A 72089-nucleotide genomic window follows, 5' to 3' on the forward strand; every position below is an offset into this window, starting at 1 on the left:
GTGCACACTCTTGGGCTTGGCCAGGAGCTGGATTCCCCCACGCAGGAAATTCCACCCCATTTGCTTCTTATTTTGAAGCAGAAAGGAATTAAATGTGAAGAAATGTTGTGATTCAAACGCAATGCTCTATGTGAATTTCAAACTTCATAAAATTATAGAATCCTAAAATAGTTTGGGTTGGAAGGGAGCTTTAAAGCCATCTAGTCCAACCCCCTGCAATGAGCAGGGACATCTTCAACTAAACCAGGTTGCTCAGACCCCCTCCAACCTGACCTTGAATGTTTCCAGGGATAAATATTGGTGCATAGAATGAAACCATTTCATTTCAAAATAATGAGAAATGTATGCATTCCCTGCTGGGAGGGTCACAAGAGGACATTTTGGCATGGGGTGGCTTTCTTATCTCCTCCACAGAGCAGCTGCCAGGCCTTGGGGAAGGGGTCCCAGGTGCTGGGCAACTCAAGGAACTCGGTGGCGACCGAGGCATTCGGCTCTGTATGGGTAAAACATCCACCTCCCATCTGCAGAGAGACATGAAGAGCAGAGGGGTAACTAGCTGAGACCCAGTCATTGCATCTCATCGTGGTTAATGGCTTATTGATGGGTTACAGCTTTTCTTTCCATCATTAAGATGTGAGATCTGGTTTTAGATTTTTACTAATTTGTTTGCTCGTAACTGTTCAATAGATCTTTTCTGCAAACATGCTTCAATCTCTGGGTTGTTCACAAACATGTTTGCTCAATGTATTCCTGTTCGCTTAATGAATTCCAGCTGTTCATTAGTATACTTATCATATGATATTACTTCTGTTTCCTGAATGGATGCAATAAAATAGATACATTCAGTAAAAAGTATATTAAACAAAAAATTAAGGGTGGAGGGAAAAAACAAGTTTCATCGATATTTTCAGGAAGAAGAAGTGAAAAACACGTGGACTTTACACCGAAGAGGACAATCTTTCCCTTGTGGAGGCAGAGCAGTGGGGCAGTAGCAGACATAAACTGCATCAGCCATGGTCCAAAGCCATAACCCTGAGTCATGATGAGTCAAAAACGTGGGAAAGCGACAAAGTTTCAGTGTTCACACCTCTAGAAAAAGCTAAACCTGCTCTGTATAACCTATTTCACCCTGCACAGTGATCCTCACTACATAATCCTCCATCACAGTGTAAAGCTTGTATCTCAAGCAGAGCAGAACGGAAAGCAGATTTCCTATTTCCCCAAGGAGCTTTTAGGATTTCCGAGTGGTTTTCCACCCTGAACCTGAGAGAGGATGGAAAAATCTCAATTTTTTGTGAACTGGAATCAATGAACTTTCTAATTTTGGCTTGGCTGACGAGCTGTATTGATTTTAATTTTATTTCTGTTTCCCTAGAAAATTACTTCTATTTCACAGTGGAAACAAATTCAGTTAGAAGAACAAAAAAAAAAAAAAGCCTTCCCAAGTGCCATTCTGGCTGCTTTGACAGGTCAGCCACATTTTTTCCCTAGGGAATTTTTCAAAATAGGATATTTGTGGACATAGATTCTGAATCCTATTGTGCAATCTATATTGTCAGATTTAATTTTGCAATAAAGAATTTTTTTAATTAAATGAATCTATTCAAAGACCAAAGGATACCTGGCAGATGTGGGATTCACCCCACCTCAGTGGAGTCACCCATACCCCAGCCACCCCTATCCCAGTCAGGACAACGGGGGCTGCAGACTGGGGAGTATTTCAGCAGGAGCTGTTGTGTTTTGGCACGCTCGCACGAGTGTGTTTGGAATATATTTTCAGTTCCTCAGTGCACCTTGTAATTGAATCAGATAAACACGTGGAATTACAGCGATATTCAGGTGACACTAAGCGCCAGTTGTATGATTAGAGCAAATCTTTCAGCTCCTCTGAGCTCGCTGACAGTGACTTATTTCTGTATTTGTAAGTGCTCCTGTTTATGATGGAGGAGTTCACAGGGTAATAAACAGGATAAAAACCCAGACTGAAGAATTTGATTACTGTAAAATCTATTTATTTCAAGTCTACCAGTTATTTCTATTATGGGACATTTTAGAAATAATTGTGCGTCTTGAAGTAGTTTAAAGAAGATTAATTTTCCAAAGAAAAAAGCCATTCTCAAATCCATTTTATCTGCTTCTCGGACAAAGCATGAAATTAGGAGCTTATCCTAAAATCGCTGAAATCAAAGGCAGGTCTTTCCCTTGACTTTAGAGGGATATAAATCAAATTAGATGTGAATAGCTGAGCAGTACTGTTGTAATGGATAGCTGGTGCACGGAGGAGTGATGGGGCTGGAGATGTGCGATACCAATAAAGTTACACATCAGCTGACAAAAGACAGGGTTTCGCCAGGCTGGGTGGTGGAGATGCCACCTGAGAGCTTCAGACTTCACCTAAGATGTTTCTGGATCAAAATTATTTTTCCAAACCTGGTCTCTTGTTCTACTTTCTGCCTAGCTAAAGGACCAGAAACCTTGAAAAGTGGGGTAAAAGGGGACAAAATAGACAAAGGCTCTTCTTTTACTCTGAAAAAGGAAAATATGAGGGCAAGCCCCATATTCTGGGAGGTGACAGTAGTACCTTCCAATGCTCCACCTGGATCCAAAAGACACCAGTTGTCCCCACCCCTAGAAGAAACTGAAAAACTAATTTTCTGGCTTCCTTCCAGTTTCTAGGTGGTTGCAGGAGGCTGATGCTGAGCCCACGCAGACTGTACTCCTCCAGGCAGGTGCCCCATAGGCTCCTCCCAGGGTTGATGTACAGCCCATACCTGGAGTTGGCCGCTCCAGATGTTGAATTTATGCACTGGAAAAAAAGCTCTTGGCCTTTTCCATCTCTGTTTCTGCATCATGATCCCTGCTGAGGACATTTCTCTGGGGTTTCCCTCAGATCCTGGGGCTGTGCTCCTGTGTCTGGTGTCAGGGAGTAATATTGACTGTATCTGAGGGGTTTGAGCCCAAAATCAACAGTAGCTCTGCCGTAAGACTGATTTGTTGGTAACCTATTGCTCACAAGGTCTACTGATGCTTCTCAACAAAAATTTTTGCATTTCAGTGATATCCCTCCTTTCCAAATACAAAACTCTTGCTAGTTTCTGTTGAATTTGTGAGGCGTTTTTGTCTGAATTCGCAATGTTAGTCCTGAAAAGAGTTGATGTTTTGTCAGAAACCCTCATTACTGCACATGGACTAAAATTTCCCTGGATTTCTGATTCTTTTTGATTCTCTGCTCTATTGTTCTTTATATTAGACTGACCCTTTTGCTCGGTCTATTCAGTGTACTTGTTTTTCAGCAGCTGCCTGGAAATATTCACAAAGAAACCACAAAAAACCCTCAGTGAATCAAAGAACACTTCTATGGACTATTTGAGAAAGACATTAGAAGTAAAATAATCACGAGGTGGCAATTAATAAAACATAAAAATGATCTTTCTGCTAAATGGGTTTTAGTTACATTTTAGAAAGTGAAAAACATGGTGGCCTTTGCTCTAATCATTTATCTGACAGAATGAATTATTTTATATACATATTCAGATCGCTGTTGTTGCTGCTGCAGCAGAGTTAATTCTAGGTGCCTGTCAAGGAAAAAGGCTGCAATTACTTTCCTACTGCTGCAAGTGTCCCATTCTGTATGTGTAAGAGATGGTCCTATTTAAGCAGGTAACAATAATAATAATAATAATAATAATAATAATAATAATAATAATAATAATAATAACAACAACAACATTGCCAGGAAGGGCTGTCCGGGCTAAGTCTGTAACAGCGCCAGTGTTTCAAATCCTCTTTCAAATCTAAGGGGTTGGTAAAAGTATTTTCCTGGGGCAGCAGCAATCCACAGCACTGATTCTGCCACCCCAGTCCCTTTGGGTTTTCCCACATTGTACCTGCTGATGTACCCCAAGACCCCAGGTGTGCACCGGTATAGATATGGGCAGCTCTGTCATGGTCCCTGCACGGTGTGAGGCTCCTGTTGTGTCTCACCTTCAACACGACCCTACTACTCCTGCTGTGCAAAAGACTTTAATTCTGTTAAAATTAAAGGAGGTGCAGGGTTTGATCCCAGGCTGGGGCAATCTTGCTCCTTTGAAGTCAATTTATAGTATTGGTCCTTAACAGCTGAGATCTGTTTTGTGATGGTCTGACCTCAGATTATCAGGGATCCATCTTCTGAGAGTGCTACTGAAGGCATCGCCTCCATATCCATGAATATTAATTATATCCTTCAGCTGAACGACCCACCTTCAACAAACGCCAGTTTTGAAATACATCCTTGATCAGCTTGATCAGAAAGGATGGGACACCGAAAGAGGAGGGAGGGTCTCATTTTGAGGATGTGTTGACGTAGGAACACACTGAGGAAACGAGGGGGGATAAATGCCACAGTTAAACTTGTGCCGAGGTGTTTACTTAATGAATCCTAAAGTTTCCCTTTCTTAATCCAGTGGGTAAATTTAGCTTCTGAGTTTAACCAAAGGCAAAGTGAAGCTGAGTAGGATCACAGTTCCTGGTGGAAGAAACAATCTATTCAATTTGATAGATTTAGAGATAAAATGACCTTTTTTTTTTTCCCCCAAAGAAAAGTCATTCATTCATTATGTTTAACCTTAATTCATTAATGCATTTTCTCTTTCCTCAGAAGCTCTAAAATTCCTTCTCAAGAGCTGCCTTCACTGCCCCTTCCCCTCTGCTTCTCTCCAATTAGTGTATCTCCCTGTGTACTTCAAATCTGTCCCCTGAAATACTGATATGCAAAACTGTCCTGTCAGCAGACCCTCTGCACAATTAAGCGCAGACCTTGGCTAAGAAATCTGGATTAAGGCATCTCACTAAATACATTTTAGTTTTCATTATTAGGAAGAGCAATGTTCAGATTAGCATTCAGGTTTGGTGTGACTGTAGGGAGAATCATTACAGATAGTTAATTTATTCAAACTTAATTCCTATTCCTAATTACTCACAAATAATATTATTTATATACATCTCCTTTGAAGAAGCATAGGAGATAGTATTTTCAGTGGTATGACAAAGAAGAAAAGCTTGGGACAGAGTACAAGTCTGGTGGTGCTGGCTAATAATTAGGAGAAGCCAAAATAACCCTGAGAGCTGAGATGGTTCCCGTTGCTCTTCCAGCCTTTGCTTGCCCCAGGCACCAGCCCTCCTGGCTAACGCTAATCATGTGTGATGCAAAAGCACATACATGATGTGAAAATTCATTCCCTGGCTGCCACACTGGAAGGAAATCGCTTTTTTTCCCCTTCTTTGGGCCAGTGTGTTTTAGGGTTGGATGGGGGCTTGCCCGTCGGGTGGGAGCCCTTCTCCAGGGTGGATTCACATGTTGCTCCAGCAGTTCCCAGCTCCAGTGAAGCAGCTTCTGCCTGATACTTCTCCTGCCTGTCCAGCCCACCAGTGTAGGCAGGTTGCTGACCCTCCTAAATCTCTTCCAGGCAGCTAAATCCCAGGACTGTGGCCGGCAGCATCCCAGCTCCATCACAAGCCTGGGAGGACAACGCTGCTGTCACCCCAGGGCCTGTCCTCAGGATGCTCACAACTCTTCATCAACAACGTGGCAGTTTCTTGCAGGTTGAAGTGTCATTGCTCCAACTCCTGACATTTACTCACCAAAAATGCAGGTCCAGCTGCACGGCGCAACATGTTCCCCGTGGTGGCGAGCACCCACGGGTTTCACTGAGCCAATATTGGGGTGGCATCAGCAAAGGGTCAGGGATTGGATGGATAAGCCTCCAAGCACCCACTTCAGACTTAAGCCAGCTAGTACCATGGTAATTAAAAGCAAATTAGTTAAACGCTTTCCCTCTGGGTGCCTGTTTCACTATATTTGGAAACCAGAGGCTGAATGAAGGGCTCAAGCACCACTCTGATGCATGGGAAAGGGTTCCTGTGATCTTTGCAGCCTTTGCTGCAAACAGTCCATGCTCTAAATGAAAGGAAAGCAGGAGGGGAAAGCAACCAGATGGCAAGATTTGCCTGTGGTGTGATGATTAGCAGAAGGAGGAGGAGAACCCTGGTCCCCTAACCCCCACCCTGAAGCCGCCTGTCCCTGGGGTTGTACAGGGTTTTCCAGCACATGGCCAATTTGTCATTACTTTTCCTGTTTGACTTTTTTGTTATGCCAGCTCAAAGCTTCTCTCTTGCTGATCAAGTCAAAAATAATTACTATAATCTGAAAAATTGCGTCTGTCTTCCTGAGAATTAAATATTTAAACTCTCAGACAAATGGACCTTGCTTATTTCTGTTAAAGGTTCATGTTCTCAAATGTCACAGTGAGTTAAACGTATCTTGAAAAATAATCTCATTTCTGGTTACTTTACTTTTCATTCCATTTTACCTCCATATACATTACCCACATTAATTCAATCAGAGGGTTTGACACTGCAGCTCCCTGGGTGGACAGCTGGGAAAACAACTGTCACTTCCGATAGGGAAAGAATGAAAATGGTTTGGTGAGAAAAACTGAAGGGGGTGAACACCTCCCTTTGGGTCACACACCGACCTCGTGAGGCTTCTCAGGCTTCCTCACATCATTGCTGTTTTGTTATGAGCATCTTCTCTGCTGGGGAGTTAACCTCTTGCTGCCAATGGACTTGGGGAAATGTCAGTGCATTACAGTGTTCCAGAAGACAGAATAGTTATGTATATGCTCTTTGGGTTTCGTTTTTAGAATTTAATGAGGAAAATCGAAGGTCACATGTTGTAACAGCAGTTAGGTTGTGCCCACTGCAGCAGCTTGGTGGGTTTTTGCAGTTGCACGATGATGAGGGCTGGCTGGAAGCTGCCAAGCCCCAGCTGCGAGCTTGCTCAGGGCTGGGAGAAACCTCCGAGTGAGAAAGTCACTGCAGTCACTGCCACAGGGTGTGACTTCACAGCCCTGAAACAGCTAAAGGGGTACTGGCACAGCCTGGAAGTGTGTGAGGTTTGACTTCTGAATCATTTCATAAAGCACAGTTGGAAAGTCTCTAGTTCAGTGAAAATTGGCACATGGCTAGAATAGAATAGAATAGAATAGAATAGAATAGAATAGAATAGAATAGAATAGAATAGAATAATTTCAGCTGGAAGAGACCTACAACAATCATCTAGTCCAACAGCCTGACCACTTCAGGGCTGACCTAAAAGTTAAAGCATATTATTAATGGCATTGTCCAAATGCCTCTTAAACTGACAGGCTTGGGGCACTGACCACCTCTCCAGGAAGCCTGTTCCAGTGTTTGGCAACCCCCTTGGTAAAGTCAAGTCTAAAACATAGACTCTGTTACTCTGGATACTTTGAAGACACCTGTCTTGAAGCAGAAAGCGTGCCACTGAGGCCTGCTATGTACATTTAGTGTATCTCAGTGTACAAAGTCCCATTACCAACGGTACCTGTTGGATTTGGCTATTTATTTTGTTTCTGGGAGGAAGGATGCTGCCATTCAGCCTCGGCTCCTGGAAGCTCCTGTGGCTGGATTCAGTGAGGCAGGATTTGACCCATCAGTCACTGGCACTGCCACCTGCAAGAGGTGTCCAGGCTGGTGGTCTGTAGCACATCAGATATCATCATTGATTTGAACATAATTTGCTGGCAAAGAGCCCCTGGGAAATGCTTTCATTGTGCTGCCACACGATGCTCGAGGTTTGCTGATAACAGACATGTCACTGCTTTGATGCTTTGGCTGGTGATGTGCTCTGCTTCAGCTCGAAATGCCACAAAATGGTACAAGAAGCTCAGTTTTTAGTGACAGGGGGAATGGCCCTCAACGGAAATAGCTGAAAAAGCACAGGAATCCTTAAAAAGAGGGTTTTGCAATCCTTACTCCAGCAGACCTGCCAGCTCCAAAGTCCTCCACAGGTTTTTCCCTTCTGGCAGTGCACAGCTTGGCACCTTCAACCTGCCAGTCCTCCAGCTCGGCAGCAGTGGGGAAAACTGATCCCTCCTGCTACCCAGATCAGGCAGGATGACAAATTACCCATCGCTGCATCGCCTGCTTTCCCAGTCCGGCACGGAGCGAGGAGCCACAGCTAATTTTAGTCTCACCTTCCCCAAACTGCCTGGGGAAAGGGTAAAGAGGATAAAAGTTCATTTCTGCAGGATGAGAAATCAGGTTGCAGGCGGCTCCCCGACTTGAGGGACCTTGGGGATGGGTTTTAAGCAATGACCATGTTGGGTCCCTGCACAAAGCCTCTGGGTCCTCTACGTGGCTCCTGCTCTCCGGCCATGTGACTCCAGGGATTGATGCCCGAGGTAGGAATGGCCCTGAGAAAAATCTTCATAGAAACCCTGTGCTCAGGAGCTGCTCGTGTGTGAACAGGAGTGGAAGAGGAAAGAAACTCTGGTGGGAGTTTGTAGACAGAAAACCTCGTGAGAACCAAAACTTAAGCAAAAAACATCCATGATTAAAAGAGATTTTGAAAGTGGTAACGCTGTGCTATTTCCATCAATTCATTTGACACCCACTCATTTTGAAGTAATTTATCACAATTAAGATAGGCATTGTAACACAGCGTTGAAAACTCTGGCAAATTACAGATCATTATGACATTCAGGGATGTTTGCAAGCCTACTTTTTTTTTCCCCTGTTTTTAATGAAAGCACCACATTTACATAAATCATTATTTTTGAGTGCTGGGAGCCAGAGCTCATCTTCAGTTGGGGACGTGGGCTCTGGGGAGGGGGCAAAGCCCTTCGGCTGCTGCTGGTCCTTCCCACAGCGTGAAACTGGGATCTGAGGTCAGCAACAGGGTGGTGGGGAGTCAACTCCCCACTCTCATCTTCACCCATAACCACTTCATTGCTGCTAAAGCCCTCTGAAAGCCCAAACCCAAGCCCTGAGGGTCCAATCCAGCACTGGAGGATGTGCTCAAACCAATTCCCATCAAGGTCCAGTGACTGACATAATTTGATCCATTCCAGGGCTGCTGCTAGACACAGAAAAGCCAGAGGGGAAACAACCTGATGCATCCCCCAATGTTATTCCTCTACTAATATGCCCAGGAGCCTTTCATTTTAACCAGTGATAAGAAAAACCACTTGTTTCTTGAATGAAATTATATTCTGGGAAGCTGAGATGGGGAAGTTTAATAATTTCTGCTAAATTAAACAAAGCTGCAGTTCCCCTGGCAGCCAGAATTATCTGTGAGTGAGCGATTGCAGAGAAAGAAGTCAGGACATTTCATTCTGGATTTTTCCAGAGGAAATATTTCCTTCTTGAAAATTACCAAGAGTTATTTTTTAAGTGGGGGGGAAGGGGGGGTGGTCAAAAAGTGTCAGAGTCAGTAAACAAACCAAGCCATTTCAGTGCAGTTCACACAATATGTTTCACTTGACTTGTAAAACTGCTCTTCTCCCCCCAACTTTCATTTCACTAAGGCAAATGTGTGAAAAAAAAAAATCTCATCAGAGGATGACAAATGTGTTTTGATGTTTGGTTTGTTTTGGTTTTTTTTCCCCAGTCTATTTTTCCATCTTCCTTCACTTACTATTAATTAAAGGCAGTGGTTTCCAGCTTCCACACACTGATGGCTGGAGGCATGGGCAGGACCGACACTGCTGATTGCAGCCACCAGAGAGGTGGGACAAATTCTCGTGCAATGTTTTCCCTGTCCTACCCACAACAGTTTGGAAAATCCTTGTAGAAAAAACAAGTGAACGTGCCCTGGAGTCTTCGAACTGTGAATTTGCTCCTTTCTTTAAGTATAAAAAGTGCGCAGGAGGGAAAAACATAGCTGGACTTACAAGTTGTTGCAGTTCTTGGGTTCGTTTGGCTTTAATTTAATTCCTCTTCATCCACTACGATTGTAAGCAATGAAAGCAGATAAACCAGGACAGCAGGATCTCAGTTGCTCCATTTCTCTTAAGTGCTCCTCGGCTCAGCACTCAGTTCATGATGAGCTGTCAGGGAGAAAAATGTAACTCTTGTTCAGCATCATAACCAGACAAACAATTTGTAAAAAATAATCTTTTTGACAGATCATATTCCTTTTCCTGCATGAAAACAGCTTGTGGGCTTTTCTTTCCCCTTCATCAATTTTTTTTTTTTTTTTTCCTGAACGCTGTAGGTGAGTGGATTTAGGTGCAGTGATTCAGAGATTAAAGTAGCAAACTGGAGCTGTTTCGACAGGACACGTTGATGGGTGCTGGTGTCTCTGTTCCCAACCACACCAGTGCTTGGCCATTGCTAAACACAGCGGTGGTCAGATCTGAGCACAAACCTCCCCTTCCCCAAATACCATCCAGCACCACCCAGCCCTGCACCGTTGCTGTGAAGGCACCATCGGGAGAGTGTAATTAAGGAAAGCTGATAACAGGAGCAGTTTTGGCCCAGGCAGGCTAAACATGCTGCATCTCTGAGCTCTCCCATTGCGGCTGGAGATGGGCACACGGTGGTGGCCCTCCTGCATCACCTGGGGATGGGCAGAGGGACCAGAGGGCCAGGACATCACTGGGGTTTGACTGTGAACAGTGCAGGTTGTAGGTTTGTGCTTTATATATGGTGTTTTGCCCCGGGGAGGGTTTGAGAGCACTTTCTTTGAGGGCAGAGTAAAGAGCCTCCTCCATGCTAGCTGGGGTCCATGCAAGGCTGGGGAGCAGGGCTGAGTGTGCATGGGGTGCATCCCCCCTTGCTGGGCCCAGCCCTGCAGGAAACGCTGGTGAGGCTGAAGGTGGAGAGATGCCTCTGATCCTGGTAATAAAAGATGAGCGGAGTTGAAAGGAAGAGGCTGAGGAGTCAGCTCTGGCTTTAAACAGAATAACTAATAAGTTGTTTCAGCACACCTCCAGCTGCCTCTGGAACAGCAGGTTAGAAAGCAGGGGGAAAGGCTTTGCACACTGAGAGTTTGCTCATTAATAACTCAGAAATGGGCATGTTGGCCAAGCTGGGTGCTCCCTGTTGCTGTACAGAGCTGCAGCCCTCCACCAAAGTCCAGGGAAAATCCCCACGACTTGCTCTGCCTGCTGCTTCTCTGCAAAGCTCCAAAAAGCAAAACTTGGGGTCTGTCCCCGATGCGCCACGAGGCTCCTGCCAGGGCTGGGGGCAAGCACTGGCTGTGGGAAGCCAAAAACCAGAATCACACAACAGACATCTTGCTCCCAGAGGAATAGTTTTAGGCCAATCTCAGCACAGAAGTGGGAATAAGAGAGAGATTTTTGTGATCTTTTGTTTACCTCTTGTCTACACAGAAGTGTCAGCTGGAGCTGATGGTGCCCAAAAGTCCCAGAGCAGGCCCAGGCAGCCTCAAACCTCAGAAATACTCTCAAAAATCTTCTGCCAGAGACCACAAATACAGAGCAGCGTCCTGTGGTACCTGTGTACTGAAAGGTGTTTGGTGGGAAGGCAAAGTGACAGGGAAAAGGCCACATCTCTGCTACTGCTGGAGGATGACAGAGGCAGCGTTGGGTGCCCTCACCCAGTGCCAGGTGCCTCAGGGGAACTGCCACTCTCCCTGATTTAAGAAAGCTTTTATTTTTCAATTACAAGTGGAGCTGAGCATTCATCAGCATGAAAAATAATAGCTGAATCGATCATTTGAGTGAGCCTTTAGGCACAGGGTAATGAGCTGGGGTCAAGCACTTAGGGAAGCATTGCATCCATTTTGGTGTAATGCTGCTTAAACTTCTCAGAGCAATAGGAATGATTTCATTCAAACTTAGGGCAAAACTCCAGCTCCATCTTTCTTCCTTTCCCTTGAAGTCATTTGCCAAAGAAAAATATTGTTTATCTAAACCCCACTTTCATTTGCAAGATGATTTTTAGCTTTTTGCACTTACCACATCAGTCTATGAAAAGCGTTAGCAGCAGATTTCATTTAAAGAAATATTTCTTTTTCCTGCCAAATGGAGTGTTTTGAACCTGAAAGAAAAAAATGGCTGTGAGCACTCAGAAGTCTCCCTCCCCTACAATAAAACCTGAAGAGCAGTGCAGAGGGATGGAAAGATAGCTGGTAAATCAGAACGGGTAAGTAATGAGGATTTCAAGACAGTCTCTACAAAACTCCTATTGTGGACAATCCCAAAGCTGACATTTATTTACATAAAACATATAATTGAAGTGTCAGAAGAGAACAATTAAAGGCATCCACTGACATGAATGTCAATGGAAGCAGTACCGTGACTCTCTGCTTTCTGTGGAAAGGGAAAGATGGGTTTGGGCTGGTTTTCCCTTTTCATTCATTTCCTTAATCTCTTTTCAATGCACGGAACATCGGGATCTAGTAAATACAACGTGTGGCAGAAGAAAAAAGGTTTTAGCCTCCAACACCTCAATAGATCTTCCTCCAGCAGCGTAGCTAAGATCTCATACTTATTAGGCAGTGACGGCTTTTTTAGAGTGTAAATGGCATTTTCCTACGTGTGTGCAGAGGACAGGAGGCATCAGGGTGATGGTCCACAGGACACCCCATCCTCTGCAGCCCCATGGATGTCCAGGGCAGGGTCTTGCTCAGCAGCAGTAGTTAACCATTCATTAAAAAATATTTGCAAAGCGTTAATGCCAGAGCTGGGACCCTCTGGGCAGGATTTCTGCAGCCAGTGCAAGGGCAGCTCCAGCCCAGCCTGGGGCTGCTCACGCAGAGGAGGTCTGAGGGGTGTCAGACAAGCAGAAAGGGCTGCAAGCAGCGGGGCTGCACATTCCCTGCAGGATTTTAACCTGGTAGAGGTGTTTTCTGGTCTCTCCTTGATTTTTGTGGTTCACCCTCAACTTATTCCATCCTCTGTAGCTGGAAGATCCCCAGCTGGTCTCACAGCAGCTGGTCAGACAGGGTCATGTGAAATAATTGCAGCCTGTACGCAGTCCCGGTCTCCAACCTGTTTTGTTGCTGTAGAACATCCTTTTATTGTACCTGACCTTCAGGCCGCAGTTGCAATTCCATGGCAATGATAACAATATTCAAGAGATGAACCTTTTGGCATTTCTGGCTGATTTTTCACACATATCAGGAGAAAAAAAAAAGAAGCCATTCTTACAACCAGCATCCCATTTTTTCCAGAGAGACACCTAATGAGACCATTAGCACAAGTGGTCTGTTTGTTTGCTCTGTCACGTAACTCCGCACCAGAGCCCTCCCGTTGTTATTCTGGTTTCCCTTATTGTCACACGGAGATTTGCACCAGGCTGATCATCAGAGGGCTGTAAATAGGGCCAAAAGTGGATGTTTCCCACAAAACTCTTAGTTCATCGCAGCGTGCGACGAGCAGCAAGGAGAACATGACAGTAATCAGAGCTGGCAGCAAGCAGTGGAAAATGTATTTGTAAGAGCTTTGATTAAACTGTCAGCTGGAATTTTGGAGCAGATGCAAAGCATTTAAACATAGGCTGTTTAGTGGTGGGAGGCCTAATTCTTTTAATTTAAATGTTGGTTTAGGGGAGAAGCTATGGAATGTATTTACCCCTCAGTGCGTACACACATCTTGTGCTGTGACACAAACTGGGAATTAGGAGGCTGTGTGTATAATCACAAAGGCTTGATGCTCGTGTTTCTGAAGGATGCTCTCTTACATGCATTGAAGTTTCCCTTTCTCCAGCACCAGAGCACAGCCATGGAGAAGCGTTAGGGTAACAGGAGGAGGTGACATTTGTGACAAACCCAGGTGGTGGCTCAGCCCAGGCTCACCCCCATCCTATGGACCAGCCTGGTTCAGGGTTGGAGCAAGATGTGAACTAAGCTCTGGAGAAACTTGCACCAAGCAAGTAGGAAGGTAATTAGAAATCATAAATTATTTTAGAAGAGTTTAGCCAGGTGTTGTCCCAGGAAAAAGCCAAAATTAGAGATGATGCTTCCAAACACTGGTGCTTGCAATAGGAGTGAGGCTGGGGTCTCTGCAGGGCGGTCTCTGGGCTGCACGTGGCCAGCGTGGCTGGGTATCCCCAGGGCCTTTCTGCACCCAAAAAAGAATGTTTGGGTGTCAATTTAAAGAGTTATACTAACGGCAATGAACAGTAATGATTACCAACATGTCAGCACATAAGGCTGTAAATAACTGTCCTGTTTCGATCACCCTTGGAACAAAAATCCTCCCCTCCTCCCCCTGCACAGATGTGCCCCATGCACCCCGGGCTGGGCACACATACAGTCTGGCCACTTCTTTATAAATAAAAAGAGAAATGGGAAAAGTAATCTCCCCGCTAAACAAGGTTACTTCCAAACTCTTCTGCTTTCTCAGTGCACGTGGGTTTTTGTCGCAGGTTTCACCTTGCAGGGAAGTCATTCGAAGAAAGACACTGAAATCATCCCGCGCTGCTGCAGCACGTGACGGGAGGTGCCGTGCTGCTGCCAGTCCTCCTGCTCTCCTCCCTCGGCTTAGCACCTCGGCTGGGCTGTGCCTCCCGTGCATCCCACTGGATGGGATATTCAAAATTCAGGAAAGCACTTAATTCCCAGCGATTTCAGTGTGACAGTGCATAGTAAGAACTAAGCCCATGTTAAAGGACACTCCAGATAAGGCCACGTAATGCAGTAAATTAGAGGGATCCAGCCTAGAAGGGGATGCTGATGCGGGTGGGAGACGTTTGCTGGGTGAAGGTGAGGAGGCAGCGGCGCGACACACACGGGAGATCGGGATATGGCACTGGCAGAGTCCATTCGAGCTGCATTTGCCCGGTGCCTGCCTGCTCTGTCATAGGCTTCAGCTTGGAAACGTATCAGACTTGCCTGCCTTTAATTCTTTATTATATTGAAAGAGACAGCTGGATACAGTTTTGCATCATCAGCTCCAGAGACACAGAGACCTTGTAAAAACCATTCTTGCCTGTAAAGCAAACTGAGCGTGTAATAACTACAGTGACCAACTAGTATTGTCACAGCTGGGAGGAGGACAGAGAAAGGGGTGCGGGAGGAGGGTGGGTTTGATCCATCTCAGGGCAGGGAGCACAGACCCTGGGGAAGTTTCTGACCCATGAGGTAGGAAGCAATAATCTGAAGTTAATTAAAGATAAGAGCTTGCTTGCTCAGCTTTACCACCTCTCAGAGCTGAGCTGCACAGGGAAATCTCTGCCCTCCTCTTCTTTGGAAGCCAGTAGAGACTTAACACAAGTTTTTATAGCTCCTCACTTGTTTTTATATGAAGCTTTCCACATTTGTTTGGCCAGGGGCATTGAATGAGGCTGGTCTCCTGGGAGGACAAGGCCTGTTTGTGTTATGTGAGCAATGAGGGAGTTTGTTTTCTCCCCCGCATGCTGCCTGCAGATCATTCCCGAGCAGAGCTGCCACTGAGCTGCTCCGTAGCGATGGCCCACGGAAGGCAAAATTGCCCCTCCTGTGCTTTGGGCAGCTCTTGTTAAGTTGCTCTGAGAATATCTTCAGCCTCGGTGCCTCGGTCCATCTTCTGCTGTGAAGCCTCCGCAGCTCTGTAAACTCCACTGTAACTCAGCACTGTTCCCCCTGCCAGAAACGGCGTGAGGATGCTGTCCTGCGACTGAGAAATCCTCTGCTGAAAGTGTAAAAAAGCTGTTTGCTGTGTTCGTCAGTTGTGTAGACACTACAGCAAACCTGCCAGCTCTCTGATTTTTGGCAATAGACTTTGGTCGGCTTTTCATGGTAACCTACCGCCGGGTTTCCAGACAAGTGACCACTGTGCATGGGCAGAGAGAGTCTCCCAGACTTCCACAGAAAGCACGGAGCAGGTTTACAACCAAACTGGCCTTCACAAAAATAAATTGTAATTTACAGACTGAGATAGATAAATGCAACCCCGCATTAATCTCTTGCATGCTTGAACCCATTCGGATTTTAAAAGCCTCTCCTATGAAGAGCTCATACACTGCAGCAATCATAAAAATGATCTTCTATTTACAAGGCCTGAAGGCAATCCTTAATCATGAGCCCACATCTGAACAAGGCACTCCATCATTATGGGGTAAGTGTATGAAATGGAAATACAGCCAAGAACTTTGGTGGATTCCAATTTATTCGAGGCGTAATCCCGCTCCGCAGTTCTCAGCGCAGGGAATGCTTCCACACCTGCACACCAAGAGCTGCAACAGGCAGCTCGGTGCATTGCCCACAGCCAGGACCGTGTGTGCCAGCACCCAGGGTGGGCTGTCCCCAGGGCTCAGGGACCACTGCTGGGTGCTCCACCACCGCCAGACATGCCCCACTGGGGACCGAGGACACCCAGTCACTTGTAAGTGGGTGAAAAAGGACTTGGAGCTGCTTTGGTGGGCTCATGCTGCAGCAGGTAATTTCACTGCCTGGCAGAAGAAACGGTCCCAACATGAACAGATCGCTCCATATTCCTGTGTCACCGATGTCTCTGACCAGTTTTCTCCTTTGGGAAGAGCAGCTACAGATTAAATTTGCAACCTCCCCCTTTTGCTCTCCGCATCTCACCTCCCCTGAGCCTTGGCTCAGTTCTGGCTGATTTAATTCCCTCCAGTAATGATTCACCCAGTTAATAGGTTCTCAAAAGGATCTGGTTGAGGAAGGAGAAACTGCAAACATTTCCAAATAAAGAAAAACTTTTACATTTAATCTCAGTGGTTTTGTCACTTTCTTCTGTCATTCCATGTCTGGGACAAACCCTGTGTTTTTGCTCAATCTGTGAACACAGTTCAAATGAGCTGTGTGATATTTGGAAAAAAACCAAAACCATCCTGTTGTCCCCCTTTCCATTTTCTCTCCTAAACAAACATAAAATGAAAAACTTGAGTGGTAATTCATGGTCTAGACACTGTGTTGCCACAACACATGGCTAATGCTGAGCCCCACAAGAGTCCTGCTGGCTCAGAGCTTGATTGTGCTGTTTCCTCTGTGACTCCTAACGGGTTTTGGAAAATGTCTACACAATGAGAAGAGCTCAGCTAAGTGCAGCTTCAGCTAAGTAAGAGCTGATTACAGCCCCACGATGGTCAGGGTCCATATCTTTTTTCCTGGGATGTCAGTAAGCCCTCCGTCCTGGCAGTACGGATGGGCAGGAGTGATCACAGTCCCTCCTGGAGGAAAGTCCCTGCCTTGGAGGAAACTTCTTCCAAATATCCTGGAAACTCAAAAAGAAAGATGGGAAGTTTGTTAAGCCTGCGGGAGGAGAAAGCTCAGCATCTCAGCAGGCATCCACCTGGTGTGCAAGGGGCAATGGGGAGGTTTGAAAGAAAGGTTGAGAGAGAGACCAAAAGGCCGCAATCCTGGCTCCTCGCAGCTCCATCTTGCCTCACACCATCCAAGAAGCAAATTCTGCACCTCACAGCTGGGGAGTGTCTGCAGATGCCCCTCCTGGGAAGGACGTGTTGGCCAAGTCCTCCTCAGAGTCCTTTGGGTGCCCAAGGGGCACAGTGGTGGTTCCCCACCTCCTCGTCCCAAACTGAACACAGTACTCTGCTTGGCCTTCACTCCCTCTGCCAGTCTGTCCTCTCCCCAACAGCAACTGGTGGATCAGGAGTTTTCAACATGTGCATTGATGCCTTCCAGCCCTCTGGAGAGGGCCTGGCTTTGATCCAGAAAGCTTTACGGTAACAATTTTACAGCTCTTGGCTGCTCTCTGCTCCATCCACCTCCTGCCTGTCCTTTGGCGGTGAAGCCAAAAACATATGCGATATGCAGGTTGGGTTTATTTTGCTGGTACAATGTGTTTTGTTTACAGCTCTTGAAATACATATACAGAGACCTAAGAGCTCTTTCATGATTGCAGCCTGTGATGGATTCATATGGATGGGAGTTACAAGGCTTCACGATCCCTCCCTCAGTTTTACAATTTACCCTTGCGCAAAAGCTGGTGTCATAAAATGCCAGGAATCTTGGCTCAGGAGAGCCCACGTCCTGTACCCTCTTCTCATCCTGCAATTACTGGGCAGATAATGTTCTCAGCCAGGGAACGTCCATGGGAGCGCAACGTGGCTTGACTAAATGCCAGCAGAGCTGATGTAATCGTTCACATGCTGGGGCTGCGCGAGTAAAATGTGCTACAGTCTTGTGCACGTTGTATCTATAAAATCCCAAACCAAGGGGCAGGAGGGAATGACAGCTGACATGTCTCCTGGAGTCTGGCGACCCATCTCCTGGCTCTCTGTGTTTCCTCATATGTCGGCTGGTGGAAAAAATGTGAAATATTGAAGAGATAAGAGTGAAAGGATTGTTAAAGCTTGTGGAGAGGAAAGCTCCCTGTGCTGGGAAGGACAGCAGCATCAGCGCTGATTTCAGCCTGCAAAACCCAGACATCTTCTGTCTGTGGGGTGCTCAGAAGTGCTGGTCTTGCTTCGTTTTGTGTTGTTGGCGTGAGGCGAGCTGAGCTGGGAAGGTGATGGATTCCCACAGCCCCGGCTTCTCAGGGCCTCAAGTCTGAATCCGAGCTGTTTGCTGCCGTCTGTGCTCCTCCAGCTGTCCGTGAGGCACCAGAGGCAGCTGCCAGCTCCTGCCCGTGCCCGCAAGAAAGCCAGGAGGAATTAGCAGGAACTGGGGATATTTAATAATTAGTAAAATTGTGGTTGTCTTTTTCTAGTAGCAAGTATTGTTCCCTTCCAGGCTACCTCAGTTTCAGCCTTCGCTATTCTGCAGTTTCCTGTTTCCCTGACCACTGAGCAACAGCAACGGGGTGACATATCTCAGACGGTTTGGTGCTGCTTTGGTTTAAAGAAATTAAAAGCCATTGATCTGAAAGACAGCCCTGTTCCTTTACATGGAAGGTCACTGGCAACATTATAAATTTTTAAAGCATGAAACAAGCAATATTTTAAAGAAATAAGTGAAATTTCTCTGAGTCTTCAGAGTTATTTCCTTTCTGGAAGCTTCTTTTAAAATCTCCCAAATTACCCTATGATTGACATTTTATTCTTCATTAACTGTGCATGACTGTGTGAAGAGGTCATTCAATTTTTCTTCCCTGTCATTACGTTTATATAAATGCTCTAAGAATCAGCAATAAAATACTTCATCTTCTTATTTCTTTTAAAAATAAATCTTTTTTTTTTTACCCTCTATGGCCCTTTCCCTGAAGATTTCACACTTTCCTACTGCTGTTTCACTTTCAGAGTGGCCAGGCCTGTTGAAACTGCAGTCACACTTGAAGCAGATCCTAGTGCTGCATTTGAGAGGAGTATCGATGTTTTTCCACAGTGGCTTCTTTTTTTCATTCTCCAAATAAAAAATAAAAGGCATTTAAAGAGAAAAGATAAAGTTTCTCCCCATAGATGAAGCAGCATTACAAGCAGAGTCATAGCATGTTCGATATGACTGAATTGCCAGACATAAGGGAAAAGGAGCAAATGGGGGAAATGGAGTAATTCTCCATCGAATTGCCATGCTTCTGCATTTCCAAACAACAGGCTACGTGTGAACATGCTAACTCCTGCAACTGTGTCCAAAACAAAGTGTCTCCCAGCATGGGCTGCACGTCAGGCAAACTGAGGCACCCTTCCATAACCCCAGCTTGGAGCTGTCACCATTTTAAGTGGGGGGTAAAACTCATCTCTGCAGGAGAGGGTATTACTGCAGCAGCTGATTCTGCTCACAGCACAACAGTACTACGGATGATGCAAAAGCATAATTTTCCTAATTCCTATCCAAATCCAAGGGATTGAAATATTATTTTAGGAGCCAGGTGTCTAAAAATGTTTGTCAACATGGGCTTCCTTCAAACAGGAATTTGCTTACTGTCTAGGCCTCCTAAATGCTCAACTTGCTTACTCTTCCCTTTAATCTTTATTTCTTTAATCTTTATTTTTCCTTCTAAGGAAAGCTTAAGAGGAACTTGTAGGACTAAAGTGCATGTGCCTGGCACATGTAACAAGTCGTAGTAATCAGAATATCCCCCTATACGCATGACTTTTTGAAATAAGGATGCGGTAGTGAGGTTGTCATAGAAACAACTGCATTCCTCACCCACAGAGTGGTAAGAACAGGCTGTTGTTCCTCATTCAGAGAGGAACGGAGCCGGGATGTGATCCTGGGGGACTGGTCATTCCTCCTGAGACAACAGGCAGCAGTGGGAAGTAAAGGCACTCAGCATCTCCAAGGATGAGCTCTCATTCCGGTGCTTCGTGAGTGTCTCAGTCTTGATAAAGATATTTGAGGAGTGATGCCCGTTCCTCTGAGCAGACTAAATGTAGGAGTCCCACTGGAGCCTTTCTTCAGGCAAACTCTCTTTGAAGGAACTGGATGCAAAACACTTTTGATGAAATAAACTAGTTCTCACCCATTTGGTGATGGGCATGTTCCCAGGGAAGGGAAATCACAAAGCCTCTAGTAACAAGGAGCTTGGAGTGAGCAGATATACTGTAAGGTGGTGTGCTGACCTTCCTTGCAGGCTTTCATAACCCCTTTGGTTAATTGTGGTTTAATGGCTTGAACAACAACAGATCAAAGTACAGTTTGATCACAGCGTGGATTGGTCAGAGTCTGCTTGGGTACCTGGGCACATGAAATATTTTATATCTATTAACTTCACATATATAAACTCTGAACAGGAGGGCAAATGACAAATAGCCAATAGTTATTTTTAAAACAAACTTTAAGAAATTTTCAAGATGAATACGTTTATCAAATGCTATTTAGTTACTAAATAATATCCAGTGATATTATTAATGGCAAGCCCAGCTCGGGTTGTTTGCTCGTGGACATTTTAGTCACATTGATCTTTCACTATTCAGCCAGTTCTCCTCGTTCCTGTTTGGCTGGGATTTGTTTCTCAATGCTATGAAGACCATCGTGCCACTTTGGACATGGAAAGGGGGATCTAATATACAGAAACAAGCCTTGCAAACAACCTTGCAATGGCCCTGCAAACAACCCTTGTATGAGGAATTTTTGGATCTCATTTAAAGGGTCTTCACTGCTCCTGTTCTTAGCCTGCCATGGAGCCAATGTTCGACCTAGCTACCAGAGGAATATCTTAGGAATAAAACAGGCCACTAATGAGCACTGTACATGGCCATAAAGTTGTTACTGTGACTTTTATTACTGCTAAGACTGATGTTGGGATGCAATTTACTTAGAGAGGCCAGCAGAACTTAGAGACTACCCAGAAATTACTTGGAAAAATTGCTCAGGAAAAGATTTTAAAATAATTTCCACTTCTCTGCGGGTTATTTTGTAATTACACTGCAAATTACCCCAAACAGAATCTTGAAAAACAATAGAAAATACTGCCCATGTTCTTTAAGATACAGCTGGTGTTACTGGCTGTCCTTGTGGCTATTGACCATGTAGATTTAATTAAAGATCAATATTTTAAGCAGGTGTTGTTTGTAGCATGTGTCAGGGGTCCAAAAGCAGAGACAGAGTCTTCTGAAAAATCTCACCTGGGCACCTCGGTGCTGGTGTCTGCCACTTTGGTACTAAATTTTTTAGTGACCTGTGACACTGTACAAAGCTGAAATTATTAGACAGTTGTTCTAAGCTTCAGTCTTAGAGAAAATCAATTATTCATGATAAAAAAACTACACAAATATTATCTCCCAATTCTCCGTAACCTTCTTTGCTCCCCTTGCAGAATGTCATCTGCTCTTAAGTAACAAGTTTTTAATGGGTCTTCACTCCTGTTTTTTCCTGAAGTCCCTGTACCTGGCACTATAAGTATCATTTATCACACCATTATTTCCTTCCTCTACCTGTAATCATATGAGAAAACTCTCAGACTTTCCAGAAATTAAACCTTGTCTTCATAACCAGAAATCTCTCAGGATAATAAACAAAAAAATCCTAATGAAGTCAAAAAAGTCCACACTTTTCATACAGCTTAGCAAGTAGTAGAGTTCAAGAAATTGGAAGCTATTGCTCACCTGTGACCTTAGCTCACATGAGAGCCAGCTAAAACATCTTTTAAATATTTCCTGGTAAATCCTCAGCTTAAGAATGAATTATGAAAAAAAATATTTACATGTTAGAGTAGTGGCTTTAATTACTATTTTTTAAAAATCAATAATTAAAGAAAAAAGAATTACTGAAACTTGAAGCTATTTCACCTGATTCTCACTCTTTCCACTTGCTCTTATTCATCTATTACCATGTGAATAGGGCAGTGATTACTCTCCTGCCAATGTATGAGGTTTACCAGAGCAGGATTTTCCTTGATTGGCCTAAAGCAAGGGCAGACTAATTTAGTTCACAAAGGTAAATTAAACTGATAGGCTTTAATTAGGGAAAGCTCCATTTACAACCCAATACGGGGCATAAGGTTATTTGTGCTCAGCACAGTCTCAGAGAAGATGACAGCACTTTTTTCCTCTCTCTGATGCAAAACTGTTGAATCAAAATAATAGTTTTGGGTTCTGGACTGCATATTCTCTTCATCCCATCTGCCATAATCATAACCCAAATTCCACTTTGATTCCACTTTTTGTCTTCTTCAGTGGGTGAGTAAGGTCGATTCGAACATATTGCTCCTTTCTGTACTTTCTGAAAGTTTTCTGTGAATATTCCCATTAGTCTAAAGCCTGGTTCACTGTCTTATTTTTCCCTCTATTTTACATGTACACCTAGAGATGTTCATGCAACCAAAGAAGCAGCACTGTCTAGAGAATGGGACTAAATGACCAAAAATCTTTTAACACCACAGCTCTGAATACTGGAACATCTTCTAAAGTGTTTTATTCTTCCGGTGCAGCTAAAGTCAGTATTATACACAACTGTGCAGTGATATAGCTGCATACAAGGTGTGTGATCCACCAGGCTGTAAGATTTGAGCATGAAGAATAGGCTAGACCATGAAGAAAGGTGCTGAAGGTGTTTTAAGAAAGGCAGAATGAAGGAGAATGTTTTCAGTCTACAACAATCATCTTTAGGAACCTTTTTAAGTTCTGTGTGTAGAAAAGCATAGTAGAGCCACATTTATTTTTTCTAATCTACATGCTGTTTCTTTCTAATAAGGAGTCAACATCTGGACTATAAAAATATAATAATGAAGAGGAAATCTGTTAAAAAAGCTAAACAAAACTCTTGAACACAAAGCCTGTAAAATAGAGGCTTGGGTCAAAAACCCTCACTGACGCAGCTGGTTTTCAAAGAAACGGTAGTAGCTTTTAGCAGGAGGGCAATTGCTGAATAGTGCTCTGCACATCCTGAGTTAAGATAATACAAATAGCTGTCTGGGAGAAAAACAGATAGGCTAATGGCCTCTCCTCTCTGGTTAACAGAGCAGGGCTGTTCACAAATGGATGCTGGCTAGGGGGTTTTTTGTGTGTTTTGCTTTTTGAGTTTTGGGGGGTTTTTTTCTCTCTCTTTGATCCGCTGCTTTTAAAAGTAAAAAACTGTAATAGAGGAAACCATAATGGAATTGTTCTGTGTCTTCTTTTCCCCTTTTTTGCCACATGTCACATATTTAACCAAGTGGCCTGCTAAGCGAATGGATGAATGACATTTGGTACATTGTCTGCTGGAGTAGATGAATCTGATGTGTTCTCCATTACGGGTAATAGCTCAAACACATGCCTTGCTTCCAGGGAATAGCAGGAACAGATCAAAAGCTCAATTCAACACCCAAGTGCTTAAGTTGAAAGTCACGATTGCTATTCACAAGCTGTTTAGGGTTTTTTTTCCCTGAAAAAACCCTAAATTTATTGACTTGAAGGTTAAAAATCCTTGGACTCATTTTCAGATTACATAAGCAGGTGTCACAGACTGGGAGCGGTTTTGCCAATAGGCAGATTGTCATCTAACCTGTGCAAACTTGTTTTTTTTACTAATAATGTTTGAGCAGCTTAAAAGTCTATCATCTGTTTCCTTGCTGCTCATGTGATCGTCTGTCAGGCAGGCAGTTTTATTGCTGTCATTTCAGGCTGCCTGACAATGCTAGCAAGCTATAAATGTTATATCTACATCTGTGTATATTATTATTATTCACAATAAATATTCACTCAACATATTCACTTACTAGGGTGAAAACCCCAAATATCACATACTGTGCAAATTATGCATATGTGATATAGATTATGCATATATGATATAGATATGTTCTAGATGTAATGAAACTATCTTTTAAACTCACTATACTTTTACAGGCAAGGTTTTATAGAACTTTTAAAGGCAAGACTCAAAGCCCACCAAGATACTATACTAACGCATTTTAACCCAAATAGAAGAAAATACAGTGAATACACTATAGTATAGTATTATCCGTATATTTTATACGAAAGAGTCTAGACCACCTTTTTCTTCCAGACTTTGCATACTTAGTACAGAGATTACTACTGGTAACCTGCTAATTTAAGAATAACGGGGTAGTGTATGCGGTGGGCCATGCACTTTTGCCTATCAATAAAAATACTGTTTGTTTTCACAGCTATTTCTTTTTCTAAATTCATCCGTGTGTCTTCCAGGTTTGCCAGAGACTGTTCAGATTCCAGCAGTTTTTTCTTCAGGGATTCAATGGGCTCTGTTAGTGCTTCAACTTCACTGGTCAACCTAAACAGAATTACATTAAGTAATAAAATAAAAAGCAGAAGCCAGCTGGTGTTCAAAAAGACATATGAACTGTAATGGGAATAAAGATCAACAGCTATAGAATCATAATACTCAACAACAAAGGAACTCAGAGAGGTCCCACATACTTGGTCAAAAGCAGAGTTTACTTTCACAGCTTCTGTACAGATTTTCCCATATTTTAGATATTACCAAGAATGTCCTTTGCCACTAAGCACAGTGGAACTATCCATCCTCATCTTCTCACACTTGTACTAAGAATTATAGGACAAAAATTGTTAGGTAAGTCACCTGGTTTGACTGGATCAGCATTTCGTTCAGCCTGGTTTTTGGTATCTGTTCACTGGTATAAAACTCAATTATTAAAGATGGTACTTGCACCAGAGATCAGAAAACAATCTTTACTTTAAAAGCATAAAGCTTTTAAAGAAGCAGCAGCAAACCATTTTTAAAGCAGCACATCATTTCCACTGAAAGTCAGTGGGGGTTAGGCACTTTACTGCAATCTGCCTACAGAGAAGACACATATTTACTTCCTGGGAAAACAAGATCCCTGTGTGCTATGCAAACTGAATAACTACAAACAGTGTAAGCGTGGCAATTAAACACATGCCCATTCAGCAAAGGACTTGTAGGTGTCCTTAAATCCTGTTAAAGGCAATGTACATACTGAAAAGCTTGCACACAGATTGGTTGCTGACTCGGGACCTTAAACGAGCATGCCTGAGATGGTATAAAGCACCTGGATTAACTGTAACTTCTTCCTCACTGTGCAAAGAACAGCATATTGGCTTTGAATGGTACCTTTGCTACGAGGATATTGTAACCCTGCAAAAGCTGATTCCCCACTTTTCCTAAGCGTAGGAAAATATGAAGGAGGAGAATCAATTACAAAGCTTATAATGAGATCAAAACTGACAAAGGTGACATTCAGACCTTTAATTTGAAAGGATTTGTTGACCTCTAGTTTTAAAACAGATTATTACTGAAAATCAAATGCCACCAGCCTGATGCTTCGTAGTACTGAGGGCTTGTCGCAGACTATGAGTATGTGCAGCCCATTTACATTCTCAGCACTGGAAGCACAGAAATTCATTCGGCACATAGTCCACCTTGTGGTGAGCTTTTGCTAACAGCAAAAGGGCTGCAAGTGATCCACACGCTGTCAGATTTTTTTGGAAACCACACAGTTCAGAGAAGAAAGCGTAGAGACAAAAGGCAGAGTGGAGTCTATAGATTTTCTATTTGTCAATACATTATGTTAAAATATTTTCCCTAGTGATTTCAGCCAGTTGAATTATTTCTGACTTATATGAGAATCAAACCTAGTAAAAAAAGCTAAAGGCTATGTGTTGCCAATAAAAAGTGCAAAAACTGTCTAACATCACTTCTGGACAGAATGGACACCTTGAAGGACTTGTTTAATAGAGTTTACCTGAATTGTGCTTCATCTCTGCAGAGCTCTACATTGGGCCTGAAAGACCTGTCATACAGCCTTGTTTGAGCAACTTTCATCGGGGCTTCTTTGTCTTTGATAGCTTGTTTGAGAGCAGCAATGTTAGCTTCTTGATCTCCAATCTCCTTAAGGATCTAAAGAGGATACCCAAGAAAAAGAAGTGTTTAAAAAAAGATACACATTGTCTCTGTGCATGCTATACATCTGTTCATGGTCCTAGTGAATCAGGTATAGTTTTGACCTCCTATGTGGCCAGAATGTAGAAGAAATAGAAGTATGAAGGTGGTTTTGACCTGTTTATTTCTACTACTGCACTGAGAATCTGATCTTCAGTCTAAAAAGAAGCAGAAAATATTCTGCAGCCTGTTCAAAAACTCTTCCATGTCTCCTGACAACACATCCCACCTCCATGAATTGCTTTTAATTGTAAATTTTTAACTGTAAATTTTCCAAGAAAAATTCAAGTTATTTTGAGAACAGCTGATCAGCTTGGAAATGCATAGATTTCTGGCATTAGTGAAGAAAATGGAACAGACAGGAAATTCTAAATCACTTCTCCATCATAACCACTGACACACATGCAAAAAATAAAGTCTACCCAGCTGTCACGACTCAACAGGTGCTAAGGAATGAATGTTTTTTCCACACTTGCAGGTGGTCTAACACAGAAGTAGGAGCTGCTCCACGCTGGAGAAGGGGCAGAGGCTGAAGACACCCCTTGTCGCTTGCCAGGAACTGCTGCTGCTGCTACTACTGCAGCCCAGCACATCCTTCATTCCATAAAAGTGATAACCAGGCTAGCCTGGGAATCCTGGCCCAAAGATCAGCTCCTTGATCACACAGTTTTAGGTTTTAGTCCAGCAAGACGTGGAAGAAAGTGTTTAATTTTCTTCATATTTAAGTCCATCTCTTGTTTAGAGAAGCACAACAGATAGAAGAAAAAGATGAACTGGAGCCACAATCCAGCTCTGAAGACCCCGATTAGATACTAAGCTGACACAAAATAGTGTTTGATACCTGACATGGACTAAGACTTTTTTTCTAGAGGATAAATCTACTGTGATCTTCTCCAAAGAGATTATCATGCCCGTAGACAGAATTCAAAAAAATAACACTTACGTTTTTCAAATGATACTCTAGTTTGTGTTTTGTATCGTCCAGCTCCTCACAGTGTTTGGCAAAAGCCTCATTAACAGCATCACACTGTGCCCTCAGGTCCCGAGATACGTCATGAAGAATATTGTCAATCAAGACACGAAGATTGATGGAAGCCAGTTTTTCTTGTTCTGCCCTATAGATGTTGTCATGACTGAACTTGGCCCACGTCTCCGGTGTTGAGGCACTGGAAGAAGAGGTGAATAGTATACACATAGAAACCTTGCTCTTTTGTTCAAGTTGCACCTAAGAAGACAATCTGAAGCTGGTCCTCTCCCTGCAAAAGTGTTGTCAACCTCTATTTGTTTTTGCTGTTGCATGCAGTCTAGGCTTACCATGAAGGGAAACTAATCCTTTATAAAATTAATAAACTCTTGTTCATTTTGTGGTTTCTGAGGGAAGTAATACATGACACAACATCACCCAAAGTTCTTCCATCTTTAGCTAATACTACTAAGGCAGAAAAAGTACACACGTACTTTTTTGTGCAAGCACAAGCAGTTAAGTCACCAGCAAATAAACACATGGATATATTCAAGCTTTACAGTCTGTGTCTACTTTGAAACAAAAAGAAACAAGATCTCTAGTTATACTTTGCTACATTGAGCAGCAGAAGGAACTACATAGCACTTGGGACGCTGCATCATATGAACACTGTCAGAAAGGGGCAGGGGGGGGAAGCAGCAAGGTTTATTGTAATAGTAATCCTGTCTGTGTACAGGAAGCAGCACTTGCCTTTCCCAAAAGAATAGCCTGCCTGCCGATGTCAAATGGTAAATCTCAATAGGATTTAGATCAGTCCTTAAAAGTATAAAGCCAATTATTTCCAAGAAAAACTGCTACAAGCTCAGTTTACATACAGCGAACCAACTTTGCCATCAGCGCTGCGCCATGCTGCCATGCTGAGATGGTAGCACTGCCTTCACTAGCCATGCAGCTATCTTAAAGCTGTGACATTATATGTCCAAAGCAGCAGCAATCACACCTTTAATTCCGAGCAGCATTACAGCTTTCACTGACACAAAGGATGTGTTGTATCTTATCAGGGTTATTTTTGGAGGATGATGACAGTGACTACTCACCTCTCTTCAAACTTCACTGAACTAGGATGGAACTGGATGTTGGTGCTCTGGTTACTGTATCTTCCACATTTATCATCAATATTGTACGTTTCAACTTTGTCTGACCAGTCCCTTTCACAAACCTCTTTGTGATCCCGATTTAATCTGAAAAGTCATTATTATCACACATTGTTAGTGGAAAACAATACAATTAACAAAACTATCACTGACATTTCTGAAGCTCTGAGCCTTTGTCTTTCAAAGAGCAATGAGAACATAAACTTTCCTTTTTGTCATGAAAATTCTAACCAAGCTCTCTCTCCCACAACTATCTGCTAGAAGGACAGTAACCCTCATGTGTTAACCCCTACCCCAGACCTTCAGTACTGTTCTGTGCCTACTGAAGGCTTTGAGCTCTTATAACCTGAGGCAAAGGAGTTGTTGGACTTTGGATTTTACACAATAATCCTAAAACACAGAGGATTTTTTCAATAGTGGCAACAGCTGCAGTTATTATGGGGAGAACAGGTAGGAGGTTTGCCCAACAGAACACTCTTCCCGTGATAAGACATCAGGCAGTGCTAGTAGAAGATCCATCCTCCTCTTTCGCTAGTATATTGAGTGTGACTCAAATTTAAGACCTCCATGGAGTGACCCTATTCCTGGAGCCCTCCTACGTAGCCTTTCAAAGACTGTAACATGCAGACAGTGTAATTTGCCTTTGGAAGATACAAGTACCATGATATTCAGAGATAAAACTGCTGCTTTGTTGTCAATTCAATGAGTCACACGTCACCCAATTAATTAGAATGACTTCATATTACAAAAGACAGTGGGTCGTTATCAACTGTTAACACCAGATGTCAGTCTCACCTAAGGAATTAAAAATACTGCTGGCAAATGATACTAAACGATGGTACTATTTAAACGATCTTAAATCAATCATAAAAAGCGAAGCCTAAACTCAGTAGATTCCTGTCATGCTCTAATTGATGTAACAGAACTACTTTAAATTATTTTGCATTTATAGACATGCTTTCTGAAAACAATATTTTGTTTTATCTGGTAGAATAGCACAAATTGGAGCAGATTAAAAAAAATTAAAAACTAAAATATCCAGGTTTCCAGCAGTTAACTCCTTCATACTGATGCACCTTAGGATTCTGGTAACATCTTTCCAAAGGGCTTGTTATAAATTAAAAGCAAATATTCCTTTTGAAATGCAATGAACTTCCAGGTTATACAGAAGGTAGAATGAAGTTTCATATTTTAAGTTCATACTGACATCTGGTAGCAAAAAAACTCATCTTGAAAAGGTCCTTTGATCAGATAGATTATTTTAAAAGAGGCTATATTACAAATATATCACAAGGTGCAACAAGATAGAGTGATATCCAGATAATACTTTTCTTGCACTTAAGTTTAGTGTTGGAAAATGAGAGAACTGAATACACATATGGGAAACCAGGAATGAAAATCCAAAACATGGCTTTAGGGCATGGCTCTACTTGCAAGTCCTGAAGTTTCATCACTGAGTACCTCTTTTCAGGTTGAAATGGAATTCACATGGCTCATAAGCCTGGCATTGGTAAGATCTTTGTCCACTGGGCATTGTGGCCCTATATGCCAGGAATTATTTGGCTATGTAAATTAGCTACTAAGGTATCATGAAAAATGTCTTACCGCATCTGATTAACAGCTTGTAACAAAGTTCTTCTCAAAAGCTCCTGGATATCTCTGATAAGTTCAGCTTCCTAGATAAAAACATGGAGACTTCTGTGATATCCAGAGCAGCTCACACTATCCTGCAGAGCAATTTGATTTCAGTGGTTGTGGATAAATACTTAAATCTTCCACTCATTACCCACTCTTACCCTATTATTGTAAGACATGATTTTCCAAGGAGTTAGCAGATTCTGAGGTAACTCAGCTGTAAGTCTTAAGGCGGCAGCAATGCTTGGAATACTTATAAAGCCTGGGGATTCATTATTTTCATATTGCATGTGTATCCTATGAAAAAATCTGTGTTCTATCAGATTAAACAGAATATCTGAACTACTTGCACAGCCTTGAAGTAGGGAAAAATAAGGCAAAAGCGTCATGCTCAGCAGGAGACCAGAGTCACTGCCTTGCACAAAAGGTGACATTTTAAAACCGAGCAGGACACTGCCTGCCCTGCAAGCACAAACTCAGACGTCAGAGGCTGCTGCCTTGCCCAGGGATGCAATAGAGCAGCTCAGCTTCCCTGGCAAGGACTGGCTGCCAGAGCCTGCTGAGTCCCTGCAGATCCCTTCAGAGCCCGCTGCCTCGCTCTGTAGTAAGCGTTTTATCTGTATGCAAGGGAGAGGCTTCCCATCGGATTCCTGCAGAGCTCCAGAACCACAGCTTGTCTGACATATGGTGATAAGGTGCTATTTAACATAAAGGAGTGGCAGTATCATAATCTTCTGCTGGCCTGCCTCCTTTGACTGCTTTGTATTAACTAAAAATAGAAGTTACTACTCTATGATTTAAATAGCTATTGTCTGCTTCAGCAGGTATAGGAAAGCTGTTGTAATAAAAACCCAATGACTCAGCTTTACTTTTTTTATTAGACCTATTTATTCCAGAACTCATTTTGCCTCTGGTGATGGACAGTATGGAGGACTGCAGAATTATCTCAGATATGCAATGTTGTTTGAGGGGTTAATTTCCTCTGAGTTGCAAGACAGTGACTGCTCAAAGTCATGAAGCTTTACCTCACCTTGATAATGGATCCGATGTCTGAAGTTTCAGCTCAAGCTCGTTTTAGGAGGAATGTTCATTTCAACACAAATATGATCAAACCAGAAAAGACCGTGCTTTCTAATAATCTCTTGTTGAATAAAAAGTACCTGGTGCTCATTTTTGACTTCAGTAATGCTGCTTTAGGGATTAGCTATCAACGCTCTATGAAGTGACTTTACTGACCTGGTGATTACATATTATTATATAAAAGCTAGTCCAGCAAGCATTTTTTCTTTTTTATTATTTAAAGGAATTTAATATTTGAGGCTCAGATATTAAAAAGAGCTTTTGTATATGAAAAATTCCTAATTAATTTTGCTGTTTTACATCAATGACAGTCATCCAATGACAGCTAAGGGAGTATATACTTACTAATAAACTTTATTCCCAGAACACCGCTGGCACTCGTTGATCCTTGTACTGTTTTTGACAAATAAATGAGTGTGTATGTCCCTGCAGTGTCAGTTTCTCCATCATAAGAAACCAACAGGGACCATAAAAAAGATCTTTTTATTCTAAATGGAAAAGGACAATCATGATTGGAAAGAAAATATTATTTTTAAGGCTCTAAAAGAGCACAGCGAAAATAAATACATAGCTGAAGGTATCATTTTACAAACTGTGAGAACACTAAAACTCACTTTCTGCAGGGAGGAAGTATTACAATGGTTGAGCTGTCAAAGTAAAAATTCAAAAAGATTTTAGAGGGTTAGAAAGATCCAGCACTCGAAATTACATTTATAGTAATTGATATTATTTTGTGTTGGGTAGTCAGTCTCCATGTAAATAAAGAGACAACCAGTTTCCTATGAGTAATGTGCACAATTTTCAATGAGAAAAGCCTTCCTTTAGCAAGTAAGGTCTCTCATATGGAAGGAGTGAAATAATGAAAAAATAAAGAATTCCCTTGTTGAATGACCTAAAATAAAATTTAAAAATTGATTCCCTGTTGAGGAGAGATATATTCAAATATAACATTTAAAACTGAAGATACAGTTCTCTACTACAAAGAAGATGGAGACTCCCTTTTTACAAGGAATCACATGGAAAAGAGGAGGGGTAAATGGGTACAAATTACTCCTGGGGAGATTCTGACTGGACACAAGAGGAAAATTTTTCACAATGAGAACAATCAACCATTGGAATAATCTCCCCATGGAAGTGGACACTTTTAAGATTCAGCTGGACACAGTGCTGGGCCATCTTGTCTAGACCGTGCTTTTGCCAAGAAAGGTTGGACCAGATGATGCTTGAGGTCCCTTCCAACCTCATATTCTATGATTCTATGATTCATAACTAATGGTTGTCTAAGATTAGTTAGAGTGAGTAAGGAGGCATAAATGACAGTGATTTTTCAACATTTATCTACTAAATTTTTCTTAACTTTTAAAACAGTTAAAAAGCCAGGTTGCATGGCTGGGAGGAGCTGTGGTACTAGGTTGAAGATGAAGATCCTTTGATTGAGGTCCCTCAGTCCTGGCTGTACTGTTAGACACCACGGTACAAAGCCAGCCTGCTGCCCACCCATAGCTGTGGCTGGCTCGTGGGATCGACATAGGAGAAGGTCCACACTGCCAGGTAGCACTGCCTGCCAAGCAGCAGGAGCTGGGCATCTCATACACCATGTGGAGGACTTATAAAATGCCATGTCTGCTCCTTCACATTTTCTTTGCGGAGTAAATTCCATCCACAATCATGGCAGAGCGAGCTGCAGCTAGGAGCACAGCTCTCCCGGACTTTGTGATTTCAGCCATAAAAATGTGGCTGATTCCACATGAAAATCCTGGGGGCAGATCTGGGTTTTAGCGTGTGGCAGAATAGGTGATCTTTATGTAGTGTGTGCACAGAATTGTGCTGGCAATTTATCTGAAGGCCCAGTCTGGGTTAAGAGAGGAAAAGCGTGTGAAAGGGTTTTAGTAGCAAGCAGCATCTCTGATTCAGAGGACAACATTAACTGAGATTTGCATTTCTTCAGTTCATGAGCGGACTTGGTAGATGAAATGTCTTTTTTTTTCTCCTTATTTTTCCCATTTATGTCTTTATGTGCTGTCTATTAAAATGAAATACTGTCAAATCTGAAGTGATCTTGGCTTCTTTTCAGCTGTCTTCACAGTTAATACTACTAATAAACCTCTGTTATTATAAATGGTTGTCAATTAACAGAGAGAGAGCATTTTATAGTTTAGCGTGCCATTTATTTTATTACAGTATTTAATGTTTATGATGCAAAAGTTGGATATTCCTCAAATCTAGTGATAAAACCATCCCAGTTCATGACTTTGTAAGTGTCTAATTAATGGTGCAAAGAAAACGTTTAAGAGCAGATGTTTGTGCCTTCCATGAATTTACAAATTCAGGTTTTTTGCAGCCTGTCTTTTTACATAGTGACTTGCAGATGTCAGCAATGTCTAAATACAGCACCCAGGGCCAGAATGACACAGTGTGAGAGCAGCTAAGAGGAACTGGTAGAACCCCGTGAGAGAGGCTGTGCAGTCACCCTTGATTACAAATCCAGCTGCATCCATCCATCAGTAACAACATGACACCAGATGTCCCACACATCAGCACAGCAAATAAAAGCAAGCTAGCTTACAGATCTCACTAGACTTAGGCCCCCAAACAGCATGTAACAGGAAGACTGTTATTCACTACAGCTGGGAGTGAAAGCAGGTAACAGTCCTCGAAATCTCAGCTCTGTGTCTGGCCTTTTTCCTGCTGGTCTCCAAGAGTCATTTCAAAATCCACGATCTGCAGATGTTGAGAATAAGCACTGCACTCTTAACTGAGTTGTCTATGTACAGGACTGTCCTATTGTGCACTGGTTCACTTGGCAAAAGCTACAGATCAAAGTGTTCGGAAATGGCATTCTGTTGTTTCCCTTGCCCCATTATTGCAGTTAGCAGGAATACATACATATGTATCCTTTCTCTGCTTTTTAAAACTTTAATTCTGCACAGTTGACAGGATTTTGGCTAATGCCTTTGTCTTCAGCATCAGGGAATAGCTGGGGCTGACTTCATTGTTGATGCAAATACACAACAAATCAACACTCTGAGTCTAGGGTAAAAAAATGGCATAAATGAAAGTACATCCGCTTATTCCACAGTCATATCTGGCACTCAGTTAATGAGTCTGGACACTGGACATGTGGAAATAACCTTGAAATGCAGTATATATGCAGCTGAAACATGATTTATTGACAGTATACCACCACATGGCAAGTCCTTTGCTAGGGTTTACATTTTCAATATTAAATACATGCACATAAACATAGCAAACTGTCATTAAATTGATGCAAAGGGGATTCAGAAAAGATGTTGTATGGGTTATGAAAGTCAAAAACCTCATACAAAACAGATGCAGGTACTGCTTTTTATGAATTCAGCTATTCCCAATGCAGCAGCACAAAGAAATAAAACTATTCTTTTTGAGAGATTTTATCTTCTTTTTAGTCATCAAAGATCCTTCTTTATTGGAAAAACAATTGTGTCTTTCCATTTCTTTTTCTTAACCAGAACTTCATTAAGAAAAGATGAATATGCTGTTAAGTGAAGTCAATGAACTTCTGAGTAACAGCTGACTTGACTATGCATGTGAGGAGATTTCACTTAAAAATCCTCATCCCTCGTTCCAGCAGTGGCTATTTAGTGGTGATATATATCACAATAGGTGATCTAGATGTGAGTCCATGCTGCAAAGCAAATAGGACAGATGAGTCGCAGCTAAAACTCCCTAAAAGAAATAGATGGTGTGCCAAAAAATAGGAAAACCCCAATTATTATCTGGATGCATAAAAGCTTCATCAGAGATACTTCTGTTTTCTTTGTGAGTCATCTGAAGCGATTCCTACTGAACAGATAACAAAAGTGCAATTACATGCGGAGATTCAAAACTACTTGTGTATGTGTATTTGATGTTGTCTCTCTAAATGTCATCTGCCAAGGGGCTGCTGAAAGGTGGTTATCTCAGCAGGATGCTCTGGGAACTGGGAAATGTTCTTTGTAGCTGCAGAAAGCTGAAAGCAGGAACAAAACTTACGTCCTATGAAAAGCTTTTCCGTGAGTGTGTGAAAGGCAGCGCCTTGTCCAGACATGCTCTTCCCCTAGTTGCAGATTCCCCCATGCATCCATCCATGGGAGCTGGCAGGAACACGGCAAAGATACCCAAGAATGACGCCAACACAAGCCTGGGCTGCTAGTAGGAGAGGAAGAATTTCAAAGGAAGGAAAATGCCCTAGAATATCAATTAACTGTGTAATTAAAACTGCAAGGAAAAGAATGTCTGTTTCCTAACATAGCTGACTTTTGGAAACTGTTTCTTCTTTTTCTTAGTTTTAGCATGTGAAGAGAAGAAATCACTCCTGATCTCCCTTGCATTACCATTCTAAAGAGAGTTAAGATTAGAAAGTAACTGGACAAGTAAACAACATTCAGAAAAAGTATGCCAGTACTTCAGTGATAAAATTTGCATAACTCCTCCAAATAAGCAAACTTGTAACACAGAGCTACCAGTGAACTGGGCCATTAACTTGGAAATCTGTGCAGTGAACAGTTAGAATTCATGGAACAGCAGCTCTAAGTGTCAAGAATTATTAGTCAGTTTTGGAGAGAATAAGAAATACAAGGTACTATCTGATTCCTTGCAGTGAAAGAGGTGTAGAGTATAGCTGCAGCTTAAAAATCTGGCCAAGCTACGGAGGGTACATTTTAACATCTATTTGCAAACATTTGTGCCATAAAATCTATTCCTCTGTGAAAATGGGAAGGATTTCCTCTAATATTATGTACTCCTCTTCCTTCTGCACTGCAAAGGTCATTGGCATGGCAACAAAATCTTCATTTCTCAAGAGTCCATCTGCTGCTGGTATACACGCCTCATCTGAACTCACATCATTCTTTTTTGATGACATCCTACTTGGCTGTTGACGGTCTGTCGTCACAAGCACACAATCACAATTTCAGGTGAAAAATTAGCAGCAGCAGCAGATGGACTTCTGAGCAATGAACGGACTATTCTCTGAGATCAGGAGGAAAGAAATACAGCAGAGAAATCCTGCCAGAATTTTTTTTTTTTTTTCAAATCTTACATTTCACAATTTCTCTAAAACATCAGCAGCTGATGAAAATAATTTCTTTTCTGTAATCTGAATTTTGTAACAATTCACACACTGAAATATCCTCTACACTGTCTCCCACATTTATATTTTTGACTGGAACAACCTCTTAAATATCAATTACAATTCAGCAATTGTACACAATTCCTATTCAAAATATTGCTAAATCCTGTCATGTTAATTCTATCATGCCATCAGCTATGTAAGTCTCTTCAATATTTTTCTAATAACAAATATTAATATCTGGTTTAATAAGTAACTCATCATGAATCAACTTTCACAGCATATTGGAGGCTGCAGGCAAATAATCATTGATTTATTTGTGGGACAGTAGAATATGTATCATTCCAAAATGAAAATGAACCAGAATCTATGCTCTGTAACGTGCAGCCATAATAATTACATCAGCCTTGAAGGCAATCCACAGGCTGTGTCGGATCTCAGTGACAGATAACAAAGTGCCATCTGGAGTAGAGAGTCCTCTATGGGAGGAAAAGGATCAAGCAAATTTCAGGAGAATCTCAGGTTTGTTGAAGTCACACTGTCACAAATGCCATCTCTCCGTGCCCCCACCCGCTTGCCAGGAGATAGCATCTCATGCAGGTGTCACACGACTACATTGTACCGTTCATCGTGCTGTCCTGCAAGACACTTAAAATGATGGTTTATGTTGAGACACTGTAGTACAGCGTTGGATCACCATCTTGTCATGAACCTTGGCAAGACTACAGCATCAGACTCAGTAGTAAAAGGTAGAGGCCAGAGACTGCCAGATTTGGACAGCTCGAGCGTGGAAACTGGCAAGGAGCATGGTCCTCAATAGTCTGCTTGTTGGGCACTGCATTTTTAAAGTGTAACCTGCAGAGGTGAGGGGACTTTAAGCCAAGCAGAGGCTGGAAGAAGTTTAATGCCAGAATAGGATGCCCATCTTGCTTGAGGAAACCTGTTTTTATTTTGTTTAGATCTCGTCTGAGAGGGGGGATCTGGTCTCCTCTAGTCATGCTCCTGTGATTTTAAACACTTTTTTTTAAACAGAGGAAGGATTTTAAATGATCCTTCTTAAACCTAGGAGTGACAGAGACCAGGCTGCCAGGAAGGGGCACTAGGCCCCTGTGCACTGCCAGAAGATACCTTCATGAGCTGTGGTTATCACCTGCTGACCAAACTGTTCACCATTTTAGAGAGCAAAGCAGCACTGAGAGGGCTGCCAACAACCCTTAACATCCTAACGTCCTGCTCACCTTCAGCAACTCTTTCTCCACCTCATCACAGACCAGGTCCGGGGATTGCCTCCTCTCTCGACACTGCAGGTTATCGGTGGCGATGGCATAGGGCAAGGTGGTGACATCGAGTGCCCTTTCCAGCCGCAGCTTCTGGGCTGCCAGCAGGCCGGTCTCGGCATCAAGGTCCTCAATTTCCTTTTGGAGCTCGGCCTTCCAGAAGTGTACATCCTGCAGGCGCTGGCCTAGGGCGGCCGTGGAGCCCTGCTGGGCGCGCTGGGCAGTGGCAGCGGCATGTTCGGCCAGCTCCTTGGCCTCGGCCCGGGCGCGCTCGGCTTGCTCGCAGCCGGCGAAGGCCTTGTGGTACAGGGCAGCGTGGCTCTGGTGCCACTCAGGGGGCAGAGACTTGGCAGTGCGGAAACCGGCCGCGGCCAGGCCGCTGGAGGAGTCGGGCCCCGTGTTCAGCGCCACCTCGCACACCTCCAAGGGTAGGTCGGAGACGGGCACCGTCTGCGGCGCCGGCTCCTTGGCCAGCCGGCCTCTGGCTTGCGCCATGGCGGCGGGGCCTCCCGCGGGGCAAGCCGGGGCTAGGCCGCGCCGCGTCCTCCCGTCCCCGGGGCAACGGCAGCAGCCAATGAGGAGGCGGGTCCCCCCATCGCGAAGGGAAACCCGAGGGGGAACAGCCCGCCCCTCGATAGACGAAAACCAATCAGAGCGCGGGCCCGCCCCGAGGACGCGTTGGATAGGGGAACGCCGGCTGCCCGCCACCCGCCTCCAAGCCGCTTGTTGCTATGGCGACGGGGACACCCGATTGGGCAGGAGCCCGGGGGCGCTGGCGGTGTCATGGCGGCGCCGGGCGGCCTCAGGGCGGGAATCGCTGCCGCCCGCGGGGCTTCGGGCGGGGGGGGGGGATTTCCCGACACGGGCCTAGGTGCACGTTGTAGCGTTTGTAGTTCGCGTGTGGTTGAGAACAAAGATACGCTGAAGTCCCTACACTGCGTCCTGACTCTTTGTGCTGAGGAACTTCTCTCTCCCAACTGCCACGTGGGCGCAGTGACACTTTTTCCTGTTTGTTTTCTAAATAAAAGAAGATCCTGACAGGACTTCATCCCGATTCCTGCCCAGCAAGCAGTGGAGGCAAGAGGGAGGCTCAGCGTGCTCCTCCATGCTTGCCCAGAGAGCCCCTCAGGCCGTGGGGAAGGCCCTGGGCAGGCCCCCGGGCCCTGTACGGAGCCTGCAGCATCCGCTGCTTTTAAGCCATTCGATTTAATACATTTTTGCACCTCACTCCATTCTTATACCCAGATGATCATTATCAAAACAATTTGTGTGACTCTGGCCTTGTCACGGATCAGGTGCTTGTGAAATCCAGCTGCTGCAGCATCCCCTGTTTAGTTTTCACTTGGAGAGATACAGACAGCTTATGCTTGAACTATATTAAATTCTTTGGGTTTGCCACCACCATGCAACAAGGAAAGGAAATTAAAGGAGAGGCTGTGAGGCAAGAGGCATCTCTTCAGAGCACTTGGAGGAAGGAGGGAAGGTGCTGGAGACCACGGTGACAATAGAGGGCACCCTCGCCCTTGCACGGCGACAGATCCTCTGTCTTCGATGTCATTTTGATATGGAAAATAAAAAAGAAGAAAAAAGCCATGTGCACTGCAGCCCGCCCAGTGTCATCCAGGCTAATCGGCTCCTTGGGTGTTGAGGAGAGCGATGCCCAAACCGCTTTGAGGTGTGCACGGCCGATAACATGCACACACTGCAAGTGTGGAGTAACAACTCTGTTTGCACCACACAAACTTCTGCAGAAGACACTTTACGAGAGTTTGCTCTAAGTCCACAGAAAGTTAATGGTCGTTTTTCCTGCAGGGCCTTGCACTCTTTAGAAAGATCGAGTGTTTGTCCCTGATACAGTGCTTGCATTCGAAAGATGCATCGTGCATTGGCTGCAAGCTGCTGCCCACCAGCCCTGTGCAATGGCTGGCAGCACATGCCAGCAAAGGCTCCCTTCCACAGAGACTGTTGAAAAAGGAGATTCAGTCCCAGCAGAGATAAGAAATCCTTCACCTTCCCTTTTGCAAATATTATACTATAATTGGCCTCCAATTAAACAGCAGTGGTGGATGATATCTTTGCACTGCTGAAGTCACTGGAATGACAGACACCCTTTGCTTTCCCTTTGCACTTCATTTCTGTTTCTCTCCTTTTTCATGCATCTTTCCTCCAACTCCAACTGTCCTATCTGTTCCTTTCCTTACATTACCCCCAGCCTGTACCTTTCTTTCTCTTTCCTCTGCTTGTGGCCTTCTCTGCATGATGATCTATGCAAATTTTGCATTTTTAAAGTACAATAAGTCTGCAGGAAAAGCCCTGCTGAGCTATTCAGAGTGAAAGTCCTTGGTATGGAAAATACATTTTTTGAAAATAAGGGCAGTAACAATTTGCTATTAAGTAGCATTTTTCTCTGAAGTTTTCAAAAGAGCTTTTATTAGTGGCATCTTATTGCAGCTCATTCAGTGTCACCCAGGCAGTTTTGAAGGTGGGTCAGTTAGGGCCGTGATGGGATGTGGCTGAGGTTGCAAACTTAGCAGCTGAGTTCTAGGCCCTAAATGGGACTAGTAAATTATAATCTTCTCCAACAGGGAAACGCACAAAAAATATGTGGAGTCTTCCTGATCCAGTGCAAGTGTTACTTCAGTGAACAGTTTTAGGGTTGTTAACCCAAGTGGTCAATATTTCCAAGGACCAGATAGATTCTGGAGAGTATTTTCATCAGGCTGTGTTTTTTTGCCAGTCTAAGCCTGCTTTCAAGTGCTCACAGATGCATCATGTCCTGACAGGCTGCATATCATTGTTGCGTATCATCGTTGCAAGAAATAAAAGCAAAACCTATTGGTACCTGGCAGATTCAGGAGTTCCCTTCATTATCCAGGGCAGACCTAGGGACCCTGTGTTTCAAAGCCATGCTGACAGTCAAGTGATTTCATATGCCACTGTAACATATAAATTATTAACAGCTATTCAAGATGTTCCCAGAGCACAAGATGACAAAACATACCAGAAGAAAAGAACAGAGATGTTTTCCAGCACAAATCTTTTGACATGCAATAGAGTAAGATTTCTCCTGGCTAGAATCCTTTTTACAGGAAACTGGTTCCCCTTCCCACTGCAAATGCTCCTGTTTATGTCAGGTGCCCTTTGAGCTTTTTGGCTTGCTGCTGCTGCTTCTTTTTGCCTTCTTTTCTTTTGTTTGATTTTTTAAATTAGCACGAGTGGCCAGAGCAATGTTGTCACCTGGATCCAGTCTTCATGTTTGCACCTAATTCCTTCCACGCTGCCGTCTGTAGGACAGACTGCAAACTGCTCAGTGGAGTAGTGTGGGTCTTGTGCATGGAGAAGGGAAAGGTTTTCTCTCACCAGGTTCGTGTCTTCTCCACAGCACAGAAGTACTGGAAGCACTTTCTCCAGAGAAGATCTGGGTCCTTTAACGTATTCCTTCTTGTAAAGGCAATCAAAAACTTGAAAATGTGACCCACTTCTATCCAAATATCCCTCCAAGCAGAGGCCAACACATGATATACTATTCTGAAAATTTGCTTTTCAAGCTGTGTTGATGCTTTGGGGGCTGCCCACAGGGACCTGCTGAAGGGAGGAACCTGACTTTGTTATTCTAAGCTTAACAAAATCTCAGCACAGAGCAGCTATATCATGGCAGCGTTCTTGGAATTGATAAGCATAGTTACTAATTAAATGATGTCCCATCAGCAGAGAAATCAGAAACAAGACCACCAGCCATATATTTTCTTGAAAGAAGGAGCTTTGTTCTCATGTTTAAGGTAGGGAAACCTTGCTAAGAATGGAGGCCACATCATAAATCTCCTTTAGTTGACCAGGTATAAAGAGATAAACTGCAAACAGGCTACAGATGGATCACCTGGCATAAATATAGTTTACTCCCCTTCCCCTCACAACTTTGTCCCAATTTCCACAAAGAAAATATCTGGATGTGGTGGCTGGCAGGGAGACATGGTGCCTCTGCATCAAAAGCAGTGCAGTCACTTTTCATATCTCTGTTGTGAAGTGCCAGAATATATTTCCTCTCAACTAACGTGGTGTGGTGGGCAAAGAGAGCTGAACCACTTTCCTGGGCCGCTGGACTGGCTGCTAGGCTTTGAAGTGCTCACTGCTAACAAATAACCAGCCATGCACAGAGGCAAGCAATCAGTCACACAGTCAGGAAATACCATCTAGCATTTAACTGTAATTCAGCATTTTGCAATGAGGGGAAAAAAACATAGCTGAAATGGAGTGGTAGTACATTAAAGTTTATACGGTACATTAGAGGGGCATTGGCCTGAGCTGCCCATTCTCAGGGCAGACTTGCTTAAAAAATGGATCTCCCTTTTTCTGTTCACTATGGACATTCTTATGATGAATTGTCTGTGAAGCAGCCAGGGGGTTGCTTTCACTGCGTTTCGGATCTCAGACCCCAGTCCTGCAGTTTGGACTACTCCCATCCTGTAAAAATTCACACCCTAACTGGTGCACTACTTTACATCCATTTGCATCTGAGGATCCTGAGTTGCTTTTCTTACCTCTATGAATATCTATTCACAAAACCTCTTCAATATATGTATTTTTGTCATATTTACTGCTGTTTGCATGATCCAGCTTCTTGAGTCATCTAATAACCCTCAAAGCTGTGGGTCTGCCCCTCTGAAATGCAGCTTCTAACCCAGACTCTGACCAAGGAGAACTTGCTGGCAAATGCTGGCCAGGTCTGAGCCATTCAAGGCGCAGAAACTAGATGCCAGGCTCTTAAATCTCATGGCTTTCAAGTCTTCTTTTGGCTCACCTGAGTGCAGCACCTAGTTCTCCATGCCCACACTGACGGGGACAAGAAGTCCTGGGCTCAGCCTCAGCATCAGCAGGGAGGGCTGCGTGAGCCCCAGCGGGGAGGGCTGGGGCAGAGAGCGGACAGGAGATGAACCCTGGTTTTCCCAGGCCGTACAGCACTGCAAGGAAAGGCCTATGAATACCACAGGCTGGGAGAGCTGCTTCAGAAGAGCCGTCTGCTTGAAACAGAGGGCCAAATTCTCCTCGCGGCGACCCACTTGTTAGAATTTGGCTCAGTTTTACTGAAAGTGGAACATCAATTTTCTTTATTTAATATAGCATCATTATACTTTTTATCTGCTGGCTACATAACCCAGTGATGAGTACCTTAGCAGGGTGACAGATAGAAAACACAGTGCATTCATCTACATGATAGATAGGGAGAAAATGTGGTGAATTAGTTCAGAGGAGAAAAAATACAGTCAATTATTTTATATAAGGCAGTGTCTGGTACTCACAATCCCTGTCTGAGAGCGACAGAACACATGAATAAAAATATTAAAGAGTTCGGAAGTGAAATTTTTGTTTTAATATCAACATATGGGCAAAGTGTTACATTTCAGCTTAAGAAATAAACATACGCTAGCCTTGGGAGCACTGATGTTCGGCAAAAGGCTGAGAGCAAAGGTTATCTAAGAACATAGGCATTGTTTTTATACTGTCTCATATCACTGAGATTAGAAATGTCTCTGCTGTTTTGAATCTAATCACCCCCTCCTAGAATTTGATAGAGTCAGATAACATTAATTATTTGTAGCAGTATTAGCATTTCTTTTTAAAAAGCAGCTATTTCATAAACAAAACAAAGCATAAATTGAGCCATTCCAGCATGCATGAAAACACCATTTAAAGCTTTATTTCCCAGCCTTGTATCTCGGAGGCAGACCGTGTTTGATTAGATCCTTCCAGCAGGTGAGATCAGTCTGAGTGACAGCTATCTGTGCCAGACTGACGCTCCGTTTATTTGCATTTTCCACCAGCTCTGGGAGTTTGCACTTTCTCCTTCCTGAAATCCATCTTGATGGGGCAGCATTAGACAAATCATTTTAATTACAGTGCAGGGACTGGAGGCTTTTCAGAAGGTCAGGGTCTCTGTGCCGACAGGTTTGATTAAAACCAGACACAGGTAAAGAGACCAGACTTAAACGGAGAGCAGCAAGCCTGGGCCAAAAGGGAGGGGACAGCAAGTAGAGATTGTCTTCCCTCCATCACCCCCTGTGTCTGTCTTCTCGTCGGTGGCGAGCCAGGACCATGTGGCAATGGGAAATTTCTGCTTACACCACAGCAGGGATGTCCAACTGACAGTGTGCATCGTAGGGACACTTGGAGGTTGAGAATAATTAGCTAAAATCCCTGCCTTCTCCTCCCCTACCCCAGCCAGAGCTGCCATATCCTCTACGGCAGTAGGCAGCTGGTTTGCAACGGTTGGGATCTGCTGCCCTCCCGTTACGCCAGGCTGGTTAATAAGGAAATTCAGTGGCAGTGTTGGTCCAAAGCCGCACCGTGGTAGGACTCGTTTTGGCAAGCTGCTGCCTGCCATGTGCTGCCAGGCAGAAGGACTGGAAGCGGGAACTGGCGAGTGCCTTGTCGGAGTCTGACTTGGCAACATGGGCACCGAGATGCTGAAACAAAACCAATACTGTCCTTACCCAGTACTGCCAGGCCCCTTCCCGCTGCTGGCAGGTCTTTGTACAGGCATGGACGGAGATAGCTCTTGCATAATTTAAAAAGAGAAAGCAGTCTGGTTGTTCAGACCTTCACTGGAATAAACTGGTTTAGTTCCAGTAGGTAAATGAAATTACACTGACATTTACCAGCAGAAAATCTCATCTCATGCTTATAGCAAGACAAGATACTCTCTCTTTAAAGACTTTTCAGCTTTTGACTTTCAAATTCCACTTAGCTATTTTCTTTTGATATACTTTTGTCTTATTAGATTCCCTTATGCTCATCCAGACATCATCTTGGTGTCTATTTTGGGAGCGTGTCTTCCTTCCAAATCAAACACCTGGCACGTGAGCGTGGGTCCCACTGTAAGTGTGTGGGAGCACAGCACTGAATCATGATTAAGTCTTTTCAGTTTGTTGAGTCTCCTTCACCAAATTGCCTTCCCACGTGAAGGATATGGTGCTCTGTCCCCTAGACCTGCGTGAACGATGAGTCACATGCGTTTATTTTTGCTTTCCAACAATTGCTATCAGTCAGGGAAGTGTGTCCTGTGATTCTTCAAAATTGAAATCCATGTGTGGTTGCACCAAGCTCTTCTGCAGAAAGCAAGTCTTGGGCTGTCTTTTTGGTGGTTTTTTTTTTTCCCTTTTCCTAATTTATTCTGCTTAAAGGAGCCACGTGGTGATAATCAGACAGTGTACTGCTGACCTTACGGAGTTCAGCAGCCATCTGTTTAAAACAGAGATGTAAAGAATTTCCAGAGAAGCCTTTTATTATTCTCTTGGTTCAAGAGAATAACAGGAGGAGTCCTCAGCATGGACAGCAGTTTTACAGCACTAACAAATTCCACAGCTAACAGGAAAACAATCAATTTATCACCCAAGGCCGCTGCTTTCTCTGCATGGAGCCCGGAGGTTTGCTGCGGTTTGGAACGATAGGCCATCAGTTTTCGTTAGCTTCATTTTCCCAGCTTTTTCCAACTTTGTAGTTGAAAACAAAGTCTCCCCTTCAGCTTCTCTTTCTGCAGCCAAAATGTACATCTGCAGGCCGAGCAGAAAGCGGGGATTTTGTCTGAACAAGCTCAGGCCTGTTTCGGATTTTGTCTGGTACAAACCAGGGCCTTGATCCTGCGCTGAGACGTCCTGGGAAGATCCTTGTTCTGGCACAGAGCCCCATCAGAACGACCCACCCTCCTTATGGGCTCCGTGTAGCCAGCCAGTGCCTGAGATTTATGATGGATGGCTAGAGTCTATCAACTTCATGGGGTACATTAGCATAAATTGTGCATAAATATTTGCATAAATTAGCTGAGGACTTTGTATTTTAGCTAAATAATTTCCCTCTTGGGCCTGTCTGTATTTCCTTCAGAGGCCCCTCAAAGGTGAGTGTGGTCATCTCGACCACAGTCTGACCCTGGCAGGCTCCAATAGCAAAACCATGCCAGATAAAACAGTCAGCAAAATGACTCTAAAGGTTTATTTGGTTTTCTCAGCATGTCATGTTAATAACTCGTTAGTAAATAGGAAGTGTTCCTCATCCACTGCATCAGTATTTAAGAGAAATTCACTGAAGCCCCAGTGACTGTGTTAAGTTCTGCCCCATAAAGGAGGGATATTTAAGAAGTGATATTTAAGAAGGATGTTTAAGAAGCTGCTTTTTTTTTGGCAAGATATAAAATGTGCAGGTATGTAAAACATATAAAGCCTGAGCCTGAAGATCTTCGCAAGTAGAAGTAGAAAAATGTTTCATCTCCATTTTAAACTGAGCTCAGGTGTAATCCATGCTGTTCACATTGTCTTCAAACTGGGGAAAAAAGAACAAAAATCTTCGAAAGCAGTTACTTGGGTAGGTGGGAATTTCAGCACATGATAATCTTGGAAAGTATTTTCCTTTGCAGAGCTGAGCATTTCTCCTGAAAAGCACTCCTAAAGCAGTCCCTGCTCCCACCAGGGCAAACCAGTCCATGTCCTGGGCAAACCAGTCCATGTCCTGGGCTGTCCGAGCCCCCCCAGCTCCTGCCTGGACAGCGAGGCCGCACGCTGCTGCGTTAAGCCATGGGAAGGTCATCTGAAGGAGGTGGCGAAAGCTTCAGTTTGGGTTTATGACATTTGTTTTTTTAAGTCCTGAGGTTAGAGAGTGCACATGTTGGGACAGGGCTGCCCCTGGACAGGGGGGCTCAAGCTGAATTGCATTACCGGAGGCAGAACCACTCTTGCTGGAGGTAGTGTCTATGGGTTTGTGTCTTTGCGATCTGCTGCCAGCGTCTGGACATGTTGCTGCTTTCCCTATCTCTGGCAGCGCTAATCAAAAGCACAATATGGTCTGAGAATTTCACTTCATACCGGGGAATTAGTCAGCAGGAGAGAAAGCTGATAATCTGCGCCGTGCAAGTTCTCACCTCCTGGAGCACCTTGCAGCGAGTCACTTGGAAATGGCTTTTGCTGAGCTGCCACATTTTGCCGAGATATTATTTCCTATCAGAAAGGTTCAGTGCTCGAAGCCTGTGTGAACAGGTGGCTTTGAGCAGAGGGGAGCTGAGCTGGGTGACAGCAAGCGAGCACTCGGGGTCACATGAGAGCGTAGCTCAGGCCATGGTGGCAAGGCCGCGGTGGGGAAAACAGCATTAAATATTTGCACAAATAATCTCAGTTTCAGGTTATGGTCAGTGCTTTTTCCAGAATTCAAGACTCAGACTAACCAAAACAGCAACTCTGCGCAGTTCAACCCTTCTAGCTCTTTACTTTTATTCTCCTTTTCTGAAAAAAAATTGAAGCCCCATAAATTTCCAAGTATGGAGGATGAATCCCTCAAACGTTCTCAGGAAAACCAAGCCCAGGCAGAGCGATGAGTGATGGCGAATTAGAAATTAAAAGCCTGAGTGTGAATATGAAGAGGGATCTGAAAGTAATTTTCTTAAGTATATAGAAAAATCTGCAAACCGGGTTTCCTTTTAGGAAGCTGAGAACTGCTGATCTATTACTTCAGTATGTATTTCACTTGCTAGGAGGTATTTAGTCTGAAAACTCACAGGGATACAGCAGGACTTTCATAGTCACTAAGTGGAAGAGCTTTAACGAAATGACATTTATATCAGGTTTTTGCTGATCAGCACTAAAAACCTTTTTTTTTTTCCTGTCTTTTGTGGGTGGCTGATTATATTTGGGTGGCCAGGCTGCAGCTCCATCAGACCACTGTCTGGGAGGTGAGAAGGGGTGGGGCTCAATGTAAACTTAAAATTGATGTGTGTTTTGGGTTTAACGACAACAACTTAAGATTTATGGAGTGTGTTTCTTTTCTAAGATTCTTCTTATCTCGGCCATTGAGTTTATCTTCATAAACTGCAAGGAAAATGGAAAAGTAATGTCCTTGTCTTAGGAAGGAACTTATTCAAATTTGTAATTTTGAGTAATATTCATTATATGTATTACTCTATTCTTATTATTAGCAAATCTGACATTAACAGATCTTCTGCAAAGCTATTAGTCGCTGGTAAATATTTACTTAGCAGCATCAGGACATTTCAGCTTATTTCTTTTCTTAGGAATCATTTGTTCATAATATCTTTCTATTACTGTTCTTGATGCCCGATCAGTCCCCTGAATTGCCAACACTGTCTCTGCTCCCTGTTTCCTGGCTGACACCAGCATTTGACTTTCTGGCACATTGTTTTGAGTGATAAAATTTTGGTTCTAGAAGCCCTGAATGCAGGAGATGGTGAACATTTTCCACAACTTCCAGATACTTATGACAAAACATTAATAATATAAAGTTCCCTTAGGAAAGAGCAAACAAAAAGTGGTGTGTTTCCAGATCGGCTTATTCTCTCAGATGCTCTAAAGCAGGGGCAATGAGAAGTGAAGTTATTCAACAAATGCCTGGACTAAACTAACTGTAATTCTTTGGAGAAATGTGGGTGTATATCTGCTGGGAAAGTGAAAATTAAAGATGAGTACATCGGGTTCAGCAAAGCTCAAGGTCTCTTTTCAAACAACGAGTCATGCGTATATGAGCTAACCCCCAATGAGGCTATTTGCCTCCCTCTGTCTGCTAACGCCACCCAGTCTGCTCTGTCTTGAGTTGGCTCAGCAGCCTGCAAAGCTGCTGTGGATGGCAGAGGAGAAGGACCTGGGTCTTGGATGCTCTGGGGAGGCCAATGTGCTCCTTCAGGATTTACAAAACCATCTGGACCGCACTGGGCTGCATTCCCGGTGGAAATGGTGAGAGGCAAGACAGCCCTGATACCAAGCCTGCCTCTGTAACTCACTGGCCCCACATATTCCCCAGAATATATCTTATTTATCATACCTGGCTCATTTCCTAGGACTGAGTCCAAAACTGCTTCTGATCTTGACTGCTGGAGTATCAGTGTAAATACAGCATGCTGTACGCCCTCCAAGAGCAGTCCCCAGCGAGTCGACTGTGGTTATCCCAGACAACAGCCTGATATTAAGATCCCCCATTATCAATGGTTTGACTTTTAGAAAGCCGTCTACATAAACAAAGCCTATTTAGCTTGTGATTGTGCCCTGGAGAGTGTCCTACAATCACTTTCATTTCCCCTTTTGCCTTCAAGGGAAGAGTCTGTCCTAGCGATGAGAGCAGAGACCGAGCACCACGGCTTGGATCCACTCCCAGCTGAGTTACTGCATTACTGTGTGGCCCTGGCCATGGCGGGGTGTTTTTGTTTTTCAGTCCATTCAACTAAATAATGAATATTCTGTCTGGAAATGGTTGAGAGAGACTCTTGTCCCTACAGAAAACTGCACAAGAACAACTCGATAAATGGTAATAACAGAGAAATGAAATTTTAATGGAAATTAATTGAAAACAAAACAAAAAACAAACTGAAATTCTTAAGGAAATGTTGTACATGATTTTGAGATCTTTGCTTATTAGTAACGGGCACTGATGTTTTTAGCTAACCATCCATAAGATAAATTCTGCTTTTTTTCTCTTTGTTCTTCTATGAAAATTACATTTGGTCAGCACTTTCCGTGTGGATTTTTGCTTCCAGACTGTGCAACAGCAGAGATTTACGTGAAAAAACATTCTGATAGAAAAGTTTTCTCTCTTCTTGAGTATATCAGTCTCTCCCATCCTTAACAAAGGATCAGTGCCTTTTGCAGTACATAGGTGATATCTTAAAATGTTTGTATCCTTTGCTTATTTGCTGAAGACACTAAAGATTCTTTCTCTGGATGACACGTGCTGGTGAAGAGCATCCGCAGCCCTGCCAGGTCCGTGTCCCAGAGTCTGCTCAGCTGCTGTTCTGACAGCAGCTCTCCGAGACATCTTCACTCTTCTGGCAGAGATGAGCTTCTCTGAGTGATACCCATGACTGCTGGCCAGAATTTCGTTATATAAAATTTTCTCAAATGAGCGGACATGTGCCAAATTAACACTTTTCCCAGGGCCGTGACTATACGTGGGGACCTATTTTGTAGCGAGAGGCTTTGGCATTTTTTTCCCCTCATTAGCACTGATAGTGAATTTGCTGTTCCCCTTTAGTCACTGCTGCTGTCGGGTTCGTCTCATCCTGTAATGGACTGAGCCCCATGAGGAATGTGCTGTCTCACACGTGCCCCCTCCATTTCCCAACCTGGGACATGATGCTGCCCACCTCCCGACAAGCGGGCTGCTGTGCCTCTGTCCTCACACCTCTGTGAGTACGCCTTGTACAGTCCATTTATTCACCTCCTATGGGAAGAGGACGATTTCAGAGCTGTAAGTTTGTTTGTAGGGCTCCCGCAGAGGAAGGGCATTTCCTACTTCACTCCTGGTACACGTCTCCTTCGATCACATGCAGTTATCATCTCCAGACAGTGCTGCTCTCCCACGTCTGCTCTAACACTCATGTTTTCCGGCACCTGAAGTCGCAGGAAGGTTTCTGCATGACAGACCTGCCAACCTTGCCTCTGTTCTTGGCTTTGAGCTGCTCTGAAGCAGGTGAAGTAGAAGTGAGAGGCTGGCTGTGCCGCTGACAGAGCAGGCAGAGCCTTGAAACACTCCCCGTGCGTACCCCATTCTGTAAAAGGCAACGTGGGACGCAGCCTCCCAGATCTGCAGATCTCAAAGCTGAGAATATCATTGTTGTAACTGAACTGGGGTTTGTTTCTTCTTTTTTTAAAATTTTTTAACTTAGGGCTTGTTTACATGGGAAAATTAACCTGGATTAACTGAAGGCTGGAATTTAAAGTGGATCTATTCAGCTGCATTCACTTCTCTGTGGATAGAATTAGAGACCTTTACTGGGTTTGTTGTGATGTGTCGCCAAAATGCATTAAGAGAAACTAAATTAAGTCCCTTTGTGTTCCAAAGAAATATTTTATATATACTCATTCGTTTTAAAAGTTCTTAGATTAATTTTTCAGAAAATGTCCCTCTGTAGACATATCAACATTCCTAATAATTTTTGGCTAAAATGCAAGATAATAGCCAAGTCCAGGCTCAAATAAAAGGGATGAATCATCTCTAAATCACGTTACGATGTAATAGGATATGGGACAATTGTTCTGCTGGAGAGAAGCTGCCATGCACAGACCAGCTGTACAGTCATTTTAGACTCTGAGACAAGATCAGGGCGAGTCTGAGGATTGTCCCTGAGTCTGAGGATTGTCCCCTGCATGTCTAGGGAGGGTAACACAGCCTGATTTCCAGGGCACGCATCGGTCACGGCTCTCACCACCACGTTGGATGCTTGCTTGCAGATGCAACAGTGGCAGCATTTCATTCATCAGGATTTGTCTCTTGGGACCCCAAAAATGAGCACAGGATTGAATCAGGCCTGATCCAGGGACATGTGAGGGTGAAGGTGTCATGTCCCCCACCAGCCTGTAAGGTCCCACTGCCAGGCTGCAGTCTGTGTCCTGTATCACACGGTTTTCACACACACACAGACCTCTAAAACCATGAGCACTCTATAAAGCCAAAAAAAGTTGCTTTATATTCGCGTTAGTGTATCCCAGAATAGGAGGTGACTCCCTCTGCCAGCAAAAAAATTAAAGACCAAAATGCCTACCCATTGCTTAAGCACACATGGACCCATTTTCACAGCCTTCATCTCCCGTGCCCCTGGAAAAACTATTCCTTGAAAATTACAGTAATTGTTTTATTCTCTTTGATCTCCACAAATAAAGCTATGGACTATCACTCAGCAGGAGATGTTTCTCTTAGTTAGGATCTTTCCAACGGTACTTACATTAGGAAGGCTCTGGGGAAATTTCAGTAAATGCACTTGAAAAGAGCTCTGCAAAACTGCTTAGACTTTCTGTAAAAATTATTTCCCCCGCATTTGCTCAGCACACTTCTCAGCTTGTTTGTTTTTCTCTTTATTGCAGTTGTTGTTGGACTGAGGTGAAACCTAGAGAAGAGAGTTGTGACTCCTTGTCAAGAGACCTTACGGCAGCTGGAGAACAGAGAGAAAGATTTCTGAATCCCAGACAAGTCACTGTAGAAATCACGCTTGAGAATAACAGTGTCTTGCTGTTCATATTTTACTTTCCAACCTTAGTGAGGAAGACGGAGGGGTGATGGGTATCCATTGGTCCTCCAGCAGGGATCCCTTCATGTCCAAAGTGTGACCTGAGAGCCCCCAGCATCCCCAATTACATCCCATTATAGGAAATATAATTTCATTCCCAGGAAGGGCAGCGTGGATCAGATTTATAAGTAGCTAAGTACCTTGCTCTCATGGAGATCCCTGTAGATTGGGCCTGCTACATTTAAAAACCCTATTCCCCAGTTTCATGTATGCAGATGATAGGAACTGTTGTCCTTTGGTGTGGTAGCCATGTCATTGCCAAGGACTGGGAGACCTGGTGGGTCGGTCTGTTGAGCACTGGAGCTGCAGAAGTACAGCAGCATCTCAGTTCTCCAGCCCCTTGGACAGCAAGTGGCTTGTTCAGGAGTTTGGGAAGTTGTTAGATTTAGTTTTCAGTCCTCAGGCTTTAAACACCACAGCCAGAGCTGAAGGTCAGCTTGGCAGATCGGGTCAGCCAGCCAAATATCAGCCCACCCCCGGCACACACAGGAGTGACTGGCATGTTGTGCACGGGCGAGTTCTCACACGTGGCTCTTGGTGAGCTACAACACGCCCCAGTCGCCTTCTGGAGAGCTGACAGATGTATGGGTGGTTGTACGGAGGTGCAAAGAGAAAGCCAAATGTCGGAGCTGCTGATGGAGGAAATCTGACCCTTTAAAAGTAATTCAGCATTCCAAATGAGCAATCAATGAGTCCCCCAACCTGTGACATCTTTTGGCCACTTCTTGCTATTGCAAGATGAAGGTGGCAGCGGCCTTCACACCAAATAGGAAGGGTCTAAAGTGTATCCATGTACCTGCCTGTTGCATAACTGGCAATTGAAAACGAGTAATTGCACCAGCTGGTCTCTTTTTTCCTTTTTTCCCCTCCAGCTAGAAACTGTAAAAGCTCAAAAGACCAACTGCACAACCTTAAAGTCATATTTACTGTGTCTGGCATCCTGCCACAGGCGATGGGAATACGGTTCTGTAGATGTTGCTCGCTGACTGCTGCTTTATACTTAATGGATGTGCAAAGTGGAGAAATATAATCCCCAGTGAAGACAGGGGGCAGGGTTGGTAAGGAATAAAAAGCCTCTTCGTCTAAACTGGTTTTGATCTTTCTATGGGCTGGAAATGAAGAACAGTAATTAAAGCTTAACTGGAAGAGATCAGAAAGCTTTTAAAATTAATAAAAGTTGTAACAGGCATCAAGGATGATCATATTTAAAGACTCTGTGGGCTGCAGGGTCAGTCAGCACTCCATGAGCTCTCTCCATATAGGTCTGCCAGCCCTGGGAGTGCTGGCATGCACATGGGAGCTGGGGCTGTGTTCACAGCTGTGTTGTGGGTGGCACCTTCCTCATCTCCTGCTGGGTTTTCCCTGCTGTAATTCCTTGGATCACATCAGGATTATTCCAGATTCACTCTGGTTTGTCAGGCCTTACCTGCAGGGATGCCCGTAGGTAATGCACAGGAGCCTTATTCCCAGCTCAGTCCCTCACCTGGAGCTTGCATTTTATTTTTCACCACTCAAGTTATTTTTTAATGACAAGACCGGCATCACATCACATGCCACCAGTAGCTGATGCTTGATCTGAAGAACCTCAAGCTGTGTGAATTGACAACACTGAAGAAAATAAAATAAAGACATACACATCATTCTCTCCTGATCTTTTAAAGGCAAGGACATTCTGTGTATTATCTGTAAAGATAATAGCCTAATTGTTGAGGCTGGCATTTTGATTTAGCCATTGTCCTTTTAAACACAAATATGCTTTATATCAGGAAAGAGGCAGACAGACTGACCACTGCCTCAGAGACTTTGAAAGCAGTCATTTTACAACAGTTCTGCTCCATGCTGGTGATATTTTCCCACAGAAGATAAATGTTCTTGGTCTGGTGGTGGGGACGATGCAATGCTCACACCAGAACAGCCGGGCGACAGCTCAGAGCAGGGGACAAGAGACCTTCACGGCTGCAAACATCTCTAAGGTCTGTGCCAAATGTCTGTGTTTTACATTTTCTTTATCCCACAGTGTGAAGGACTGTGGAACACATAAATGGCTAATGCATGTGGGCACCAAGAGTGGGTCTCCTGAAGGGAGTGAGCCAAAAGTTCACCACAGACAACAGAGAACTTGCCCAGGAAGAAAACATCTTTCTGCAGTGCTCCAACATCTGCTTAGGGCCTGTCATGTGTGGAGCAAAGCTCTAGGTTGGCATTTTTTTGCAATTTAAAGAGGTCCTGGACAGAATCAATGCACTTTTCTCAGCTCTGGAGCTGACCTTTGGAAGAGGGAAGTGAGGGAAATGTTCCACCTCTTCCCTTTTACCACCTGGATGCCAATGAGATCTTCAACTTCATCTGGATGACAGTGATGTACAAGGAAAGGGCAGGGAGCAGCTGCTATCTCTGGCGATGCTCCACCGAGAGAGGAGGATGGAAAAGGATGTTTCAGCCCTTAACTGCCATTTATTCCAGCTCTAAAAGAAAATGAATTTTTAAATCCTAATGCTGAAACACCTATTAAAAAGAGTACTAAATGATGGCAGAAGAGTGTGTGGGACGTAAGGCTTTTTGGATTAACCCAGCTGATTTTTTTTATTTATTTTTTACTGCAAATGAACTCTCACTGGCTTTCTGTAAAGGTCACCTTTTTTTTAAACTACTGTGCTGGGAAAATGCTTTTAAGTTTCATCTGCTTTGTGTGTGTGCATTTTCTAAGCCCTAGGTTTATTTCTTATTGGAAAATGGTCTTGGATGATCTCTGCACTGGAAATTTTATTTTATTTATCAGGTGCATGTGAGAAAGAGGTGTTTTTAACTCTTTAGATTCTTTTATATTGGATGCTCAGCACCATGTCTTTGGATCTCAAACTGTGACCCAAATCCTACCTGCTCCACTTTTTCTTCCCCCTACCACCCATCCTCTGCCAGCATCTCATCAGGGGCCCTGAACCTCCGAGTCTCATCTCCTTGTGTCTCTGCCTTGACACACAGAAGGGGTTAAATGGGTTCTCTCAATTCTCCTTGATTGCTTAGGAGCTGTTATTTCCTCCTCCTGGCACTGTCACCACCAACAGCTCCAGAAGGAGAGGCTGTTTTTCCTGCAACACCCCCCATGGTTGGTGGAGAGGTCTGGAGGTGCCTGAGAGACGCAGACATTTTCACGTCTTGTGCTCCTGACTATAATCAGTCCACAGCCTATGGATGTTCATGGACAAAGTAAAGCTTAAAAAAATTTTATAGCAAATCCAAAATGTTATTACATCCCTCTACACCTCAGTATCTCTCTCAAGAAAAAACTCTGTGCTGACAAATAACACTGAGAGGAGAACAGTCATGTAGGGATGTACCAACTCAGTTTGCAACCTTAAATCCTTATTAGGGATTAGTTCTCTGGCCAACCTGTTACCTGAGGATTACTAATAGACAAATAGATTTTCAAAGGGTGCCCAAGTCAGCTCATATTATCCAGATTTTATCCATGCTCAGCCAAACCCTAAAGCACCAATTCTCATGAGTTTTAGACGGCTCAGGAAGAAGCACAGCAGGACAACAACCCACACAAAACACATCAGTTACTTTTTCTCCCAGGAGATCACCAGTTGCTCCAAACCCATTTGCTTTGCCAGAGCCTTAGGCTAGGCTGAGCGTTGCTCCCCTCCGCGGGACGTTTCTTATGCTCTTGTGCAGAATTTCCTTAAAAAAAGCCGTAACAAGTGGCTTCCCTGAACATATTACACAAATTATGTTTTTATTGATTACAAAACAGCACCAGCTCAAAAGGACACTCCCATGATGCTCCGTATACAAGTATGTCACGTAACTCTCATATTTATCAACTTCCATCTTCAAACTGGTTAGATTTTTACTTCATTAATCACATTAAAAGGCTATTCCTGAACCTCATGCCTCTGATGGTTAGAATTACACTTCTGATTTCCATCTTAATTTATTTATAGCCAGTTGATTCACATTGCCACATAAGTAATACTAGAAACATAAAAATAAAACATGATATTTAACAATCTGTCTAGACTGAGGACAGAGAATGAGTCAAAAATCCCTATTTTTATTGTTAAATAAGCATATGATGGTATATTTTACTAATAGGAATTTGCATTTCAAGAGCAGATGAGCAGACAGTATAGATGTTAATTTACTGAAACCAAAACACTTCTCAGTCAGTGAGGCTATGTATAACTTGTAGCCCAATGGAAACTGAAAATGTTGCCGTTAAACCCTGCTCTTGCAAAAGGCCTGGCTCTCCTCTGAAGTCTCGGCTCGCTGTGCTAGCTGCTGAGCACTCGGGCTCTGGGACTGCCTGGCCGAGCTGAGCCAGCCCTTCTCCCATCTCTGCCTCTTCGGACACTTGCCTCTCCAAGGCATCCAATTTCCATCATCTCAGTATTCTTCACAGCGTGAGTGGGAATCAGAAAGCCACTGATTTCATCCAGAGGTATCTGGATCTTCACCTGCAGAGTGTTTTGCCTTCAAGAGGCCAGAAGTTGCCATAGGTGGGGCTTCTTTATTCATGTGCTTATAAGATCAGCTCTTATGCTCTGGATTGTACAGCAATAAAATCCATCTTCCTTGCAGAATAAAGTTCATGTTAAAGCCAAATTCCAGATGCACAGAAACTCCTTCTATTGTCTCTAAGGCATATTGTCCACCCCAGCAACTTGAAAGCCAAAAGGCTACATCTGAAACTATTTCATCTTCAAAAAAATCTGCCTTCCACAAGAATATGCCTCTTTGCAGCTATGAGAAGACAGTAATTTGTTAGTGTTTCCTAGCAATGGCATGAGTTAGAAATGTTGAAGAGTTTTATTCCACAAAGACATTTGAAAGGGTATCTTACCCCTCTCCTCTAAAGGAGGAAATGCAGTGTAGAACAACATAGCTTTCTTGCTTTGCCAGCACTAATCAGTTGTAATCAAGCTATCATCATCCATGTGATTCAAAGGGTTTCTTGTTACTTGAACTTCCCCAGGGAATGGTTTATTCCTTGCACTGTTCTGCCATGTCACGGTCCCACTCTGCAGCTCTGTTTATTGATCAACCACAAACCACCACAGCTCTGGACGGCTCCTTAAACCCAGGTTGGACCTGGTGCAGCTCGTTGTGCTGGAGCAGGTTAAAAGCTGGTGATGCCCAGCTGGTGACGGCCAGGCACTGCTTCATCTGGCTGTGGAAGAAAACATCACTGCATTCATGTTCCCTTCGTTGAGATGATGTACCAGCAAAGACTTCCTCTGTGCATGATTTCTGAGGCGTATGATTTTCGGGGGGAAATGCTGGCCCTTTGCGTGGCTGGGAGGAACCGTCTTTGCTGCTTGGCCGTGTCTCCTTGCGGAGCTCGGTGAGGTGGCTCAGCTGCAGCCTGGAACACACGCCTGCTCCTGGGCCGTTTCAGAGTCCTGGGCAGCACACAAGGGCTGAAGGTGGCGGCTGTGCTACATGGCCATGCTGCAGGTTGCAGGGCCTTAGAAAACCCATTTTTTTCCAAGCCAGCACAGCCAGGCTTGTCCTTCTGCTTGGATTGCCTTAGCACCATCACTGTTGCTTAAAACCTTTAATGCTTTGCCCCCTGTGCCAAGCCAGCTGGCTTCCCACCTACCCAATGTGCTGTCATCGTGTTTATCACGGTCACAGGCTCTGCACCTCCCTTTTGGCTTGTCACCCTTGCATGGGAGGAGGCAGGGAACAGCTGCCAGGGGCAAGTGCGCAGCCAGCAGCCAGGGTGCCACCTGCCTTCCCATGGGCCCCTGGGTGGGAGTGCTGCCTCGCAGGGTGTCACACACAGCCAAGGCCAATGCCATGGTCCCCTGGCCTGCGGGCATGAGTCTCAGAGCTGGCACCCTGCTGCTGGGAAGGCTGGAGCATCTCAGACACGCTGCATTTTTTCCCTTGGCACGTGTATGTATCTATAATACAGCATATGTTTCTTTTTCATTTGATAACAAGAGACATCAAAAGATGTATCTTGATTTATTGCCTACAGAAATGCACGCTGCATTTGGTAATATGGCTGCAAGATCCCAATGAATCTGCTAAGTCAATAGCTCCAGCCCCTACTCAATGAGCAAATGGAGAAGGCTGTGAATTAATAACTTCCCTGACCTCCAGCCTCCGTGCAGCCAAACAGCCAGTGGAGGAGTTAATCCTGTAATCCATTTCAGCATCTGGAAGGCAGCACACTCCCCGCCTGAGCCTGGACCTACAAAAAAGTGAAGAGAAGGGAAAGCAAACAAATTGTAGGGCTGGGGAGAGGAGGACTGAAATAAGGGAGGAGAGGGAAGGATTGCAACCCGACAAAGAAAGCAGCAGGCTCATTTGCAGTCCCTGGCTGCACGATGCCTTCATCTTGCAAAAGAGGTCTGAGGCTTTATTTGTTCCACCAGGATCAGCTGGGCGTTGTGAGCACTCACTGCTGGCTTTTTGCATTGCTCAGTGCTCAGGGGAAACTAAAGCTTCTTGCAGTGACCTCAACCTGAATTGCTTCTCGCCTCCGCAGCGAAGTCCCTGACCTTTTCCTGCCAGCTCAGCCAAGGGCACTGTGAAGCTCCCGCCCGTCCTGGGACCTCGGAGCGCTTCGGCAGCCCCACAACTGCAGCTGATTTGGGAATTCTGCTTTCATACACAATTCTCAGGCACTTTATTACTTTACCAGACTCTAACTAATCAGCTTGAAATTTCCTCTGTAACATTTAAATTAAAAAAAAAAAAAAAAAAAGAAACTGGCTAAAATATTCCAGCTCTTCAAAAAAGAGAAGTTAAAAAATACATTATATTCCTCATTTAAAAGCAAGGCAATGGTTTGTTTTGCTGTGAACATTAGCAGTCCAGCTTTCAAATCCCAGCGTGAGGTTCAGAGGGGGTCAAGGATTTACTATTGTCCCCCTGTAAAATTTGCCCATGTCAGCACAGAGCATGAGCTGAGGGCAGACAGATCAGCGCCGGGCTGGAGCTCTCCCGATGGGCCGCAGTCGGTTTTGCTCTTTTACGTTGCCCCCTTCAGACAAATCATTGCTGGGACATGAACAGACACTGCTCCCCCTGCACTAAAGCACTTAAGGATGGGGGGAAACCACCTTTTTGGGGTGACTTCCAACGGGATGCTTGGGAATTGTGGAATAGCTGCTATGACCTCTTCATAAAGCCATCTGCTGAGCGTACACAAATGTGAGCTGGTGAATTCAATATCACAGATTTTATTAAAAATCCAGTCAGTATATGGAGTTGGACAGAAGCTGTTAACAGCATGAATGGACATTTGGTAGCAGACAGAGCCCAGCTGCTTTTAGGAAGACCCACTCCATGTGCTGGGCATCAGCTTGTATTATTTTGATTTTGGATTACAGTACTCTTTTAATTAAAGGTCCTGACTTTATAATCCAATCGATCTAGATAAATAACAACTCTCTTTTGCAGATAAAGTTGTAGGCTTATCACTGCCCGACAGCCATATTTTAAAGAAGATCCATAAAATTACACAGCAAATCAGCTTACGTAGCATCTGGTCGCCGCAGCTGTGTGCAGGCAGAGCTCTGCGCTTGTGCTGACAACTGCATTTCAGCGACACCGTGACACCCGGGGCGTGTGTCCTACCCAGCCCTTCTCCTGGCACCACCGTAACAGAGTTACTGCTTCCTCAGCAGCATTATACTCTGTACTACTCGTCCCGTTCAACCCACGAAACCTCTAGCTCAGGGTTATAGTAATTATAAGGGGGAGGTTACAGTGCTGGAGGATGAAATGTAATGCAATTAGTAGAGTGTTTTACCCATTCTTCACCTTTTCCTGCCAAATACCTTTGTTCTAATGAAGGGTATCAAACAACCATTTAATTGCAATTTAATTGAGCAGTACTTGTGCCACACAGACATCAAGAAATGGTTACAGGATGCTTTTCAGGGATCAGTGGAAAATGCAGCATGCTGGTTTAGCATACTTATTTGTAAGGGATGAATTGTGCCAGTCCTGCCTTTAACGCCTGCTTGTTTGCATGAGCCTTGCTAGACTCAGCCTCCCTCCAGTCTGTGTAAAAGTTTAAAGCCCACTACAAAAGCAGCACAAGAGGGTGCAACACCCTTTCCTTGGTTGGGGCTGATGGTTGCAGGGGAGCGGTCAGGATAGGAGCCACGGTGCTGGGAGAGACTCTGAAGCAATTTGCCCAATATAATGCAAAGAGCTTAGGACTGATCCCAGACCTTGTTTCCACTCTTGCATGTGAGCAGCTCGTCTCCCACAGCTTGCGAAACTGCATTTTCTCACCACAGCTTTGCAGTGAGTTTGGCAGAGATGAAAGCAAGGGCAAGTCGGGCAGCTGTGGCAGGGCTGAGTATGAAACTCCAGAGGGTTTCTGTAGAGCTGAGACAAAAAGCCTGTGCAGACCTATCTAAGCTAAACTTGCCCCCAGATAGCACCACTGTCTCATTTCCTGGAATATATTACCTAGACATAGCTGACAAAAATAAACAGACAAAAAAAGACCATTCTGTAATGCAATCAAACCTCAATTGCCCATTTGTTTTTGTCCTTTAGAAGAGCTAATAACATGGTAATTGGTGGAGATATCTCCAGGGCTCCATAAGTGAAAGCAAGAGAGAGGTTTTCCCACCATGAAATAAAGACATGTATTTTTCTAAAGAAGAGAGGGAGGCATTACCAAATTTAAAGGAATCCGTATAGATTTCTACCTGATGTCCAAACCAGTGAAATCTTGTTCCTTTGAGTATTGGCTTTTAATGGCTCAGATTTTTGATGTGATTGTGGTAGAAAAGCATCCCTGGAACTCTCTTCTTGGCAAGGAAGGATCCAAGCCCACTGGAGCATATTGAGCGTCAAAAATACATGGGAAAAACTTATCCACTATTGCTATTATTGCTTACACGGTATCCAGCGTTGCCCCATGACACACCAAAGTGACAAGCACTGTTTTTATGTCCCAAACCCTGTAAAGTGAAGAGCCAACCAAGTGGAGAATATTCAGCTAAAGCACATTTTATCTTTTAAAATAATGTCCCTGAGCAACCTTGTCCCTCTACTCCTGTCATCAAATTTGCATTCAAACTCACCTGCTTTAACAGCCAGCCACTGTCACCCAAAAGACACACAAAATTTTGGGACACAAACAGCAGAATTTCTTTCATCTTTCACAGAATGCCCGAAGCAGACACTGATTTTTTGAAATATCTGTTCATTTATTGAGCCTTAATTTATTTTTTTAATGGTCACATCTCTAAGTGGGGTCCAAAACATATAGAAACAACCTGAAAACAGGTCCTAAAGTTTAGTTCTTGAACCGGTTGGAGACTGACTTGGAGCTTCTTTTGGCTCTCCCAGACTGAAGGAATCCAAGGGGAGAGACGACACACCGTAGGTGCACAGGGCAGCAATCCCGAGAGTTGAGGTTAGGTGCCCAAATTCCGTTGAGTGTCTCTGAGTTTTAACCTTAAAATCACTTCACAAAATCACAGCCTAAAATTGTGGAGGGCTTGAATAATCCACCCCCCCCCCCACCAAACGTGTCTGTGAAGCACCTCTGGGTCTCACTTTGCCCCATTGTGGGTGTCCTTGCTCGGCTCTGCAGGGAGATCCAGCGGGCAGCGCTGTACCGGCCCGTCAGGCACACCGCTGGGTGCTGGCCTCCACAGCACCCACGTCCACGCCCTGAGCCAAGGAGGATGGTCTGATCTTTCACAGAGAAAAGCGTGAGTCCAAAGAGTCAACCTCCCAGGCTCTGCCTGAGCTCTCCTCCACTTTATCATCTTGCAGAGCTCATGCCATGAAGATCCCGAGGTACATGGGAAGCATGAACTTTTATCCATTATCTTGCCCATTAATTAATATTATTTAGAGCCTGATCTGTTCTGCTTTTATCCTTTGCAAAGTACTTACAGTTTCTTCAGGATCCAGGAGCTATAGAACAGTAAATTATCATTTTATTGAAGTGATTGGCTTTATCCTAGAGGAGGTTCTTAAGGAACAGGCTTTAAAGGTTAAACTCTGTGCCAGGGTAATATGTACATCACATTCCCGGGTGTCTTTTGTGTTTAAAAATTGACAGTTTCCATCTGTGAAAAGAGGAATTTAGACATGCTGATACTCTGACATTTAAATGTGAGCAGTGGAAGATAAACACAGTCTGACATAAAGTAAATGGGGTGATATTAGGGAAAGTTAAATTTCAAATATTCATGCTCCTGCTTCTACCTGCTGGGGTACTGTGTACCAGAAGGAGCATTACCATGCATTAACACTGTCACGTCTCTGGAGTTTGTTACAGCAGGTCGCCACAACACACCCGTGAAGGTGATCTTTTCAAAGCAAAGGCCGCAAGCTTGTTCAAAGCCCTTCCTGGTTAGTGATGAGTCCTACAGTCCGACTTTGCAGCTGGCAAAGCTAGGCTCAGGAGAGATTTAGGATGCAGGTCTCCGCCGTGATCTCAGCTGCAAATCATTTTACAGTAGTTCTGGATGTGCAAGGAGCAACAAAAGAGCAACTTTTAGCACTAAGCTTCCCCCCTCCAGCCTGTGCCTGTACCTGCAACCCAAGGAGGTCACTGTCTAGACACGGACACCCACTGTGCCGTTCTCCAGCCAAGCGAAAGTGCAGGTCTGAGTGGTGGTGAATGCCTTAGTGGGCTGGCTGTGGGGGGCTGTGGGCATAAGCAAAGTCTGTATGGAGACGTAGTATCTTTTCTCCTTAAAGAAGAGGGGTTTCCTTCACTTGCTATAGTAGTTTCTGTAGTAAATAGTATTATTAGAAGTGAAATACAAGCACAGAAAGATGTAAAATGTGCTAAAAGGCAAGCTAGTGAAAGCAAACAGTAAAGTGCTGAGGGGCTAGCTAGATCTAACATCCCTTTGGAGTAGTCCCAGTCTGGTCTGATTTTGGTGTTGACACTGTCTTGTACCCAGGCGACCTTGAACTAACCCAGGAAAACTTGCATTTGTGAATATTTTTTACATTTCTGGCCCCTTCAGTAACCTGATCCCACACACAACTGTGTGACAAAACAGCTCTTTGGGATCTTGTCTGACTTTCTCTCTTCAAAGCCCCAAGGGTGTGTAGGCAGGTTAAATAATGCAAAAGCAGCTGTAATTACGCTGTGCGGTTTCTCTGGAAACATTTGAAAAATATTAGCACATTGTTCTTTTTTTGTTCTTTTTTTTTTTTTTTCTGGCCTCTTTTTTCAGGGGTCTAGAACAAATCTAATGGTTTAATGAGATATATGGCAACATACGACATAAAAGAGATTTTTAGTGACATTACCCAAACTCAATTAGAGGAGAGTAATCAGCAAGTCCCCTGCTGTGAGAAGTGTAGAATGAAACCTTGGCATGATGGAGCAGATGCAAGAAGAGAGACTTATTGCAAAAGGAGCACAGAGATACTCACTGTACCCCCCAAAGCACCCAATAAATGCTGAAACATAGAGATTGCAGCATTAGCAACATCTCTCTGCTGTTTTCTTGCTCTAAGATGGATAATTAAGCATAAATAGTCTCTCAATTTATTCTTTTAAAAACCATTAATTTAATGTTAGATAAAGGCTTTTGTTTGCTTGTTTCTTGGGATGGAAGGAAGGGAAATAAAACCTTGTTCAGCTTTTGTTTTCTTTCTTTTGGTCCCACTGTAAGTTATTCTTGGATTTTGCTGTGTGTTGTTATATCAGTGTCTGGGACTAACGTAGTGCTGTTTGGTGCTTGGCACAGGAATTTCATGAAATCTATGAAAATCTAGGTCTGCTGTGGCTGGTTCACACACGTAGTACTGGTCCCCAGGTTAATGCTTGGAGGAGAGGCAGCACGTCGGGTTGTTGCATACTCCTCCATTTCTGATCTTGACAGTGTTATCACTGCAAGCTGTTAAAACTGAAACACATGTTCATTTACCCAACTGAGGCCCAGAGCCCACATGTTGCGGTAACTGAGGGCACAGAAAAACCCCACAGATTTGCAGAAAGTGGTGCCACAAGCATTTCTACGGCAGGTCTAGGAACTCACAGCTCAAGAGAGGGAGCAAAGGTAGCTTTAAACCATGTCTGCTCCTCTTTCTCCTCTCTTCATGTGTCTTTTGTGCCTATTTGTGTAACACATGCTGAAAAATAACAGGTGGGCAAACCATGTATCTAAGGCTCAGATGATCTCAAAGACAACCTCCTCCAGCAATTCTGCGGCTCCAGCTGGTTGGCCCGTCGTGCACACCCACACTGACCCTCCAGTGCCTCGTCTCAAAGGGCTTCTCACATCAAATCGCCTTCAAGAGGCTCTCAGCAGCTGGTTTCCTCCCTCCTTCCTCTCCTCTCCCCCGGGTGGCTGTGCCCAGCCCGCGGGATGATGCTCTCCTGGCCTCCTGCTCAGATGCACGGCTTCTTTCGACTCTTCTCCATTAGGCAAGGCAGGGATGGAGGCCCTGTGTTCCCCTCTCTCCAGTCCCATCCCGCCGGTGCAGGAGAGCTGCCTGCCAGCTCCCGTGCTCCAGTTCCATCTCTGCTCTCACAGATGTACCGCAGCCTCTTGGACAGTGCAGGCTTTGCCACTGCTTTGTTTGGCTAGTGGGTGGCTGGAGCTGTGCCTGCTCAGCTGCGCGCCGGCCTCCGATCCAAGGCTCTGTCATAGCAGACAGCCCGCCTGGCCTGGCCTGTTTAAACCATTGTGTCCTCTCCATCTTTCCTCTGCTGGATTTCAGCAGACAGTCCCCCCCTGGAGAAGCAGCCAGCACCCGGCTTTCCCGCTCATCAATCCTTCTAGCAGACTCCTGTCTTGTGCTGTGGAGGATGCATTGTGACGATCCCACGATACAAGAAGGATTCCCCGTCAGTCTTTACATCTTTACTCAGCCGTACCCATTCCTTGTGAGCACCTGGGGAAGGCAGCAAACCCTCACCTCCTCCAGACCCTTTCCAATGCTGCTGCAGCCTATTGCTCACTCTGGAGCACTTCCAAAACCAGGGCTGCCCAGGGCTCCTAGGGTTCCGGGAACACTGGTGTCGGGCTGTATGAGAGGGGCAGGGCTGAGGGTTATTAGAGGGGTTGTGCCAGTGCATCGGCTCACAGGACAGCCAGAGCCCCCCGCGCACCCCCTGGCATGGCAGGCAAGAGCCCACGTCATTACCAGGCTGCCGGACCTGCCAGGCAGCCCCTTGTCCTGCAGTCTCTGCTCCACCAGGCACCGGCCACCGAGAGCTCTGCAAGAGCAAGGGAGAGGCACCACGACAGGGAATGGCGCCGGGGGACATCCCCTCCTCTGCCTGTGAACCCCCAGAGCTGAGTTTTGTTAGGCTGTTTGCATTCATGAGACACTCTGAACTATTTTCCTGTCTGATGATGGGTGGACACTGATGCCTGGCCAGACAGTACAGTCTCCAATTTGTCTCTGGCACACCTCTCTCATAAATCTAATTCTCTTTGCAAATGAAGAGCAGTACACTACTGCTAACAGAGGTAACCAGGTAAAGTGCTTTGAAGAGGCATATGATGAGTGAATTTCCCCAAACAGCTCAGTCGGTGGTGGCCATACACACCAGCCCACACTCAGATATACTACAATTTTACTTATGTTCAAGGATAATCTCCATTAGCAAAATGCATTCATGTCTACAGCATAAATTCTTTTAGTGGGAACATGTCAGTCCACAGTCAGACGGCTCTGCTGGCTTCTGCAGGATTGGCTCAAGCACTTTCCCAAATGGGAGTGAACGGAGATTAATTTAAACGTGTCCTTGCGTTATTGCAGGAGGGCAACAACACAGCATCGTGTTGTTCGCCACCACTTCCAAGGAGCAGAGTGTAATCCCTACTGCAAATCACCGCATGTCACTGGGGTGGGGGAGAAAGAACTGTCAGCTGCTGGGAAATAAATGGCTAGTACTTTCTGATCCATTTACATCTGGAGATTCCTTAAATAGCGTAGATTTAATTCTGCCCAAATGAGGAAAGCACATGCAGGTTACAGGAGAGACATAACTATTCACTTAAAATTCCAGGCAAGACTTTTGCTTTTATCACCCTCATTATATTTTAAAGACATAACCAACAGCATATGCAAATTCACACCTTAGATTATTAGCAGGGAAAACTCTACTGCATATATAAGTGCACAAATGTGCCTTAGCAGCAAGCACACTAAGGATATTGTACATGGTCACTGACATCCATTCAAAGGCTTCTGGATCACTGAATTATTTTGATGGGGCTGACTGTAACTGGAGTTTGGCTAAGTTGTACTGTCAAAGCAATCGCAGGGCTCACTGTTGTTGAAAGGGACAATCCTGCTGACCCCTCTGTCCCCATTCTCTTCCCCCAGGGCTGCCTACAGGCTCCTGCCTCCACTACAGATCAGACCCTTCACTGGAAAAGCCAGTGAAGTTTTCTGCTGGTTTAGTGAGCTGAACCAGCTCAGTGAAAGGTCTCAGGAGCATCCGGGCAGGCATGGGAGGAAGGTGCTAGAGCTTGGCAGCAATGAGATATTAGATCAGCTCAGTTGTGATATCAAATGAAGTCTTTCTGTCTCAGTTCTGAGGTTTCATCACCTGTGCAAACATACAGCCCTCCTGTGCCTCTAGCCTGCTCCTTGCAATGCCGCTGCCCACGGGGCACGTGGACTTGTTGGACAGTGCAAACTGAAAGCACAGACACACATACAAGGAGTTTTAGCCCTGCAGAAGGGCACAAAGCACCCTGCATTCCCTAAGAAGTGACTTCAACTTTATCCCATAATGTGCCCCGACAAGATAATTTAGTCATCTTAGTGAGCATGACATTCATCCCAGCACTCACCCGGCATCCTGGGTTCATCTGACACAGCAGTCTTCCTTCAGGATGTCTAATTCAATAAGTAACAACACAAAAGAGTGGATGCTACAGAAGAAGATGGTATACTCAGCAATGCTGACAGATACAGCAAGACAAAGAGGAGTCTTTTGATGGAAAAGCTGAATATCAGCTGTGCTATGCAGGTTTTTCAGTAAAGAAAAATTATTATTATTCAGAGATTTTACTATAGAACAAATAATACTAGAACAATCCATTTCCATTAAATTCAGTAATAGCTTCCCTGGCTTTTAGACTTTTGAAAATTGTTCTAGTGGATTTACATTAATTAATGCACAAAGAACAATGTACAGAAATAATAGGCATGATATTCCTCAAGAAGTATCATATCTTTAAAGCACTGTGGTAGAATGGTCTGCACAACATTGTGACTGAGATGCCAGAGCTTAAAACCTGCAAATGCTGGTCCCAAGTGCAGGATGTTGGGTAAGCTATCTTGGGACAGAAAGGAGATGGATTGGGTGCTTAACTCTTTTGCTAGCACGAGGTGGTTTTTGGGTAATATAAATAGAGTGTATTCCTATGACATCTAGCATTCATCTATCTACAGGAAATAAGGGGATAAAACTGATGAAATAAAAATCTCTCTGCAAGATATCATTCCAACACAGTGAATTTCATTAGTTTTTCTGGGATTAAACAGAGAGCAGCTCCCAAGACCCTCTCCCTCCAGACCTAGCAGGGACCGCGCAGGTTGACTACAAGGCGGGCTGCTCCCACGGAGAGTCTAAGCCAAGGGCAGCCCCTGTGCAGCAGAATATCAGCAGGTAAAATACCCAGTGAATGTCCTTCAGCTCAGCTCCGAGCAAGTGCTGCTCATGAAGGTACTGCTCGTGGAGCTGGTGGTTTAGCAGCACACACCCAGCATCTGTTCGGTGGCACTGATTGCCGCATGACGACGTCTATCTCGAGAGGCAGCAGGAAATTTATCTCCCAGCACCTCATCAAATCAAGTGTAATTCCTGACCATTTGCCAAATGGGAGCGATAACTGTGCTAAGTGCCTTGCAGAAGAGTCTTCTCTGAATCACATGTGTGGATCATGATCTCCTGTCGGCCGCAGTTATATACGACTTGATTAAGCCCTTGCATAGAGGAGTTCTGCTGACCTGCTGAGAAAGGTCAGCACTGTCTCTGTTACACTACAGACATTTTCTGCACATGGCACTTTTAACTTCCTGGATATTAAGTAGCTGTATCATGCCTTCAGGTTGCCAAACACAGGCCACTTGGTTCCCGTTAGATAATTTCCCCTGGGCTTTGTGATCTAGAAGAATTTGGTACTTTTCAGCCACTCAAAACCATCTCTCTTCTATTGTACAGGGCTTTTCCCAGAAGGTTTAAGGTGGGAGAAGCTCAATAATAACCTCTTTCTAATACTCCTCAGACCAATCTGTAAGTTCTCCGCTCCTCATCCTTTATCCCTGAAAGGGCCCAAAGACAGTTGGTCCACCCCAGCCGATGCATTCAGGGACTGCAAAGGACTTTGCAAGGCCACTCTGGATAATGGGGGAGGAAAAAAACTTCATCTACCAAGACAGCTGTGCTTTAGCTGCAATGAAACACCTACTTTAGAAATGCTCATCTGGCCATGCAGTTTGCCCACTGCTTTGCGATTAATCACAGGACTTCAAGCCAAGGTGATTACTTACAATACAGTGTAATATGGCTGACCCTTCGCAAAGCCAGCGTGCAATGCTTGGAAATTTTCCAAAAGAGGTGAATCCTTTTAAAATGAATGCTGTGTATCTATAGGGGGGCATGTAAACTACTCATATATATATACACTTACAAGAACTAGTTAGTGCATTGCCCTGAGCTCAGCTTAACATTGGTGCCCTTAAGCTCTTGCCAGAGACTTGCTAAATAGCACTGAATTAATATTCGACATCCTCTAGCTATTCCCTTTAGCAGCTAAAGGGATGTAAAGACAGTATTGCAAGGTAATCCCAACTAGTTGGTTAATGCATACCTGGCAAGCTCTCAAAACTAGTCAAGATGTAATGAACAGGTGGAAAACATTGGCAGGCTATTGTGTATTTTCTTCTTCTGCAGGAGTACAATGGCAGCATTATCCTTGCAAGGTCTGGTACAATTCCCTTCCGCATGCCTAGGAATCCTTCCCATGATTGCAAAAGGAGCTGGAATGGAGCCTTTGTAGCAAACCCCAAGGACTAAACACGAGCCCTCATTTTGGGCTTTATGGGATGGTGGAGCATATGGAGTCCCATTAAGAATGTCATATTCTAGCTTCAGTGTTGCCAAGAAATCCAGGTGATATTTGTTTGCACCGTGGCTTTTGGCTTTTGGATGGGAAGAGCAAATCCAGTCCTTTGAAAACAGATGACATTTTTATCTGTCACCTCTACAAGCAGATCTAGCATTTGGCAAAAATATGTAACGAAATACCTATTACAAATGTCAGGTAAAGTAAGCTTTTCCTTGTTGATACGGATGTTGACTTGAATATCTGAGGGAACGGAGGAGTTGTGGTATTGAATACAGTTTAGTTTCTGGTTCTGTTAATTCACTGTCCCTTTGGAACATGTTTTCTATGTTTCCTTCTTTATCTTTTCTATTTAGACTATAAAATCTTCAGGGAAAGGATTGCTTGAAAGGATACCTTGCACGTACTCAATACCCAGCACTCACCCAGCACTCACCTGAACCTCTTCGTGATTACTGTGGATCAAATATGCAGTATTGTGTCTGCAACAAACTGCTAGGGGTTGTACAGCACTGAGCACAAGGGTCCTGCTTCTTGATGAGGTACCCAGGAACCGTAATTGCGCAAGAAATAAGACTGGTTTTAAATCTGGATTTTAAGAGGTCTGGATTTGACAATGCTTTGCTATATATCCACAGTAATGAAACAACAAACACTAGTGAAATATTTCAGAGTCCTCGTTTGCATAAAATTACATGCTTCCCCTTCCCTCTGTGTCAAGACTTCAGTGAAGAGGGGAATATCTGTGCCCTAGGAAGCTTAGCTGTGAATACTTTGAGCTATTCCAGAACTTGTGTTACAGCTTGGTGCCTACAGTCACAATTAATTAATATGTATATGCATTATCTCCTACCAGGCTGGCTGGAAAAACACTTTCTAGCTTGGTATGTATTTCTGCTTCATTTGCAGTGGCTTCCAGCCTCACGGTCCTTCTCTAAATACTACATATATTGATCTAATTTATTTACAGTTAGTTCGTATGCCAAACTGGTGGAAGCTGATGGTGTGGCCTGGTAAAACCAGTAAAGAAGCTATTCCTCCTGGCATGCAATTAGTTATCCATGCCAGACCAGCATTGAAACATGGGTATCAGTTTTCTGCAGATGTGGCAATTGGACCTTAAAATAATAGTTACCTTTATAAAGGCAGTGAATTAAGCTAGATGATTGACTGGATCAGACTGATAAATGATAGATGGTGGTACACAGATTTGGCGGAGCATCCCTATTTCTCTTTCACAGCTCTAAGTGTCACTGTAAATTGTTTTTAACATAATTTTGAACCTCCAAATCTGGCAAGGGGTTATAAATCAGCTTGAATCTATCAACAACTGGCCTTATGTGTGCATTCTGGCAACCTTTTTTGTGCCCCTCTGGTTTGAATATAGCTACCATTCTGTGAAATCCAGAAGGAAATTTAGACATGACAGAGAAAGGGAAGCATTTATATGACTCAAATACAAATAGGAGAAAAAACTCCAAGTAGCAAGAAATAGGCATTAAAAGCTGCCACAAAGATACAGTCAACAAAGATATATTAGGATATTGCTGATTTAGAAAGACCGAAGTTTGGAAACTCCTTTGACTCCAAGTTTTTGGTCCCTCCTCTTGCCCACAACATTTTTTTCCTTATCCTGTGCCTCAGAATCACAGAATCGTCTAGGTTGGAAAAGACCTCGAAGATCATCCAGTCCAACCATTAACCTAACACTGACAGTTCCCAACTCCACCAGATCCCTCAGCGCTATGTCGACCTGACTCTTAAACCCCTCCAGGGATGGGGACTCCACCACCTCCCTGGGCAGCCCATTCTAATGCCTAACAACCTGTTCTGAAAAGAAATGCTTCCTAATATCTAGTCTAAACCTTCCCTGGCACAACTTGAGGCCATTACCTCTTGTCTTATTGCTTGTTACTTTCAGGGAGTTGTAGAGGGTGATGAGGTCTCCCCTCAGCCTCCTCTTCTCCAGACTAAACCCCCCCAGTTCCCTCAGCCGCTCCCCATCAGACCTGTGCTCCAGACCCTGCACCAGCTCCGTTGCCCTTCTCTGGCCACGCTCGAGTCATTCAATGGCCTTTTTGGAGTGAGGGGCCCAAAACTGAACCCAGTCATCGAGGTGCAGCCTCACCAGTGCCGAGTCCAGGAGTAAGATCATTTCCCTGTCCCTGCTGGCCACGCTAGTGCTGATACAAGCCAGGATACCATTGGCCTTCTTGGCCACCTGGGCACACTGCTGGCTCATGTTCAGCCGGCTATCAATTCCCACGCAGTAAGGGCAGGTGCTGTACAGTGTGAACCTCTAAGTCCCTCACTCCCAGTCCCACACTTCTGGCCACATCCCAGAGTCAGAAGCATGGCACGTGTCTCTGAATACCAGCCATGTCCTACTGCAAACCACCTTCACAGCTTCCTGCTATGGACAAGCATCCTCCAGTGCAGGTGGAAAGCCATGTCCCAGGAGGTAGGAGCTGTGATCACTAGGACTTGTCTAGCAGAGCCGTGATACCCTGGATGAGTTCACCTTACCAGCTGTAGGTGTCTAGTTAAAGCCTATCCAGAGTGTTTGCAGAGAGAAATACGTCCATGGAGTAATTAATTTGGCTCTAGAAGGTGTCCAAGGCTGGTGCGTGGGGTCTCCTTCAGGAGATGTTGATTTTTATTAGCTTCTGTGGAAGCTTCTAGCTAGCTGGCTTAGATGAGCTGCTTGAGTTACAGACGGCAGAAGTTAGGCAAGAAACTGCTGGGTGCATTAAGGTAGGTATGTGGGCAGGATTTTTGAACTACACAGGCACTGACGGATTCAAATACTCTGTGAATTTTAAAAGAACCTCCCTATTCAGCAGCCATTCCTGAGATTTAGTCTCGTCTGGCAGAGATTGCTTTGGAGGATTACTCATGCTTTTGAAAAACCCTAGATCATACAGAAAAAGGATCCTTAGGTCTGCAGAGATAACTGTTGCTCAGACTCATACTTGCTGTCTGCCACAGCTTGTTCCAGTGCCTCTGAGTTTTAGGGTAACGCCACAGAAAGGATTACAGATATCCCTTCTCATTACAACAGTGCTAGTAGAATTTCCATCATCAATCATGCTTGCTCCAGAATTTCTTTATGCTCTGAAGCTGATTAGCTGTTGAAATAACCCAGCTTTGATGGCAAGCAATGCTCTATTAATACTGCAACTGACTGCTCTTCTCCCATCATTTGCTTTTAATGGATCCCGTGCTTCTTTGTTCCTCCTTCTGCCTGTGGAGCTCTCAGAAAGGTTTGGTGACTAACCATATGCTTGGATGCACGTTCTTTGCATCAGAACAAAGCCTAAAATGCAAATGCTGCTGGTTGTGTTCTCATTTTAGGATCTCTTCAAAGTGTAAACATGATCTGACAGTCTTTCGTCTGCAACTAGGAGCTACGCAGGGATTTACTGTCCTCATCTGTGTAGGGATGTGCTGGGTCCTAGGCAGACTGTCATTCCTTCGCATGGTCCCCATCTGTTCCATCTTGTGTGAAGAGGGACTGTCCCCAGAGCTGGTACCCCTCTCTCATGTGGACCCAGGCAGGTTCTGTGCCCACGACTCATGACCTCAAGAAGAGAGAAGAGGATCAGCAATAACCCTGCTTCAACTAGAGGGGATTGACTTCAGAAATAGTAATGAGCACACCAGAGAGCCGGAGACACAGCTAATAAAGATGCACCAAATTAGCAGCACTAACACGTATCCCCTCACCGAGCCTTGTCCCTGCCCGTGCCCCTAGCAACAAGCAACAGGTAAATGAGGGGGATAATATGAAAGGATTAGATCTGCAGCCATTAAAAAAATC

General features: G+C 44.1%; 1 protein-coding gene across 1 annotated transcript; it reads right to left on the reverse strand.

Annotated features, from left to right (window-relative positions):
• Positions 1–22485: 22485 nt before the first annotated feature.
• Positions 22486–37666, reverse strand: TEKT4 (tektin 4). Its single transcript, XM_074840924.1, has 6 exons — positions 37130–37666; positions 29693–29763; positions 28031–28174; positions 26913–27135; positions 25773–25927; positions 22486–24319 (listed from the first exon to the last, which is right to left on the reverse strand). The coding sequence occupies exons 1-6, from the start codon at positions 37661–37663 to the stop codon at positions 24103–24105; spliced, it is 1344 nt and encodes a 447-aa protein (XP_074697025.1). The 5' UTR covers positions 37664–37666; the 3' UTR covers positions 22486–24102.
• Positions 37667–72089: the final 34423 nt, after the last annotated feature.

This window comes from Strix aluco, chromosome 15, assembly GCF_031877795.1.
Source record: "Strix aluco isolate bStrAlu1 chromosome 15, bStrAlu1.hap1, whole genome shotgun sequence".
NCBI lineage: Eukaryota > Metazoa > Chordata > Aves > Strigiformes > Strigidae > Strix > Strix aluco.

What these genes read in the sequence shown, in the direction of transcription:
- TEKT4 (XM_074840924.1), bottom strand. Translation starts at nt 37,663, where the DNA reads ATGGCGCAAGCCAGAGGCCGGCTGGCCAAGGAGCCGGCGCCGCAGACG. An exon ending in TGGAGAAAGAGTTGCTGAAG is followed by an intron (nt 29,764 to 37,129) that starts GTGAGCAGGACG and finishes GTTTTTATCTAG; the next exon opens with GAAGCTGAACTTATCAGAGA. An exon ending in TAGAGTATCATTTGAAAAAC is followed by an intron (nt 25,928 to 26,912) that starts GTAAGTGTTATT and finishes TATCCTCTTTAG; the next exon opens with ATCCTTAAGGAGATTGGAGA.